General features: G+C 34.7%; 3 protein-coding genes across 3 annotated transcripts; all 3 read right to left on the bottom strand.

Annotated features, from left to right (window-relative positions):
* Positions 1 to 14,195: 14,195 nt before the first annotated feature.
* LOC100721609 (olfactory receptor 4K2) lies at positions 14,196 to 15,181 on the bottom strand. The gene is given in 5 exon segments (XM_013152038.2): positions 14,196 to 14,359; positions 14,362 to 14,514; positions 14,517 to 14,652; positions 14,655 to 15,034; positions 15,037 to 15,181. Coding segments are annotated over 5 exon segments (978 nt in total).
* Positions 15,182 to 32,252: 17,071 nt separating this feature from the next.
* On the bottom strand, positions 32,253 to 33,175 carry LOC106027647 (olfactory receptor 4N2). Its single transcript, XM_013152086.1, is given in 4 exon segments — positions 32,253 to 32,762; positions 32,764 to 32,843; positions 32,846 to 32,917; positions 32,920 to 33,175. Coding segments are annotated over 4 exon segments (918 nt in total).
* Positions 33,176 to 67,439: 34,264 nt separating this feature from the next.
* Positions 67,440 to 68,402, bottom strand: LOC100721059 (olfactory receptor 4Q3). Its single transcript, XM_003469494.4, has one exon. It carries the CDS (start codon positions 68,379 to 68,381, stop codon positions 67,440 to 67,442), a length of 942 nt encoding a protein of 313 aa, XP_003469542.2. The 5' UTR covers positions 68,382 to 68,402.
* Positions 68,403 to 72,089: the final 3,687 nt, after the last annotated feature.

The raw sequence follows: 72,089 nt of genomic DNA, 5'->3' as shown, positions 1-72,089 counted from the left end.
GTAAATCTGTGACTTACATCCAGTGATGCAGCCTATCACTGGAAATTTAAGACTGTAGCCATCACTGGTTTAATACATAAGGGTCATATCCCATGTACCATCAATAGTTTTGTTATAATACAGGCAAATGCAACATTTGTGATTTAGTAAATATGAAAGCATGTATTATGTCTTTAAATTTCAAATCTAGTTGTTGATCACTAGGGGCAGTTTATTCACTCCACTTTTTTATACTTTAAACTTGCTAGTGAACATGTATAGTATATTTTGAAAGGTATGCTTTCTTTTCAGTGGGTTGCATTTTAATGAGTTTCTTGAAGTTTTTCTTAAGTAATTTGCCAAAAAGTATCTCGTAACTGACACCTGACCTTTGAAATTTCACTTATTTACTTGTAAAACAGCTAAATTATTATTTCTGTCTTAACTAAATATTTCCCAAACATGAATGGAAAAAATAAAAGAGGAAAAATGAATAGCAGATAATGGTGATATAAAACATAGTTAAAAATAATGGAACTCAGTCTTATGTGTAGTTGACTAAGTTGATTACACAAAAAAAATCAAATGAACAACAACAACAAAATAAAAACCAGCGAACTACTGCTACTGCCTGTGGTCACTTCAGGGTCGAAGATTAAAATTTGGTATTTAATTTATTATCACAATTATGAAATATGTATGAATGAAATCTCAATTACAGCAGGAATTATTCCTTACCAGTTTACTTACTGAGATGATAACATTGCTTCAGATCTTAATAGAAAATATACACTAAACAAATGAATTTAAATGAATCAATAGTGTTTATTTAGTTCAAATATTCATAGTGTTATTGGTTTTGACATAATTAAGTATATTCCTTTGGAATTTAAAAGCACTACCCAACTCTTTAAATCATAAATAGTTTTTATTCTATTTCTTTCTGAAGTGCAAGTGTATTGAAAATGTAACTAAATCAACATTTTTTTAAAAAAATTTTAAAGAGACAATAAGCAAAACAGAAAATGGGTAGAAATAATATATACTTTCAAAGAAAAAATAAACAGTAAGAAATCACTAATTGATGATTACAGATTGTCCTCTTACAAATAGATTTTCAAGATACTAAAGTGGAGCATATAAAGTGGGGATTCAAACAGTGAGACTGCAACCAGTTCTGTTCAACTATCCAACAAAAACTTAGAAATGTGGTTATCAATCCTATACACTTAAACATACATGCAGTTATCCATATCTTCAATTATGTTGAGATTGAACAAACCCAAGCAGGCTAATATCACTCTGAATAGAATAATACTATTGCTGGGTTTCACATTATGAACTTCCAGGATCAGCACTGGGTACGTTAGTGTCTCTTTTTCTTCAAAGTATCTGTCCATTTCATCATGAGTCATAAGATCAGTTCTCATAAACTGCTTATAGATTCTACACATGTATGAGTCTTAACATGTATTTCTATCCTTTGTATATATCCTTTGTATATAGGGAGAAACAAAACAAAGCAAGAAAAAACAAAACATATTCCTATAAACACATGAAACAAAAAGACATATTAAACCACTATACAAGGAGTTCTACAATTGTTCCTGTGTTGTCTCTTGTTATCTTCAATAGAATTGGCTATATCATCAGATATAGAATAATTGAATATATCAGTACATAACAGTATTAATAAAAACACAAATTTGTATATAGTATAAAACTTCACAAACAGGCAGTTATCAAACGAGCATGGGTATCATAGAGTCTTGTCATCTTCAGTGTAGTTGCCTATACTCTCAGACTTGATACTATCAATCATATCAGTTTTGAATAAAATATGTCAATACTAAACAGCAATCAAACAAACCAGATTTAACTAAGATCAGTCATGATAAAACAGTATAAGTCATACAGGGGTCCAGATTAAGCAAATAGGAAATTAAAGATGAGTACTGTGCTGTATCATGACGTTTTTTAAAAATTTAAGGAGAAAAAGAAAAAGACAAAAAAAGGATACAAGTAATTCAGAATTTCATAAAAAATAAACAGTAGGAAATCACTAGTTAATATACTACATATTGTCATCTTAGAAATGGTTGTTCAAGTTACAAAATTAAAGCATACAAAGTGGACATTCAAACAGTGAGAATGCAAAAAGTTCTCTTCAATGATCCAACAAAAACTCAGTAATATGGTTATCTATCTTATACACTTAAATACACACGCAGTTATATTCTTTAGAGCACTTTCTTTTCCTCTCTTTTTTACAATGACAATTACACATTTTTGGTTTTATTACTCCCACAGTTCTTATTACTTTTTTTGAAGAGAATAAAACCAAATGTGACATAACAAACAGAGTCAGTCAAATCAAAAGGATGGACATAGTACATGATGTAAAAACAGAACACAAGGTGATCAACACTGCTTACCATAGTGCCTCTTGCTATCTTAAAAAGAATTGCCTATATCATCAGTTATAATAAAATTGAACAAAACAGTTAAGAACAAACGCAATAAAACCAAAACATTGGAGGCATTCTAGGACTTCAAAAGAAAATAATAGTCAAACCAGAATGGGCATCATAGTGAATCTTATTGTCTTCAAAGTAGTTGCTTATACCCTCAAACTTGACACTATCAAGCAAAACATAATAGAGTAAAATCAGTCAAAACAAGATGATGAGAGTAATACAGGATTTCAAATCAAGTTAATAGGAAAACAAAGTGGGTTACTATAATATATCCTGCTATTTTTAAATTTATATTTTCACTTAATTAAAAAGATAAAAATAAATAATAAAAAAGGAGATTGAGATGAAAGAGGACATAGCAACAAAACGGCACAGGTCAGAGGAGAACAATTTAAGCAACACAGTGTTTCACCACAAGATATCATGAAATAACAGTGGTTATCATAGTGTCTTTTCCTTGAAATATTTGAGTATAACTTCGTGTACTGATCCAAAAACATTAATATAGTCAGCTATTTAACACCTCTAAACACACTTGCTGTTATATCCATTAGACCTCTTTTTTCCCCTCTCTTTTTTACAACAAAATTTACACATTTTGGGTTTTATTACTCCTTAGTTCTTATTACTTTTGGAGGGGGAGAGAATAAAGTCAAATATGGCAAAACAAAGCTGTCAGTAAAAACCAAGGATAGACATAGCACATGATGTAAAACAGAGTACAAGGTTATCAACAATGGTTATCAACGTTGTCTCTTGTTTCCTTAAAAAGAATTGTCTATCTCATTAGATATTATAAAGTTGGACACAACAGTAGAGAACAAGACCAATAAAACTTAGGCATTGTAAACATTACAGGACTTCTAAAGGAGACAATAGTCAAACCAGAATGGGCATCTTAGTGAATCTTATTGCCTTCAAAGTAGTTGCCTATACCCTCAAACTTGATACTATCATACAGAATGGAACAGTCTAATCAGTCAAAACAAGATCATGGGAGTATTACAGGGCTTCAAAACAAGTTAATAGGAAATCACAAAGAGTTACTATTATATATCCTAATTTTTTTAATTTTTCCCCTTAAAACAAACATAAGAAATAACTAAATAATTTTTTTAAAGAATAAGGGAGAGATTGAGATAAAACAGGACATAACAATATAACAATACAGGTCAAAGCATGACTGTTTCAGCAACCTAGTGCTTCACCACCAAATAACCCGACTTAATAGTAGTTACCATAGTGTCTGTCTTTTTCCTTGAAATATTTGGATAAAATTTCATATACTCTAGCTTCAAATATTTCCATATCAAGAAGCCCAGAATAAAGCCTTTCCCAATTAATAAGTGAAAACTTTATAAGGCTTCAAGGTCACATAATGGGGAATCATGTTTACCACATAATTTTATATATTTGAATCATTACTTACATTAGGGAAACTATTCGGTATTCACACATGCGAGATTGATTTATTTCACTTATGAGTATGGTCTCAAGCTGCGCCCATTTATTGATAAATATCTCAATGTGATCCTTCTTTATAGCTGAATAATACTCGATTGTATAGAAATACCACGACGTTTTTATCCATTCCTCAGTTGATGGACACTTGGGTTGTTTCCAAGATCTGGCAATTACAAATTGTGCTGCTATAAACATAGGTGCACATATATCACTGTGGTATGATGCTTTCAGTTCTTCTGGGAATATGCCTAGAAGTGGAATAGCTGGAATAAATGGGATTTCCAATCCCAACTTTTTGAGAAATCTCCAGACAGACCTCCACAAAGGCTGTACCAGTCTACACTCCCACCAACAGTGCAGGAGAGTTCCTTTTCCCCCACAGCCTCTCCAGCATTTGTTGTTGGTTTTCTTGATCCTGGCCATTCTTTCAGGAGTGAGATGGTATCTCAGTGTGGTTTTAATTTGCATTTCTCTAATGACCAATGATGATGAGCATTTTTTCGTGTATTTATTTACCATTTGCATTTCTTCATCTGAGAATTGCATATTCATCTCAGATGCCCATTTTTGGATTGGATCTTTAAATTTTGGGGGTCTGAGTTTTTTTTTTAATTCTTTATCTGTTTTAGACAAGAGTCCCTTGTCTGAGAGAGAGTTCACTAAAATCTTTTCCCAGTTTGTGGGTTTTCTTTTCACTATGCTGGAGATTTCTTTTGACATGCAGAAACTTTTTAATAAGAAGTGGTCCCAGTTATTGATTCTGGGAAGTATTTCCTGTGCGGTTTGAGTCCTGTTCATGAATTCTCTACCTACTCCTATGTCTCCAAGGCCTCTACCCAATTTGTCTTCCAATAGATTTAGTGTTTCTGTTTTAATATTCAGATCTTTGACCCATTTAGATTTTAATTTAGTACATGGTGATAGACATGGGTCTAGCTTTAGTTTTCGGCAAATGGAGAGCCAGTTTTTCCAGCACCGTTTATTAAAGAGACTGTCGTTCTTCCAGTGAACCTGCTTGGCTCCTTTATCAAAGATAAGGTGGTTGAGTGTGTTTGTAGTTGTGGTTGTATCTTCTAATCTCTTCCATTGATCTTCAGCTCTGTTTTGATTCCAATACTATGTTGATTTTACTACTGTTGCTTTGTAGTATAATTTCAAGTCAGGGATTGTGATGCCTCCTGCTTTGTCTTTACTGCTTAGAATTGCCTTTGCAATTCTAGGTCTCTTCTGGTTCCAGATGAAATTTAGGAGTGATTTCTCTAGATATATAAGGTATGTTGATGGTATTTTTATTGGGATTGCATTGAATCTGTATAACAGTTTTGGGAGAATGGCCATCTTCACAATGTTTGTTCTTCCTATCCATGAGCAAGGGATGTCTTTCTGTTTTCTGAGATCATCTTCAATTTCCTTTTTCAGTGTATTACAGTTTTCGCTGTATAAGTCTTTCACTTCTTTCATAAGAGTAATTCCTAAATATTTCATTTTTTTGGTTGCTAATGTGAATAGTCCAGTTTCTCTTATTTCCCTCTCTGTGATTTTGTTGTTCGTGTATAGGAATGCTATTGATTTCTGAGTATTGATTTTGTATCCAGCCACATTACTGAATTTATTTGTTGTATCTAAGAGTCTTTCAATGGAGTTTAGGGGGTCTTCTATGTAGAGTATCATGTCGTCTGCAAACAATGATAATTTAACTTCTTTTTTTCCTATTTTTACCATTTTATTTCTCTTTCTTGCCTAATTTCTCTGGCTAGTACTTCCAGTACTATATTAAATAGGAGTGGTGATAAAGGACATCCTTGTCTTGTGCCCGATTTTAAAGTAAAGGCTTTCAATTTTTGGCCATTTAGTATGATGCTGGCTGTTGGTTTGTCATAAATGGCCTTTATTTTATTGAGGTAAAGACCATTTATTCCAATTTTCTGTAAAGTTCTTATCATGAATAAATGTTGGAACTTATCAAAGGCTTTTTCTGCATCTATAGAAATGATCATGTGATTCTTATTTTTGGCTTTATTGATATGGTGGATTACATTTATTGTTTTGCGTATGTTGAACCATCCTTGCATTCCTGGGATGAATCCCACTTGGTCATGGTGTATAATCTTCTTGATGATTTGCTGCATCCTATTTGCCAATACTTTTTTGAGGATTTTTGCATCTGTGTTCATTAGGGAGATCGGTCTATAGTTCTCTTTTTTAGTTGGGTCTTGCTCAGGTTTTGGTACTACAGTAATATTTGCTTCCAGGAATGACTTAGGAAGGATTGCTTCCCTTTCAATTTCATTGAATAGTTTGAGGAGTGTCGGCATTAGGTCTTCTTTGTATTTCTTGTAGAATTCTGCAATGAATCCATCTGGGCCTGGACTCTTCTTGGTGGGTAAGGACTTAATTACATTTTCAATTTCATTAGCAGAGATTGGGTTATTCAACAGTTTTACATCCTCTTGATCTAGCTTTGGTACTTCATATGCTTCTAAGAATCTGTCTATTTCTTCTGTGATATCAAACTTTTGAGAGTAGAGGTTTTCGAAATAGGTGTTGATGATCTGTATTTCTACTGGGTCTGTAGTGATTTCACCTTTTTCATTTCTTATTGCATGAATTTGAGCTTTTTCTTCCCTTTTTTTAATAAGGTTGGCTAGGGGCTTATCAATTTTATTTATTCTTTCAAAGAAGCAACTCTGTGATTCGTTGATTCTTTGGATAGTTTTCTTAGTCTCTATTGCATTGATTTCTGCTCTGATTTTTATAATTTCCTCTCTTCTTTTGGCTTTGGGCTTGACTTGCTCTTCTTTTTCTAGCTGTTTGAGGTGTAGCATCAAGTTATTTATTTGTATTCGTTCTGTTTTCCTGATGTGGGAACTCAGTGCAATAAATTTTCCTCTCAGGACGGCTTTCATTGCATCCCACAGATTCCGTTAAGTTGTATCTGCATTTTCATTTTCTTTTAGGTATTGTTTAATTTCTTCTTTAATTTCTTCTGTGACCCACTGATTACTCAAGAGTGTGTTATTCAGTTTCCATGTGTTTGTGGGATTTTTGCAGTATCTTTTATCATTAATTTCTAATTTCAGAGCGCTATGATCCGATAACATGCAAGGGATGATTTCAACTCTTTTGCATTTGTTTAAATATGTTCTGTGAGCTAATATATGGTCTATTTTAGAAAATGATCCATGTACTGCTGAGAAGAATGTGTATTCTGATGTTGTTGGGTGGAACATTCTGTATATGTCTATCAAACCCATTTGTTCACAGGTGTGATTCAGTTCTGTTATTTCTTTGCTCATTTTCTGTCTGGTTGATCTATCCCTTGGTGTCAACGGTGTATTAAGGTCTCCTGTTACAATTGTGTTACTGATAATTTGAGTTTTCATTTCTGTTAATCGTTGTTTTATATAACTGGGTGCTCTGGAGTTTTGTGCATATATATTTAAGATAGTTATCTCTTCCTCTTGGAGTTTTCCCCTAACGAGTATGTAGTGACCTTCTTTGTCCTTTATGGTCATTGTTGGTTTAAAGTTCACGTTGTCTGCAAACAGAATGGCTACTCCTGCCTTTTTTTGGATTCCTGCTGCATGAAGAATTGTTTTCCTTCCTTTGACTTTCAGTCTGTGAGTATCCTTCTGGGTTAGATGGGTTTCCTGTAGACAGCATATGGTTGGATTTTGTTTCTTTATCCATTCTGCTAGTCTGTTTCTTTTGATTGGTGCATTGAGACCATTTACATTAATGGTTATTACTGTTAAATGCTGGTTTATTGTTGACATGTTATCTCTCTGCTGTTGCATCTTTATCTTTCTCTTCTGTTTAATTATTTGCTTTGCTTAGTGGTTTTTTTCCTTTGTGTATCTAAACTGTCTTTCAATATTTTTTGCAGGGTTGGTTTGGTGTTCATGAAGTTCTTCAGCTGTTCTTTGTCATGGAAGTATCGTATTTCACCATCAATTTTGAATGATAGTTTTGCCGGATATATCAGTCTTGGTTCAAAATCATTTTGCTTTAGGATCTGGAATACTTCACTCCATGCTCTTCTTGACTTTATTGTTTGTGCTGAGAAGTCTGCTGTGATTCTGATAGGTTTTCCTTTATAAGTGATCTGTCTTTTCTCTCTGACAGCTTTTAATAATCTATTCTTGTGTTGGATTTCTGGGATGGTGATTATTATATGTCTCTGTGTAGTTTTATTTTGGTTATGACTATTTGGAGTTCTATATGCTTCACTGAACCTGATGTCGGTTTCTGATCTCATGCTTGGGAAATTTTCAGCTATTACTTCTCTAAATATCCTCTTGACATCCTTTATTTTGTCTCCTTCTATTTCATTAATCCCTATCATTCTTATGTTATTCTTCTTTGCATCATCTTGCAGTTGTTGAATTGTTGTTTCCTGATTCCTTGTTATTTTTAAAAGATCTTTCCTTTCCTGTTCACTTGCTGCAATCCTGTCTTCAAGGTCTGAAATTCTATCTTCACTTTTATTAAGGCGGTTTTTACAACTTTCAGTGGAGTTTTTTATTTCTTGTATATCTCTGTGTATCTGCATTATGTATTCTGTTTGTTTCTTATATTGCTCGTCTCAGGATTCTATCTTTTTGTTTAGTTCCTCCAATTTTTTATCTGTGTTTTCTTTAGATATATTCAGAATCTCTTTCATTTCTTTTATCATTTCTTCTTTTATCTGGGAGATTATTTCAAGTTTGAATTTCTTTAAAGCTTCCTGGAGTTGCTTGTCAATTTCAGTAGCTATTGTGTCCGATATATGAGGATGGGATATATTTTCTTCTATATACATTGCTCCTGGGGTTTCTTGAGATGGGCTGGAGGTTTGAGGTTGTAATTTGGTCTTTTGTTTTGTCATTTTCCTATATTTCTGTGTTTCAAGTGTTATTTGAAAGTTTCCTCAGGATCTGTTGAAAATCCCCTTCTATGTTTGCAGCTACTGAGTCTCTGGCACCACGCTACCCCAAGCCATTGGGCCTGCAGAACCAATGGCCCTCCTCTGCCTGCTCAGAACTCTGCAGTTCCAGACAAGCTGGGCCTCAGGGACACTGTGCACCCACCTGCCCCTTGGAAGCTCCACAGCTCTTCAATCGCAGCCGGGTTAGGGTACTCACCACAGGCCGCAGTGCCCCAGGAACCTGTGATCCCTCCCTGCTTGCAGAGATATCCACAGTCCTCCAGACCCACAGAGAGGCCGATGCAGGCAACCCAGATCCACCCAGCTCCTCCTCTGCACACCAATGGCTAGGTGTGGCAGCGAAACAGGCTGGGCTCGGGGGATAGTGTGGGCCCGCCCACCCGCCGGGAGCTCAGCAGTTCTCCAAGTGCAACCGGGATGGGGAGGCAGATGTAGAGGCCTCAAACCCACCTCTCCCCTTCACTGCACCTGGGAGCCTGGAGGGACCCAAGCAGTCTGGCCCTCCTTTCTTTCTTTCTGTCTTTCTTTCTTTCTTTCTTTCTTTCTTTCTTTCTTTCCTTCTTTCTCTCTCTCTCTTTCTCTCTTTCCTTCTTTCCTTCCTCCCTTCCTTCCTTCCTTCCTTCCTTCTGTTTCTTCCCTCACACATTCCCTCTTTTTGGCCTCATCCCAGGAGCCCTAGAGCTCCACCTGCTTCCTTGCCTCAGAGACTCAGTATCCAGTTCTCACCAGGTCAGTCCTTTATGTCATAGTGGGATTCTTGCTCTCTCCATATAGATTCTGGCTCGCTCTCGCTCTCTCTTGCTTTCACTCTCACTCTCACTCTGTCCCTGTCTCTCAGTGATCTTCCATTTCTGTTTGAGACAGGATCTCACTAAGTTGTTAATTCTTTGCTGCATGTGTGAATCCTTTGTGAAGTGAGAGATAAAGAGAACAGATATAAAACAAATGCAAATAAAATTCTAATACATTTGATAAAGAAGCAATGTAGCTGCAAGATCTGTACTCTTCTTCTAAAAGCCTTAAAGTTAAATTGGTATACTGAAGTTCAATTATATGTCACTCTTAAAGGACAATTTAAGTGAATTTCAGTATTTTAAAGGACTTTCAAAAAAATGTAAAGTTCTCAAAAATCTGTTGGATGTGTTGAAATTCTATTTAGTTACTTTAGAAAAACTACTTATATAAACATCAGGCCTACTTCCATTGCTGTGACCAAATACCTGAGAAAACCAACTTAAAAGAGGAACAGGTTATTGACCTCCAGTTTCAGAGGTTTTAATCGGTTAGTACTCTCATGATTCAGTTACCTCTCTAGATCCCACCTCTGTACTATGCTGCATTGGTGATCATGCCATCAATACCCAAGTTTGGGGAAAGAATTCATATTTAAACAATAAGATAGTACTAAATGATAGTAATGAATTCCTTTAAAAATTAAAGCTCATTTCTAAATTTTTAGGCTGTAATGTGCTAGCATATATAAAATTACAAATATTAGCAAATAATATAATTTAAAATACTCAAGAAAATAAAATGATAGTCAAGGGACTGATAGAAAACTGATATTTAAGTTTGAAGAACTAAAGAAACTTATCCACATGTGTAACTTGAAGAACATGGTTCTCAAGAAGTCTTCAAACAACAAAAATAACTAAAACATCAATTGTAAATGGTAGCCATTATGATTTCAAAAAAGGGATTATATCAATGTTCTTTAGACAAAAGAGTATAACACTCTCTATATTTTGTCTTATAAAAAGTTTCTAACCAGTCATGATGAGGTAATTGTATTTGCAATTATAAAAAATACTGAAGTTAATGGTATCTATTGAAGAGTACTTTAACCATAGAATCAGTGCACCTCAGATTGCATAAGGTCTGATGGGGAAAATACCTCTAATTTTTCCAAAAGTAAACTGTATGAAAATAGAAGAAATGATGATAGGAGACTTCTGTATTAAAATAAAAAGGCACAAAGTGAGAAAAAAATTACCCTACCTTACACTATATACCTGAGTTTATGTGTCTGTACATATACATCTCTGTGTATATATTCATAATTACTAAAGCTATGAAAAGAAATTACCAAAACAGTCTTCAGAAGCTAGAGATAATTTAAAACCCAAGACAATTTTCCCATACATCACTTTTAATTTTCCAGATTGGTACAGGTACACATGAATTTTATCCATCCATATGCAAGCAAAAATATTAACATCTTATACAGAAATTTTCACCTTTTGAATTAAACAAGGCCACTGTCATTCAAGACAATATCATGTTCCTTAAATAAAGGTGTCTAGAGTTCACACCCAGAACAATATAAAGTAACACTCATTGAACACAACTGTATATTTATATGATTTTCTTTCTTTGTTCCTAAAACAGCTGTATGGTGTTGGTACCATAATATCCTTTCACAGATGTAAGGACTAAGACTTAGGGTTAGGGTTAGGGTTAGGGTTAAGGTTATATAACCTGCTCCTGTTTGCACCAATAGTAAGAATGTTATTAAGCACTCATGAAGATATCAGAGTGTATGAATTTTATTACCTCATGGTGGACCCAGGTTCTGCAGAGACTAAAACTTATAGCCTTTGGGAACTTCTTCAAGAAAATAGTTAAAATTATTAATAAAAGATTGCTAGGCTTAGTCTAGGGCCTTAAAGGAAGACTATGCAAAGAAAATGATGCAAAATTTAAGTTTAATTAGCTTATTGGTAAGCCCACTATTATCAAATTGCATAATATTTTAAAAGCTTCAAATATCTTTAGAAACAAACATTATGTACAACTCTTACTGTCACTATATATCTCTCACTTACCTTCATATTTCCATTTATATTTTATCTTTAATCTCTGATTTAAAATATTTTTCCCAAAATTAAATAATTCTACTTAATTTTACAAGGCATTTTAAAATTGTCTTTTTATAGCTTTAAAATACTCATTTGTTTAGTATTGTCAAGTGTTATTACTCCCCAAATGGACAAAAGAAGATAAAATTGCTTATTAACATAATATTCTTGTATATCTTCCATGTCTCTACATTCCCATAGTTTTGTGAATAGAAATAGTGCAGACCATTGAAAACTATTTCTGGCCTGCTGTGTTTATGGTAGCTGATTTCTAGCATGCTTCTGAAAATATCTTTTCTACCTTTCGATACTCTCATGATAAATGGCACAATTTCTGTTTGTAAGGCCATGTCATATTGTTTACCCCAAGTAAAGGGTAGTCAACTACTTGTCAAGGAGACATAGTGATAAAGCCATCCACCATAGTTCATATTTAAGATTGTTGAGTTCATATAGTATGAACAAAATGTTCTCATCTTGAATGTAGAGTGCTTGTGCTGATCCAGCAGGAGATGGAAGGTAGTTCTCTTTGGATATAGAAGTTTTCCAGATATTAGCAGACTCGGTTTCATTATTGACTTCCCTGGTGTAGTTTTATGCTGATCAGGTACACCTTTGAACATTTTTCACAAATATTCTTGAGTTTTAGAATTCTCCACAGATGCACCCATACTTGATGGGATGCCTTTCAAAAGACATCACAGTTTTATATTGCAAAAAAGAAAAAGAAACCTTCATTTTTGAAGGTACTTCTTAAATGAATGAAGATATTTCATGAAATGATTAGAGTATTACTAAAGCACCGGCTAAAGGATATGACATATTGTATCTAAGAATATTTTAGCATTTAACCTCAGTCAAGAGAAAGTTCAGAAATACAACCTAAGCATATTCATTTGTATCACTGTTTCAAATATAACTGTGATGTTATTTTGCTTGTATGAATACACTTTATCCTTCTGTGAATACTGTGAATTCAGTAATTTAAAGGAAATTTTTTTGTACTAGAGATTGAACTCACAGCCAGCACTTGCCCAGCAGGCATTTATGCCACTGAGCTAAATGCCTGGCCCCATCATCAGTAATTTCAAAACTGCCTGCAATTTAAACACAATATCCTGTGCTTTAAACTGAATTCGCTTCTTTAACTGTTTAATACATTAATGAAAACTACATACTGATTAAAATACATTCACTTTACAATGTGAGCTAAAAGTTAGCTAAGACTTTCTTTTTCTGAATTTATTTCTCGTGATACTTAATGTGATAAAATTATTGGCTTTTTTCATTTGCTCAATAATTGCAGTAAAGAACAGCATTTTGACATTTATTAAATACTATGGTCGAAACCTATCTTTCCTTTTGTAGGTACAAGATGAATAATATATTTAACAATATTTTATGAACCTCACTTAGTGATGTTTTTGTGTTTGTCATCATTTTATAAAGATGCTTTGCTTTGCAAAGTTACCAAAAGAATTACAGCAGCTTTATGGCTTTTAATACTTCCAACCTGAAGAACTATCACCAGGTAGTAGTGATACTTTGTGTATCTGAAAGCTAATATTCAAAACAGTAACCAAAGATAATTATATACAAAAATATACTCATACCATTGACAATGAGTTACTAAACACAAATTTAGTTTTATTCAAACATCAAAAAAGTCTTTAACCAAAAATGTGAAGCAATACAACACTTTAAAATTAAAGTACATTTCCCATAAATTCAATTATTATATTAAATTTTATTTATTAATTCAATTCTAATACTTATATGAAACACAGTGCTCTGCTTTGTAAGTCAATTCATAATATGTTCGGGCTTACAGAATTCTTTGGCTTCTGATTTACATTCTGCATTCGGAAGGCAGTGTGGCAGAAGCATTCCTCTGCTCATTAGCTAAAAGTGATTGTACACCGTTCTCTCTGTAACCATTCTGTTTCTCTTCATCTTTCACAATGAAATACCTAGGGTTTTATTTTAAAAAGAAATGACAAATTGCTTTAAATGTTAAGCAGAAGTGGCTTAAGGATGTGTATACAAAAGCATTATCCTTGTCAGCAGAAGTTAATTTCCTACAGTATTTTGTGAATCTTAAGAAGTATAGAACTCGTGACAACTTATCAAGCTTTAGAGGAAACAGTCTGAGTAACTCAGTTGCTAATTATTATGTATATATGTATATAATTATTATCTTATAGTTTCCCTTTAATCTGAACCTGGCCTTTCCATTTTTTTCTCTTTTCCAGTGAACTGATCATTTATATTGATTGCTTTAACTGAATAATTGTTCCCAATATTTTATAGACAGTCTGATTCTGGATGAAATTATTTCAATTAATTTGCTTTCCCATAATTTCTAATGTATATTTAAAATACGCATAAATGTTTAAAATGTAATTGACAGTGAACACCTACAAATTTTTGACAGTTACAATTTGATAAGAAGCTCAGAAACAGGAGCTGAGCACGGTATCGTGACCAATGTCAGGTGTCAGAAAAACTGTGATAATTACTGTCTAGGAAATGGAATATAATGAAGAGGACTTGCCTTGTTGGAACTAGAAACTCATTCTTCAGTTTCTTTACTTCTTGATTTTTCAAAGTGTAAATTATTGGATTCAGAATAGGAGTAAAGATGGTATAAAACATAGAATCTTTTCTATTAGAAAGCTGTTTTGTGGCAACATATAGATGAAGATGCATGGCCCAAAGAGCATGAAGACAACAATGAAATGAGCTGTACATGTAGAAAATGCCTTAGATCATCCTCCAAATAAATGATGCTTGAACAAGGACAATAACATGAGTTAAATAAGAGAATAAAGCACAATAACGCAATTATACCACTTGTCAAGATCATAAAGAGCCCCAGAATGTAAGTATCCACACAGGCCAGCTGGAACACCACAGGAAGGTCGCAAAAAAAAAAAAAAAAAAAAAAACTATCTTGTTCGGACCACAGAACGGCAATGTGAGGGCAAGTATGACCTGGTTCATTGAATGCATGATTCCCACAACCCAGGAAGCCACCACATGGACAACACACACCTGGGCACTAATGACTGAAGTGTAGCGAAGGGGCTTACAAATTGCAATATATCTATCCAAGGACATAACCATTAGCAAAATAATCTCAGTACCAGTGAAAAGATGTAGCAAGAACGTCTGAGTGATACAGCCATTGAAAGAGATGGTTTTGTGACCTGTTAGGTAGTCTGTAACCATTTTGGGAGTAGCAAAGGAAGCAAGGGACATATCAATGATGGAGAGGTTAGAAAGCAGAAAGTACATAGGAGGGTATAGGTGAGAATCAGCTAGAATGTGATGATTATGAGGCTATTACCCACCACTATTGCCACATAAAACAATGAAAACACCATAAAGTAAAACATTTGTAGTTCCCAGGATTTACAGAGCCCCAGAAAAACAAATTCAGACACAATAGACTTACTGCCCATATCTATTGTCATCATTCATAGGTAGAAGCCTGAAAGGAAAAGAAAAATTAAGTTTAAGTATGGATAAATTGAAACATAAACTCTACTTCCAAGAATCTACTTTCACATACTTGGTTTCTTCTTGAATATTTATCCTTACTCTTTTTTTTAAATCCTTCTCATTTCTTATATAGGTTTAATGTACAGAATAATAGAGAGATCACAACATATCCTTTAAATCATATTTATAGAAAAAATACCTTTCTGGCATTAAATGGCATTCAAATGAGAATAACATTATGAAATGACCTACCTAGATATTTATCTTTCCATTCTTCTATAGAATCCTAAGGATAAGAGTTAATATTTAGTGAGCACTTATTTTAAGGCGGCAAAATGTGAAACACAAACATGTGTACACACATGTTCAGTTATTTAGAATTAATCCAGCTGGGATTGGTGCATGCCTGTAATCCCAGCACTCACAAGGTTGAGGCAGGAAGATTGTTGCAAGTTTGAAACCAGCCTGAGTTACAAAGTAAGCTCAAGTCAAGCCTGATATGCATAGTTGCATAGTGAGATCCTGCCTAAAGGGAAAAAAAGAATTCACCCACAAAGCTAACCTAGATGTAAAGGAATATAATAGTTACCTCACATATAAAAGCCATTAAGAAACATTACAGTGAGTCCTCAAACTACAGTTGTAAAAAAGTTGCACATTACTAAGAAAAGCTGTTAACACAGTTACAGATAAAAAGTCTCCCAACTGAAACCCAGCAGAAACAAGCAGAAAATTTGTTTTTCAAATGAGTATGGAAACTTTGTTAAGATTATTAAAATACAGTTTTGCAGCCAAAGAAAAACATTTATTTTAACTTTTATTGATGACAATTTTCTTTACGTTAAAATATGAGTCTCCTACCAATATTAGTAACTTTACAAATTTAAGTTCTGCCCTTGCTTCTTAAAGAAAAAAAAACATATCACACACACACACACACACACACACACACACACACACACATAAAATCTCAAAGAGAAAATTAATCTTTTCCATACTACTTCCTTGAATCCTTCTCTAGTATCTGTCAATATATGTAACACTGTTTTATTAAACTCTGCTCCACGGCCTAAGGATTAGATGGTGGAAGAGGAAAGGGCAAGCACTTAAAGTATTTCAGTGGAAATCAGTTATAAAACACCTTTACTTACCAGGTCTAGAGGAGACTCGGGTCTTTAGGTTACTCAGTTTAAGTAGTCTTCTTATAGAAACCTGGACAGATATTTTTAAATTGAAGTGACCCAGCTGAATCATGAGTCCTTCAGCAGATGTAGATAAAATGGTTGTTGCAGAGACTTGGGAACTGAACAAGAATAATCCTGCACTGGGAGTTATTAAGCAAAAAGAAGATATCAATGAGTTCACAGAGGGAAGCTAGCATAAGGGAATTTACAGTGTTTATTTTCTCCTGGACATAAAGACTGGAAATGGAAATTGGAGAAATCATCATTTCAAAAGGTGACTGAAAATGCCAAGTGAACTTATTTTTAAAAACACGATTGTTTATCTAACCCTGTACTGCCAACAGTAGAGATTGAAATCCAAAATATTTATCTCTGTTTCAAAAAGTTTCAGGTTAGTTGGAGATATTGCATACCCATAAATAAAACAATTGGTGAAGAATATAATCAAATAAATCTGGTGTGTAAGTATTCAGAGACCATGAGTGAATTGAACTTTCTTAAACAAAAAATACCTCTATGCTAAATAAACCCAGAAAGTGTACTTGCAGGAGAATTGTCACAGACCTGTCATCCAATGTAAACTTTGTAAATTTTGAGGAAAAAAATGGCAAGTTATTTTCAAGAAAGCAAAATATTCAATTAGAGTTGTCAAAAGAGAAGGAATATTCTAGAATACTTAAAATTGTATAAAAGACAGCAAGAGACAGTTGCAAGTTTTGGAGATCTTTTATTTGCCTTGTTTTTTCATGTTCCTGTGTGTATTTCTGTATATATATATATATATATATATATATATATAATATATATATATATATATTCTTTTTCTTTTGTAATGAGGCTTAAATTTCAGAAGAGTGAGGAGAGATCATTATTGACTTGAAAATCTCTTTGGTTAAAATCAGTTTTTCAGTAATGATTATGACTTTGTTTAAGGATTTTATTCATTCCCAGAACTTTTTCTATTTAATTAAGTTGGACTCTGTGACTCTGCTTTAAAAAGTCAATTTGTTTTAGCTATAACAAATGTCAAAAACCCCAAGCATACATCAGTCATAAAGATTAAAACTTGTTTTGATAGTTCACTCTTTGTGTACACCCCTTACAAACTGGATTGTGTGAGGTGTGTGAACAATAAGAGGAAGGGTAAAAAAAAGGACAATATTAGGAGAAAGAGAAAAGATAAGAGATATGTCAAAACAAGAATATGTTGGAAACTGCTAGAGTTATTTTACCTGGGGTAAAAACTTGGTGTGGATGGGGCTTGGACCATATTCATATAGTCAACAGGATGCATACAAATAAATGACAGTGTATTTAGCAAATTAAGGAGACAGTGAAATTGCTTGTGCCTGTTAATATGTTTGATGGTAATTTTGTTTAGTTTCCATTTATTCAAATTTATTGAGGATTCTACTGACATGCCCTTATGTGATACTGTTCAATTGATAGCACTGATTAATAATTATTCACATGCACTTGTACAGTCTTCTGTTATGCTTATGTCATTAGGCAGATGGAGAAGAGGAAAGAAACCAAGAATGTAAGATACTGGGGGTTACAGAAGGATGCAGAGAAAAGTGGGAAGAGAATTGAGGAATAGGAAGAAAGATATAAAAGAAGAAACAGATTAAAAGAAACCCCTTGAAACTGGAGCATCATAATCATCCAATAGAGATAAAGAAGAAACAAAAGAAGGGTAACAAAAATTTTAAAATGAATAGGAAAAAAAAGAAAAAAGTAAAAGCAGAGACTAGAGACAACAATGAAAACCAACTAGATTAGCCCAAATCCAACAAATTATCAAGATTAAGACAACCACAAATGCCAAAATAACCTTAGAAATAAGAATAAAAATATTTGTTCAGCAGTTATAGCAGTAACCCAGATATTCCAAACCACTTCCTCTTCACTGGTGTCCCTGTCTGGTTTTGATTAGCCACACAATTTCCACCCATAGTGGAGACAAGTGCCAGTGCCTGACTAAGGCCTAAAGGCCTTACCTAAATTGTGTACTGGTTTTGAGCTACAGGAATGCGCCTCCATGGAGACTCTTTTCACTTTTTGTCTTCTTCAGTAATTTCCATCAATGTTTTGTAATTTTTACTGTAGAGACCACACTCTTTCTAAGATATCTTTATCCCTAGGTATTCTATTGTTTGTAGAAGTAGTTATTGTTAGTGAGGCTGTCTTCTTGATTTCTTTTTTTAGCAAGTTAATTGTTGTATTAAATACTATTGAATACATATGATTTTATATCCCACTTTTCTAAATTTTTTTTATTTAAAGAGAAAAAAAGAAAGGACATAAAAAAGCAAAGCAGTAAAAGGATACAAATAATACAGTATTTCAAGAAAAAAATATACAGTAAGAAATCACCAGTTAATAGGTTTCATATTATCTTCCCAGTAACAGTTGTCCAAATTACAAAATTAAAGCATATAAAGTGGACATTCATACAGTGAAATTGGAGACAGTTCCATTCAGTGATCCAACAAAAGCTCAGTAATATGGTTTTCCATCCTACACACTCGAACGTACCTGCAGTTATGTCCCTTAGTCCACCTTCCTTTCCTCTCTTTTTTACAATAACAATTAGATTTTGTGGGTTTTATTACTCCCATGGTTCTTATTACTTTTTTGAAGAGAATAAAACCAAATGTGACTAAGCAAAACAGAGTCAGTTAGAACAGAAGGGTGGTGATACCAGGTGATCAAAAGTGGTTACCATTGTGCCTCTTGCTATTTTTAAATTGAGTTGTCTATATCATCGGGTAAAATAGAATTGATCAAAACAGTACATAACAAGACCAATAAAACCTACACTGAAGACCTTGCAGGACTTCAAAAAAGGATAATAGTCAAATCATAATGGGCATCATAGTATATCTTTATTGCCTTCAAAGTGGTTGCCTATACCCTCAAACTTGATACTATCAAACAAAATAAAATATAGAATAATCAGACAGAACAAGATGGGGAGAGCAATAATGGGGTTCAAATCAGGTTAATAGGAAAACCAAGAAAGTTACTATAATATGTCCCGCTATTTTTAATTTAGTTTTCCCTTAATTAAAAAAATGAGAGAAAATAGATTAATTTTTAAAAGGGGGGAGACTGGGATAAGAGAGGACATTGTAACAGAACAATGCAGGGCAGAACTGAACCATTCAAGCATCACTGTGTTTCACCACCAGATCTGTAGTATATAGATATTTATGTGTTGATGTATTATGTCATCTTCATACAGAAATAATTTGACTTCTTCCTTTCCAATGTGAATGTCTTCCATCATTTATTTGTCTTGCCTATGGGTCTGACTACCAGTACTATGTTGAAAGTCTGTATTCTTGTCTTTCTCTGGTTTTAGAAAAAATATTTTCAGCTCTTCCCACCTCAATATAATGTTGATTTGGGTTTTATCACATACATCTTGTTGCATCAAGGTATGTGCATTCTACGTATGCTTTTTTGAAGATGTTTTTTTGTTGGAGACCACTATGAAGCAGCTCAGAGCAGGATTTAAAACTAACTAATTGGCTCTCTATGTTTATCTGTGAGTCTCTCCTAGGCCTAGGACCCTTGCCTGGTGTTGGGAGCAGATTCATAGTGAACCTCTATGAATTACTGGTACTGGTTGAGGTCTGTAGGGGCCTGTGAGGCCAGAGATACCTCAAACGGCATGATAAGGCCACAGCTGCAGACACTTGGCTCAAACATCAATTAAGTACATAGAGACGACAGCTGCAGAAATTACCCCTACTGTCTCATTCCTACCATGCCAGTGTGAAGATAAGACAGTTCTCCTAAATTGACATGATTTATTACTTGGAGATGTGCTTGAAGTGATTTCCCAGGTCCTGCTCATTGTCTTCACTTTCCTCAGTTTCCTCACCCCTTGTTGTCGGACCTAATAAAAATGGGTGGTCCATAGAAGTCTTTGTCTTAGCCTTCAGAGTCTGAAGCTCAGCTAAAAGGATCCCTAAAATCATACCACTTGTCTCATTTTATTTAAGCCTTCACCATGCACTTGTTTGGGAGATTGGGTCTCTAGGTCAGGACGCCATATTTTTTCACTAATGGCTACTAAATTTTATCAAATCAGCTTTTATTACATGTATTGAGATGGCCACACATTCTTTGTGATTTATTTTGTTGATTGATCATTGTGCTTTTTAATTTGCAAATATTGAACCATCTTTACATTTGTGGCATAAATCATATTTGATATTGATATCTGTCTTTTTAAATTCAGTATTTGGTTTTGTTTGTTAGAATTTTGTTGATAACTTCTGCATCTGTAGAAATATTGATGCAGAGTCTTGATCTATGCATTTTTTCCTTGGTTGGGTCTTTAGTTTTGATTTTAGAGCTATGTTTGAGAAAAACTGGTGATACATTTTCTTTAAAAGACTGCTAAAATTCAACAGTGAAGTCCTCTGGTCTTGAATAATTTCTTGTAGGAATTTCTTTCACAACATATTCCAAAACGCCAGAAACTAACAATTAAGTATCAAAAACAAGTTAAAATTCTGGGCCTTATCTATGTCCACATCAACTCTTACAATTCATTTTAGCCTATGGTGTAAGCTAACAGGATGAAACAGTTTACATTTTTTGGTAACTCCTTCCTGTTCTGAAATTGCAACTTTCAGTTGGGTAAAAGTGATTAAGATCTTTTAAACTTTAGAGGCAATCTGTAAATCAGTTTTTGATGCACAAAATTATTTCCTGGTGCTTCATCATCTTCTGTAGCTCTGCAAAATTTGGCTGCCCCAAATCCTTGCATGCTTTGGTTTGAAGCTTCTGGGCAGTCAAGCATTCTATAAGCATTAAGGCTAGTGAAGCTGAGGGAAGTCAGCTTCCACAGCTAGAGGTAACTTAGAACATAAGCAGGACTAGCCATTTTGCCAGAACAGATTTTCTTCTGCTGAGTCAAGAATTTTTACTGCTGATTCAACACTATGATGTATTATTGGTTTCTTGAGGTTTTCTGTGTCTTAGAAGGTTAAGTTTTTCTACTTTGTGTGTTTATTAATTTATCTATTACTTAAGATTTTCCACTTTATTGGTATATAGTTGTGCATATCTGTTTGTAATGATCCTGTTGGGTATTTACGTGCTATTATTGTAATGCTTCCTTTTGAATCTAATACTTCATTTATCTTGTGCTTGCTTTCTATCTCATTGGTTAAAGATTTTTTCAATCTTGTTTGTTTTGTTAAAAAATGATTATGTATTTTAATGACTTTTTCTGTTGTTTAATCTTTATTTCTCTTTCATTTATTTATTCCTTTCCATCTAGCAACTATTTTTCTAGTTCTTTGAGTTGCATCATTAGGTTGTCTATACAGGATCTATTTCTCTTCCTTTCTTTCTTCTTTCTGTATTTCCTTCTTTCCTTCCTTCTTTGCTTCCTCCCCTTCTTCTTTTTAAGGTAGGCACATAATGCTATATACTTTCTTAGTATTGTTCTTATCCCATAAGTTTTAATTTACTGGGTTTCTATCTGAATTTTTTTCAAGAATTTAAAAATTGTCTAAATTACTTTTTAATTGGCTGACCATTGGTCATTGAAGAGCATGTAGTTTGATTTTTAAGTGCTCATATAACTTCTAACAAGAGAATTTTCTCTTGTTGATTTGTAGTTTCACTCCTTTGTGGACAGAATCTACAAGATTAAATTTCATTTTTAAAAAATGTTCTGACTTACTGTGTAATAGAAACACTCCTTGAGTATGTGCTGAGAAAAATATGTACTCTGTACTTGGATGAAGTATTCTATTAATTTCTATAAGACTCTGGCACACAGAATAGTTTAATTCCAATCTTTATTTGTTATTTTTTATTAGCATTATCTGTTCATTGGTGAACAATGTAAGTATGAGCTGCTCTTTTCAATAAACAAAAAGAAATTAGTAGTATAATTATCTTAGCTATCATATGTATAAACATTTTCCTCTTTTACTTTCCTTCTTTTCTCCTTTCTTCCATCCCAGGAGTTCATACCTTTTGACCAGTTTCTTTTCCTTTTATATCTATTATATATTACAGATCTTATTTAGTATTTTAGTTTATTATACTGGAGAAACAATATCATGCATGTCAGTGTGATTTATTTCACTTATGATTTTAATCTCTCATTGCATTTGTTTTCCTATAAAAGCCTAGAATTTACCCTCTTTATACCTCAGTAGTATTTCAGTTTATAAAAACATATCTTTTTTATTCATTCCTTGGTTGATGGGCTTTTGGGTTATTTCTAAGTTTTAGCTGCTACAAATTGTGCTGCTATAAACATGGGTCCACATATATCACTGAGGTATGATGCTTTTAATTCCTCCCACAAGGGAGGTAGCTGGGTTGAATAGGACCTTTCTTCCTAGATTTTGGAGAAATACCCACACTGACTTCAATAGTATTTACCAGGTCGTAACATAGATCCCCAATCTCCCAAACAAGTGTATGGTGAAGACTTAAATAAAATGAGACAAGTGGTATGATTTTAGGGCCCCAGGAGGGTCAAAATCCTTTAGCTGAGTTCAAGATGCTGAGGGCTAAGCAGAGACTTCTCTGGACCACCCATTTTCATTAGGTCCAAAACAATGAGCCGGGAAACTGAGGAAAGAGAAGGCAATGAGCAGGACCTTGGGAGTCACTTCAAGGACATGTTCAAGTAATAAATCATGTCAATTTAGAACTGTCTTATCTTCATGATGACATTAGGAGTGAGACTATAGGAGTAATTTCTGCAACTACAGTCTCTATGTACTTAATTGATATTTGAGCCAAGTGTCCACAGCTGTGGCCTTATCTTGCTTTTTAAGGTATCTCTGGCCTCACAGGCCACTACAAGCCTCAACCAAGACCAGTGATTCACTTACTATGAATCAGTTCCCATCGCCAGGCAAGGGTCCTAGGCCTAAGACAGACTCATAGTTAAACATAGAAAGCCAATTAGTTAATTTTAAATGCTGTTCAGAGCCACTTCACAGTGATCTCCCACAAGTAGTTGTTCCATTCTACACTCCCCAATACAGTAGAAGGAGGTTCCTTTATCCCTATAGTCTCTCCCACATTTGTTATTGGTTTATTTCTTGATGATAGTCATTCTTCCTGGAGTGAGATGGAATCTCAGTGTTTTCATTTTCATTTCTCAAATGACTAATGATTTTCAATATTTTTTCACTTATTTATTTTCCATTTGTATATCTTCATCCGAGAAGTGTGCATTCACCTCAGATGTTGGATTTTGGACCAGGTCTTTGAATTTGGGGATCTGATTTTTTCCCATTCTTTATGAATTTTGTATAGAGGTCTTTATCTGAAGGCTAAAATTTTCTCATTCTGTTTGTTTTCTTTTTATTCTGTTGGAAATTTCTTTTCATGAGCAAAGACTTTTTAATAAGATGAGATCCCAGTTGTTAACTCTCTGAAGTATTTCCAAGGCAGGTTTTTTTTTGTTGCTGTTGTTCAAGAACTCCCTGTGTACAGCTATGTCTTTGAGATTTCTACATACTTTCTCTTCCAGATAATTTAGTGTTTCTATTTTAACATTTAGATCTTTGATCCATTTTGATTTTGTTTTAGTTCATGGTAAATAGACATGGGTGTAGATTTAGTTTTCAGGATGTGGAAAACCAGTTTTTCAAGCACCCATTTATTAAAGAAGCTATTTTTCTTCCAGTGAACATGTTTGACCACCTTGTCAAAGATAAGGTGGCTAAGTGTGCTGAGTGTGGCTGTGTCTGAATCTTTTAATCCATTCCATTGATCCTTGGGTTTGTTATTTTGCCAGTACCGTGCTGATTTTATCACAGTAGCTTTACATAATAATTTCAAGTAATGAGTTGTAATACCTCTTCCCTTATCTTTTTGCCCAGTATTTCTTTTGCTATTCCAATTCCTTCCTAATTCCAAAGGAATTTTAGGAATATTTTCTCTAGATCTGTCAAATATGGTAATGGTACTTTGGGATTGTTTTACATCTGTTTAACAGTTTTGGGAATATGGCTATTTTCACAATGTTGGTTCTTCCTATCCTATCCATGGACAAGGGATATCTGTTCATTTTCTGATATGCTCTTTGATCTCTTTTTTTAGTGTACTATAATTTTCAATGTATAGGTCTTTTACTTTCATTGTTAGATTTATTCCTAAGTATTTCATTTTTGCATACTATTATGTAGAATATAATTTCTCTAATTTCTCCAAAAGTGAATTTGTTTTCTGTGTATGGCAATGCTATTGATTTTTGCGTGTTGACTTTGTATCCAGCTGTGCTACTGATTTTGGTTGTTAATTCTAGAAGCCTTTTGATGGAGTTTTGTGAACTATGTAGAGTATCATATCATCTGTACATAGTGATAGCTTAAAATCTTTCTTTCCTATCATTATTTTTTCTCTTATCTTATTGCTTTGGCTAATGTTTCCAGAACTATATTGAATAAGAGTGAATATAGTGGACCTCTTTGTCTTGTTCCTGATTTTAGAGGGAAAACTTTCAAATTTTGTCCATTTAATATAATGCTGGCTGTGGGCTGTCATCAATGGCTTTTATCAGGTCAAAATAAAAACCATCCACTGCGATTTTTTGTAGGGGTTTTATCATGAATAAATTTGAACTTTATCAAATCTTTTTCTGCATCCAGTAAAATCATCATGTGATTTTTGTCTTTGGCTCTTTTGATATCATGTCTTACATTTATTGATTTGCATGTAATGAACCATTCTTGCATTCTTGGGATAAAGCTTTCTTGGTCATGATTAGATATTTGGGCTATAGTTTTCTTTTTCAGTTGTGTCATTCTCTGGTTTTGGTTTCAGAGCAATATTTGCCTACAAGAATGAGTTAAAAAGAATTTACTTCTGCTTCAATTTCATTAAAGAATTTGAGGAATACTGGCATTATATCTTCATTAAATTCCTTATAGCGTTCAGCCATGAATCCATCTGGGCATGAATTTTCCTTTGTTGGTAAGTTTTTTATTGCATTTTCAATGTCATTAACTGATATTGGGTTTTTCCGAATTTTTATATGTTCTTGATTCAGCTCTGATATTTTATACATTTCTAGGAATCTGTCTATTTCTTCTGTGTTTTCCACATTATGCTAGTAAAATTTTTTCAAAGTAAGTACTGATGATCATCTGAATATCCACAGGATCTATAGTCATTTCACTCTTACATTCCTTACTTCATTGATTTGTTTTTCCTTTCCTTTTTTGTTTTGATAAAGTTGGCTAGGGGTTTAACACTTAGATTTATTTTTTCAAAAAAACAGTTCTTTGATTAATCAGTTCTTTGTATTGTTTTCTTAGTCTCAATTGAATTAATTTCTGCTCTGATCTTTATAATTTCCTTTCTTCTATGGGCTTTGAGTTTGACTTTCTCTTTGTTTTTTAGAAGTTTGTGATGCAGTATGAGTTTGTTTATTTGTTGTATTTTCCAGATGGTAGAACTCACTACAAGGAATTTTCCTTTTAGGACTGCTTTCATTGCATCCCATAGATTCTAGTAAGTTGTATTTGCATTTTCATTTGATTGTAGAAATTGTTTAATTTCTTCTTTAACTTTATCTGTGAATGATTTGTTGCTCAGGAAGATGCTATTTACTTCTACGGGTTTTTTTGGAATTTTTGTGATTTCTTTTGTCATTAATTTCCAGTTCCATTGGACTCAAATGTTGTGTATGCAATAATTTCAGTTCTTTTGCATTTACTTAAGCATGTTCTATGGGCTAGTGTATGGTCCGTTTTAGAGAAAGTCCCATGTGCAGCTGAGAAGAATATGTATTCTGATATTGTTGTGTGAAACACTCTGTAAATGTCTACTAAGTCCATTTGTTCACAGGTTTTGCTCAATTCTTTTATTTTTTTCCTGATTTTCTGTCTATTTGACTCATGTCTTTGTGACAATGTACTATTAAGATCCCTGCTAAAACTATGTTATTGCCTATTTGATTTTTCTTGTCTCTTAATATTTGTCTTATACAACTGAGTGCTCCTGTGTTTAATACATATTTATGATTTTTATCTCCTCCTCTTGAATTTTTCCCCTAACAAGTATGTAGTGACCTTTTTTATCTCTTTTAATCATCTTGTCTTTAAATTGACATTTTCTAAAAACTCAAAAGTTACCCCTGTTGTTTCAAGGATTCCTTTTGCTTGCAGAATTGTTTTTGCATCTTTTGACTTTTAGTCTATGAGTTTCCTTTCAAATTAAATACATTTCTTGTATATAGCATTTTGTTGGATTTTGTTTCTTGATCCATTGTGCTAGTCTGTTTCTTTTGATTGGTGAATTGAAGCAATTTACATTAATGGTTATAACTGATACGTACTGGCCTATCTTTGTCATTATTTTCCTGCTGTTGGTTAACTAATTTTCCCCTCTGTTTAACTGCTTGCACTGCTTGGCAATTTTTTTCTGTTGTTATTCTTTGTGTTCATTTTGTTCATTTTTATCTCTGTCTAGAATATCTTTCAGTATCCTGTGTATCACTGGTTTGGTGATCATGAATTTCTTCAGAGTTTTTTTGTGAAAGTGTCATATTTCTCAAATAATTTTGAAAGATACATTGACAGCATAAATAAATTTCATTGGAAGCATAAATAAATTTCAGGACTTGAGATGCCTCAATACAAGTTCTTTTTTACTTGAGTGTATTTGTTGAGAAGTCTTCCATGATTTTGATGGACTTTCCTTTATAGAAGATTTGTTTTTTTTCTCTACTTGTTTTAATATTCTGTTCTTGTGCTGAATTTCTGGAATCTTACTATATGTTTGGATATAAATTTATTTTGTTTATGGCTAATTGAAATTATATATGTATTATATAATCTAACATATATCTCAAACTTATATATATGTATTTATGTATTTTGGTTATGGCTAATTGTATTTATGTATCTATTTCAGATTATTTTCTCATGCTTTGGAAATTTCTGCTGTGTCAGATTATTTTCTCATGCTTCAGAAATTTCTGCTTTTAGTTCCTCAAATATGCTTTTATGCCTTTTATTTTGTTTCCTGCTTCTTCACTGACACCAATTATTTTTATATTAGTAGTCTTGGTGTCATTATACAGCTGTTGAATTGCTATTTCCTAATCTTTTGTTATTTTCAAGTGATCTTTCCTTTCATAATCACTAGCTATAGATACATCTTTAAGGACTGAAGATCTGTCTTCAGATTTGTTAAAGAGATTTTGCCAGCTTTCAAAGCAAGTTTTGACTTCCTTGGTATCTATTTGACTCCATTGCATGCAGTCCATTCATTTCCTGTTTGGATCATTCATGGTTTCTAGCCTCTTCCTGTCATCAACTATTACTTTATCTATCTTCACTTCAGATTTGATGAGCAATTCCTTTATGGTTGCTGACATTTTTTTAACCTGAGAGATTATTTCTAATCTGATTTCCTATATGACTTCATGTATTTGTTTGTATACTTCAGTTGCTATTATTTCAGAATTTTCATGTGTTTATCTTCCAATGTCTTCTATGTCTAAGTCTTCTGAATTTGTTCTGGGTAGGTTGGAGGTCTATGAATGCATTGTGATTCTTTGTGTTGTCGTTTTCTATTTTACAAAAGTTTTTATTTTATGTTCTGTGACGATCCTTGTCAGATTTTATAGCAGGTACCTATATCAGTAGTATCTAGGCCTCTCTAGGAAAAATTGTTATTCAGGGATGTCTTCTCGAGGTTTTTTTTTTTTCTATTTTATTTAAATAAAGACTAAAGAAAAAGAAAAAGAGTAGAAATAATACATACTTTCAAAGAAAAAAAATACATATTTTCAAAGAAAAAATAAACAGTAAGAAATCACTAGTTGATGATTACATATTGTCCTCTTACAAATAGTTGTTCAAGTTACAGAAGTGAAGCATACAAAGTGGGGATTCAAACAGGGGGACTACAAACAGTTCTTTTCAACTATACAACAAAAACTTAGTAATATGTTATCAATCTTATACACTTAAACATGCATGCAGTTTTCCATACTTTGATTTATGTTAAGATTAAACAAACCAAAGCAGGCTAAAATCATTCTGAACAAAGAATAGTAGTATTGCTGGATTTCACATCATGACTCTATGGAATCAGCACTGGGAACTGTAGTGTCTCTTTTACTTTAAAATAGTTGTTAATTGCACCAATCATGATAAGATTACTTCTTGTAAACTGTTTATAGGTTCTACACATGCATGAGTCTCAACATGTATTCCTATCCTTTCTATATTGGAGGGAGAAACAAATCAAAGCAAGACAAAGCAAAACATTTGCCTATAAACACCTGAAATGAAAAGTCATATAAAACCACTATACAAGGTGTTCTACAATGGTTACAGTGTTGTCTCTTGTTATCTTCAATAGAATTGGCTATATCTTCAGACATAGTATAATAGAATTTAGCAGCACATAACAATATTAATAAAAACAAAACTTCATAGATAGTGTAAAACTTCAAAACAACTAATAATCAAGCCAGAATGGATATTGTAGTGAATCTTGTCATCTTCAGGGTAGTTGCCTATACTCTCAATCATATCAGTTTTGAATAAAATCTGTCAATACCAACCAGCAATCAAACAAACCAAATTTAACTAAGATCAGTCATAATAAAACAGTATAAGTTATGCAGGGCTCCAGATTAAGTTAATATGAAATTAATAATGATTACTGTACCATATCCTGTTATTTTTGGGATAGCTGTATGTGCCCTCAGATCTAGTGCAAGTAAACAAACTGGGACAGAATTTAATCTATCTGAGCAGAGGTGTAAGTAATGTGGGTTTTAAATCCTGGTACACTATTAACAATATCCTCTGAGTTCTTTTTTAAGACTATTCCTCTCCTTTCACTGCCCCAGGGTGTACTGTGCACTTTTGGGTCTCACCACCTCCCTCAGTTTTTGGATGGGGGTGGGGGCAACCTGCTACTTACCTAAGTAAATCCAAAACCTTCTCTCTTCTGGACTTGATCTCAAGTTGTATTCCTTTCCCTATTAAAAAGCCTGTCTTTCCCACCTATCTATAAATACTGGTCAAGTTGCCCTTATTACTCTCTGGTTCCCTGTCACATAGAGCATTGCTTTCTCGTATTTGCTTTTTGGTCCATAAACCCTTTTTCAGGTTAATTATATTTTCTATAGAGCATCTTGGTGGGCCCTACCTCCTGATCTACTCTGCCTGTGTTTCTCTCTCTTATTTTCTTTTTATTTTTTTAGTGTATCAAGGCCATCTATATTAGAGATTATAGCCAATCTTTTCTGCCTCATTTCTGTTGTGCTCTTTTTCTGCCATTAGTTGTCTGCTTTTCTCCTTCATTCACTTTCTGCTCCATTCATTGAGGCCTCCCTGCCACTGTTCCTGAAATCCTGGTACTTTTCTCTCTCTCTAGAATGTCCTTCAGTATTCTCTGCAGGGTTGGACTGATGTTCACAAATTCCTCCAGTTCCTCTTTATCTTGGAAGCATCTTGTTTCTCCATTAATTAATCTGGGCTGCAGGTTATTTTCTTTCAGGGCTTGCAATATTTCACTCCAAACTCTTCTTAAATTGATGGTCTGTGTTGAGAAGTCTGCTGTGGTTTTGATGGGTTTTCCTTTATAGGTGATCTGGTTTCTTTTCTCTGGTGGTTTTTAATATTCTTTTCTTATATTGTATTTCTGAGATCTTGATTATTACATGTCTGAGTGTGGCTCTGTGTTGGTTGTAGGTGGCTGGAGTTCTGTATGCCTCATACCCCTGAATATCATTTCCTTTTCCTATGCTTGAGAAGTTTTCCTTAATTATTTCTATGAATAGCCCTTGTAGTTCTTTTTTTTTTTTACCTCTGCTTCTTCATTCACATTCTTTATTCTTAGGTTACAGATCCTCTTGTCATCTTCTAGCCTTTGTATTGTTAATGCCTATTTCCTTGATATTTTTAAGAAAATTTTCCTTTCATGATCACACATTGTAAACCTGTCCTCAAGTTTTGATAGTCTATCCTTAGTTTCTTTCAAACAGTTTTGCCAGATTTCAATAGAGTTTTTTATTTCCTAGTAATCTCTTTGAAACTGTTTCTTGTATTCTGTTTTCTTCATATTCTTCATTGAACATTTCTCTCCTTTTTTTGTGTTCCTCCATTCTTCTATCTGTGTCTTCTTAAGAGGTGCTTAGCATTTCTTTTATTAATTTAATTATATCTTGCTTTACTTGATTAAATATTTCACTGTTAGCTCATATATGAGGTCCTGAAGATACCTCTTTATGCCCACTGATGCCGTGTCTAGTATTGCATGTTTGCTGCCCTCAGTCTCTTTTGTATTTAACTTTCCTGAATCAGTGTTCTCAGTGCTGGGGGCTGGGACTTTTCATTGTTTCTTCCTTTTGTCATGTTTTTGGTTTCTTTCATACAGGTGTGTAGAGGAGGTCCCAGCCCCTTTCCTTATTGGTTATAGCTCTTCTGAAGTGCACTGGATAGCACAGTGTGTTATTGATGTCAAACAGAGGCTGCATATGCTGACCCCTACCCTCCAGGTCAGTCAACCTACAGGGGCCTTCACTGTGTTAGTGTGCACCATGCACAGGGACTTGGTTTGGGACAACTTATTGGGTCCCAGCCAGAGGCGTGCTCAAACCAAGCATATCCCACCTATCTGGTATGGGGAGGGAACAACTGACTGAAGTCACTGCTGTTCCTTGTTACTGCCAGGCCTGCCTGATTCCAAACTGTCATCCCATTGGTGCCCCTTTTCTGTGGAAGAGTCTTATTCCCAACACTCACCAAAGGTCAATGCAGATCCCTTGCTGGCTCCATTCCTTGTGCGGCTCACCAACCTCCAACTTCAATGTAACTGCACTTCAGTGCAACTGTGGTTCCAGGGAGTCAAAGCGGTGGGAAATCGGGCATCTTGATGTGTTGTGGCAGAGTGAGTTCAGGCACTGCAGTAAGAGCACCAAATCTTGGCTGTTCCCATAGTAGCCCCAGGAATTCATGTTTGACCAGTTTTTTTCCTTGTAGTTTCTTCCTTGGTTGAGAGGATCCATCTCCCTCTGTCCGGGCCTCCTCACAATGTTTTATTTTGGCATCTGAGTTGTCTGTCTCTGGGAGCCTATGTATTCTGCTGATTATCTATCTACCATGTTTGCTAAACTCCACCCTACTTTCCAATTCTATGATATCCACTCATAATCTTAAATGTACAGCCCTAAGTCATTTGCAGACTAAAGTAGAAAGCTCACTCTGTTGCCTAAAGACTTAAAATGTCTTCCTACTGCAATTATAATAAAATTAAGCCTTTCTATTGACTTTGTGGACCACGTATTATTTGTACATTTGCAGTATCTCCAACTCTAATAATTTTCATATTTTAAATTATTTTCATATTAATGTATAATAATGTTATGATATACCAGCCAACTTCAATTTTCCTCAGTTCCTCAAATATACCAACTTTATTATCATCTTCAGATTTTCTCCCTGTTTATTCCCATTTGTCTAAATTGCTGTTCTAGAGGTTTGAATGGTTGCTTCTTTCAGTTTACTTATGTTAACCAAAGTGTCAGGTTCCAAGAAAGCTTTGTTTGGAAAAGAAAAATGAATCAATTATTCCTAGCAAGAAGTACAATCTATTGCTTCACTTTTTCTTTTAGTCTCTTTCAGAGAAGGCATGTTGTTAATTTTCTATTTTAATAGCTATCTATTCCCACTAGATGATAGCCTACATAACAATAACTTTATCTGCCTTATGGATAATTCTTTCTCCATTGTCTGGAATACTCCTGACTAGTGGGAAGTGCTTGATAAATGCAGTATTTTGCAAATGATGCTGTTTCAGAGCCCTGATTTTCCTATTCCATGTTCCCTTTTTATCACACTATGTGAAGATTAAACAACTTCTTCATAGAAGCTTTTACTTCTTGGTTGTGAAGTGTATAAATTACAAGATTCAACAAAGGAAAGATGACTATGTGGAAGAAAGACACCACCTTGTCAGCAGGGAAAGCCTTGAATGGGCAAGTATAGATGAATATGCCAGGCCCAAACATGAGGAACATAACTATGATATGCGTGGTGCATGTGGACAAGGCCTTATTCTTTCCCTCAGATGAAGAGCCATGTATATGGCATAGAATGACAGTATAGGAGGCCAGAAGCCCCAGAAAACACATGGGGGCCATTAGGCCAGTGTTGAAGACCATCAAAAGCTTTACCACAAAGTTATCTGTGCAGACTAGCTCAATGACTTGTGGCACATCACAGAAGAAGTTGTCCAACTGGTTTGGACCACAAAAAGGCAAATTCAGTATGAGGGCCACCTGAATAATGGAGTGAACAAAGCCTCCAAGCCACAGAGCCAGTCCAGTAGTCTTACATAGCAGGCTTTAGGGCTATGACAGTTGCACTGTGTAAAGGCTGGCAGATGGCCATGTAGCAGTCAAAGGCCATCATGACAAGAAGGCCTTCCCTCCTCCAAGGAGGTGCAAGAATAACAACTGGGTGATGCAGCCTCTATAGGATATGACCTTCTTCTGGACAGGAAGTGTACCAGCATCTTGGGAGTCACAATGAAGGTGTAGGATGCATCCAGAAAGGCCAAGTTGCCCAGGAAGAAATAGAGGGGTGCTGAGAGCCCAAGATCTGACCTTATGGTGAGGATGATGAAGAAATTTCCAGGGAGAATGATGAGGTAGAAAACTGAAATCAATACAAAGACCAAGAGCTAAATCTCTCGAGACTGAGTCAGACCAAGAAGGATGAATTCTGTCACCACCGTGCTGTTTTCTATCTGCATCTCCTATTCTAGCAGCATATCAGAGATCTGACAGTTCATTTCCATGTCTTACATCAAGATCAAATCTTTAGCAAAAGGCAAATGTACCACATCTTTATTATGCCATCTCTCTCCATAATTTGAGAATCTCTTCTCTGTTACATTTCTACATTTCATAACTGGGAAAAGTTCAGTTATAAAGCTACACTCTGTCTTCTGATTAGATCTTTTATTTTCTTCAACTATTCTTATTCTATCACATTGATGAGAATGCAGTTGCCCTGGATTTATTCCTGACCTTCCTGAATAGGAAAATATGTTCTAATTGAGAACAAGATTTCTCTCATGTATGAAAACTCCTCTGATGGGTGGAGGATTGACAGAAAAAAAAGAAAAATTGTAGCGGTGTCAAAAATGTTTAATACCTTATCATGGTTTAACATGCCAGTTTATTTACCAAAATTATTGAACTGTATGTCAATTGATTCGTTTTTGTTACATGTAAATTATACCACAAGAATGTTGACCTAAAAAAAGTAAAAATAAAAACTATGCTTTCTGGAAATGTATTTATTTTCTCTATAGAACACTGGACCATCAACTTGGTCTAAAAGATTTGTGGTCTCTTTGAAAGAAAGTCTTCATACATTTTCTCTATGCTTGTCTCTATAGTGATTTCAAAACTTGGAATATATCAACCACAGGGGTGAACGTGATAATTTACCAACATGAAAACAATAAAGTAGAATTTTATAAATATTGTATATTATTGTATTCTCTTCTTTGAAGTACTATTTTTCAGTTTTAGAGTTTAAATAAAATCATGGAAAATTAAATATGAAATACACAAACAAAGTATATATGTTGCTGGTACATATTCAAAAGGATTTATGATTGAACTGCAAATTTTGTTTTTGTTTTTTAGCAGTACCGGGGATCGAACTCATGACTGCCTGCTTGCAAGGCAGGTGCTTATGCCACTGAGCTAAATCCCCAGCCCCTGAGCTGCAAATTTTAAAACCTGAAGTGTTTTGAGTTACAGAAAAATACTGCCATCTGTTTCATAGAGAACAATATCTCATATACTTTGAATTACAATATTTTTGCTGCATATAAAATGAATAATAGCTAGAAAAAGAGGTTCTTTAAGTTTGACTAAAAGTAAATAGAAAGTGAAGGAGGAGGAAAGTAAGAAAAATAATCAGAAAATTCCTATATGAAGAAAAGAAAGAAAGCATTTACAATAGTAGTTCCACTTGAGACATCAAAATTTTGCCTTTGTAAATATAATCCTAGTAGATTAACTAATACATGATTTCCATGCATGGCTAAATTATAGAATTACAAAAAAGCATATAGTATAATGTATGGACATATACAGTCATATGAAACACATATCTGAACACATACGCACATATACACACATGCAAGAAGACATTGTATCCTAAGCAAAAGTATAAAAATGTACATATTGCATCACCAAAATTGGGCTTATTTTTTCCTTTCTTCCTCCTTCTCTTCTCTTTCCTTTCTTTCTTTCTTAATTTCTCTCTGTCTCTACCTCTGTATCTCTCCCTCTCTGTCTCTCCCTCTCTCTCTGTTTCCCTTTTTCTTTCTTTCTTTCTTTCTTTCTTTCTTTCTTTCTTTCTTTCTTCTTTCTTTTTCTCTTTCTTTCTTTCTTTTTCCCTTGCACTTAACCATTTGTAGTCCTTAATATTTAGCACTCTTGTGCAAAAGCCTATTAGAAAAGTAGATTAGGAATCACTACTTACTCTTTTTTTTATATTGGTACTGGGGATCGAACTCACGACCATGCACTTGCAAAACAGGCGCTTATGCTGCTGAGCTAAATCTCCCAGCCCTCACTACTTACTCTTAAGTTGCATGGATCTTTCACATTGTTGTGCAATTGGTTATTTCCCACTTTTGCAGAAATTAAGGATGCCTATTGTTCATACAATAAATGTATAAGGGTATAGATGTTTCAGGTTCATCCATTGTGCCTTTTTGTATTTCATGCCCTTTCATCCATTTCCATCCTCCTCTTGACTGTTTATTATATGGCACTCAGTCCAACCTACTGTTTTTGATACACTGTCTTCCCTTCATGTATCTGTCTCTACACTTCTTTGTGGCACCTGTGATTCACATATCACACTCATGTACATACATGTTCATAGGATGTACATTTCTTAGAGAAGATTAAGCAAGTACCTGCAAAATAAAAGCACTTTTTTATTTCTGCAATTCTGGTGTTTCAATATCTTGGACATGCCCACCACTGGAGAAAGTACCCTTCTAGGAAAAGTGATTCTTACAGTTAGTAAAGACCTCTCCTGCATCTAATCCAGAGCCTACAGTGCAACCCCTTATTTTGTCAGACACTGAAAGGGTTGTTACACTACAGGCTATTATTCTTCTGTTCTGGTCACCCTACAGACATGTACCAAGCAACCAGGGACTGTGTCTATATCTCAAAGTTCACTGAAATTATTTAGACAAAGTAACCCTAAACATGTTGCCCTGCCTCATCCACTAAACCATGATGAAGGCTCTGGTCTACGCTGTCTCCTCTTTTCTGTTATGTAACCAATCATACTGCTTCTCCCATCCCAGTGCAATGTGCCATACTTACTGTTTCTAGGAGTCTGTAAGTATAAAAACTTCTTCCTTCTAATCCTGCCTGTGACTTTATGCCTTACCATGGCTAATTAAAATACACTGTAAGTAATTTTTAAAAATTAGTGAAGGATAAAAAGCCTGAAACTTTGTATATGGACTCCCCACACACACACACACACACACACATGCACATGCACACACACATACTGTATTTTTCAATCATTGCTGCAGATTCCAAATTTAACATTGTGGAGCTTTAACAACCTAGTTCGCCCAGAGCCATCATGTAGTTTAGAGAGTCCATGCCTGGAGTGAGTATCTGCAGGCCCTGCACATAATTCTTCACATTGCTGAGGCATCCAGGGTCCAGAACAGAGCATGTAAAGCTCCTCTAAAAGGAATGAGGTGCAATAACCTACTGCCGTGGGATGGTCTGGTCCATTTAGCAACACAGATAAGCAAAGCAACAACTGAGTCATTTTAAAGTAGGGGTCTGGTCTCTAGTGACACTTGATGGATGGCTTCTTCTTACCCTTCCAGGCATTACTGAAGCAAATGTTAGGGCATTCTGAAAATGGCAGAAGAGTGCTCTGCCTGAGTGGTTGATCATTTGTTGTAAGCCATTTCCCTGATGACTAATCTTATTTTCACAAACATACCAGTCACTTGTACATATTTATTGCTGAAGCATGTATTCCAATCTCCATCCATTTTTACTTGAAGAAGTACTAACAAAATCTAGATTTCCCTTTTAGTGTGTTGAATTGTTCACTGACTTCATAGTCATATGCCTTGATTTCATTAATTTTTAATTTGGGGGATTAATTTTCTGTTTTGCTTTTATGATACATAAAGAATCATTAATTACAACTGTTTTGTAAGCAATAAATTCTTCTATATTTTCTTCTAAAAGTTTTGTATTTTTGTAGCTAGTACGTGTAGGTCTATGATATAGTTCCAAATCAATTTTTATATAGACAATGAAGTAGATATTGAAGTTTTTATTTTTTAATATAGCATCATTTGTTTAAAACTTCTTTTTATCATAAAATGGCAATGGTGTGTACCAAAAATTAATTTACTATTTTTATTTGCATAATTTATTTGATTCTATTAATTTCTGTGTACCACCTGGTACCAATCCACATTTTCATGATCACTGTAGCTTTATAATAAGTCTTGAAATTTGCTGAAAGAAATTATCTAATTCTGTTCTTCCTTTCTCTTTGCTAATCTATCAGAAGAAAGCAGTTTTATGGGTATGAAAAACAAATATTTCAAATGACTGCTGTAGCTCCTGAAATAAATCAGGAGCTAAAATCATCAACTCTTAGACATATCATAGTAAAACTGTAAAATTTTAAATATACAAAGAAAAAGCCCTAATGGCCAGTACAGATTCACAAGTCTTTTCTCTCACATCTGTTCATAGTGAATTTTTAAAAAACTGTTTACCTATTACCCTGAACCCTTTGGCCTTAAGTTAGGTGTATAAATTATCACAGGGTGAACTCTTGACTTGTCGTCCTCACAACTGCACCACAGAAGCTATATTTCTGCATTGAAAAAAGAACTCAAGCCTTTGGAATAAAAACTGGTGAACAATGATTTCTATTTATTTATTTCTCTTGTTTTCCAATTTTCTTTCTTTCTTGGAGTGGATTTCCAGTGTCTTCTGAGTTATAGATTCTCAGTTTTCGGTATGGTTTGGGGATTAATTTTTATTGATCAGCCAGGTGTTTTCAGAGACATTTACCTGATGTGTGGGTTTGTTTTCAGTAACAGGTTCAATAGAGCCATCTAACCTACTGCTGGATGGAAATGGAGTACATTTCTGTCCTCACCGCTTCGTCATGGCATTTTACCCTACTTTGCATGGAAAACCCTACATTTAACCTGTGTTTTATATCTTAACGCAGTTTAATGACCCTAAAATTATGCTTAGCATATTCAAAATTTTGTACCTGGCTTTATGTCCTAGTTTTTTAGATTTTAAATTGTTGAATAAAGTTTGTTGTCTGGTAATTTCTTCAAAAAAAGTTCTTTAAAGTAGTGTTCTTCGATTTTTTTGTATATTCAAAACTTGTAGCCTTTTAATTTAAATATAAGTTTTCCTGGATGTAAAATCTGAAGGTTACACTTGTCTGAACAATTTTGTAGTTTTTGCTCCACTTACCATTTGCATAATGAAAGTTAATGAGACTATTAAGCAAGGATTATAAGCCAACTGGTCTGCTTCCAGTGGAACTGGGAGGCTAAAACTATAAACTTTGTCAAAGAGAAATTCAAATCTCTGGGAGATAAAAAAAAAGCTAGCCAGTGATGTTTATGCTATTCTTTATGTGAACATACACTGAAATTCTAATTAAATGAAAATTCATTATTTTAGAAATTACAACACATGAAATTTTTAATTTTATTTAAATAATAAAGTAGTTTTCTTTTTATCAGAAATAATAGAAAATTTTCTTTTATTAATATTGAGGTAAGCAGAAAGCCATGAGGTAGAATTAGTGTTCCAAATTTTCCCACAATTTAATATAATTTAAAATACAATTGCAATTTGCATTTGCCAACATATTGGTACTTAATCTAGATATCAGTAATTTTAAATTTTAAAAAAATTCAAGAGTTTTAAGAGAAAGAATAAATAGTTAAAACTGAAAAGAATTAAAAGATTTTTTAAATTAAGAGAAAATAATTTTACGTGAGTTAAGGAGTCTACTGACAAACTGTCCATAGCACTGCTGATTGTACTAGGTTATTTCATGGGGAACACTATGTAGGGGCTGGGTATATAACTCAATGGCACAGTGCCTTCCTGGCAAGCACAGGGTCCTAAGTTTGATTCCAGGTATAAAAAAAAGGAAGAAAATAAATAAATGACTGGGTATGACAGGATTGTTTAATATGTAGTTCTCATACAGTAATTTGCCTTATTCTGCTTATTGCCTAAGTCAGGAATTTCACACATTTGGTTCTATTGACATTTGGTGTCAGATATTTAGGGCAGGGAGGCTGACCTGCACCTTGTAGGATGTTTAGCAATGTTTAGCAGTACAAAAAGCGAATAGCAGTTCACAACAAAACAGTTCCAGACTTTGCCCTGGTGAGAATTGTAAAATTACCCTCTTCTTTATTTCAATCAAACATTCTATGAACTACAGCTTAGTAGTTTGCCACTTTCTTTGTATCCCATTCCAACATTATTTTCTAATTTCAGCTGGTATTTCTAAGTAAGCAAGTATTTATCGTACTACTTTTTGACCAGAAGGAAGATATAGGACATTAGCAAAGCAATGAAACACACCACAGAGATCAGGCCGCTGCTAAAGATCATCACTAACTATTCTAGGAAGGGGTTGACACAAACATTCCAAACAACTTGTGTGATGTCACAGAAGTAACTGTCTAATTCATTGGGTCCCCAGACAGGGAGTAGAACAATGAGAGCTGCCTGTATTATGGAATGAATGAAGCCCCTTATCCAGGAGAGAGCCAGCCAGCAGGACACAGCACAGACATTGATTCATGATGCTAGCATAGTGGAGCGGGTGGCAGATAGCATAATGGTCAAAGGCCATCACTGTGAGCAAGAACATCTCCGAGGCCTTGATAAAGTGTGAAAAGAAGAGCGGTGTGATGCACCCACAGAAGATTGTCTTCCTTTCCACGAAGAAATCTACAAGAATTTTAGGAGAAGTAGGGAAGGAGTACCAAATATCAAGAAAGGCCAGTTAGCCAGCAGGAAATACATGGGAGAAGTGAGATGGGATCGAGACTGGTGATGCAAATGATAAGGATATTCCCTGGAAGAATGAACAGATAAAAGGATAAAAATATAACAAATAGGCCTAGTTGTATCTCCTGGGTCTGTGATTAGACCAGTGAGAATAAATTCTGTAACCCTTGTGCAATTTCCAGGTTCCATTTCTTCCAATTAAAATTTTGCAAAAAAAAAAAAAAAAGGCTATGAGAAAGAAATTTCAGTTATTCCAAATAACACATAAGTAGAATTACATTAATGATTTTAAAATTTCCATATGTTACCTGTCATTAAGAGACTGCATTACGATACATCTGATTTCCTCATTTTACATTTGAAAATCTAATTAAGAAATGATCATATCAGTTAAAAACACTGACACCATATAGAGTGGGTGACATATCTGAAAATCAAATTTTTAATTCTATAAGATTCTATTTTTAATGAAACAATATTAACTTTTCCTCTAAATATCTGTTTTAATAAACAATATGGACAGCTTTCTGTTAGTTAAAATTAAGACTGATGAGGGAAAATGCAGCCTAATGTTTCTTAGATCTTTTTGGTTTGGAAATCTTACCCACTAGTAAGCTTAAACTTATACTACAATGTTACAAGTATTGATTTGCCAGTAGTTTACCCTTGCTTTGTAGAAGTTTTCCCAGGACTTTAAGTGTTGTGAATAATTGAATTTTACACCTTATTCCTAGGTAACAGGTAAACAGACACAGTATAGTAACAAAGATTGTTAATCAAAAAATCTGTGATCAAATCCTCAATACCCATCATATCACTGTTTCAAAAAGGTAAGGAAAAATTGTAGTTATCAGTAAATATTATTCTCAAGAAAGTGTATTGTACTATAAGTATCACCTCTGCTATTTCAAAGAGAAACTAGGAATAATATCATTTTCACAATTTTCTCCAAGATTCAGTATTGAACCTGACATTACTAGAGAGGAGGAAACTTTTTGCAGAAAAATGAAATAGTTTTTACTTTGCCTATATTTGCTTCTTTTTGATAATACTCAAAACTGCTACTCTAAAAATATCTTGTAACCAGCATCCAGTACTATAAAGTTGATTTTGTGTTCCTGATGCAATATATTATAATGCTGCTTCTCATCAGTGTTTCTTATAAAAAGAAAACACAAAATAAAAGTTAGTTTTATGAATACAAACACATGAGACAGATATTTATTGGTGCCACATAAGTTATCAACTAAAGAAATCCAATATTTATTCCTTAAAACCTACTGACTCAATTTTACATAATTTTGATATACATATGACTTCCAGTATGCTACAGAAGCATTGTATTGGGGAGAAAAGTTGACAATACAAAGAGATACACAAAGAAAAGATCAATGTTTTCCAGGAATCTCATGGCAAGAAAAGAGGCAGAAAAACAAAATCTCATAAAGCTCAATAGTATGAGACAATTTAACAAGGCAGTAGCTCTATGTTTATAAATTGTCCGGTATGAGCTCCAGTGCCTTAGTTAATCATACTTGGTAAGACATAAAAATTTTAAATTCAGTTTAGATTTATTTTAATAAAAACAAAATAGTGCCTCTCGTATCCAAATTTCACCTTTCTTAAAAACATGGTTATCTGAAGATGGATTTCCAGGAAATAAGCATTTCACAACTTGCCTGAAAGAGGCAGCATGTAGCATTATAAAAATAACAACCCAACACATGTATAATTGTTAGCTCACAAGATTTATGGGTGAGTAAACTGTCGGTTTCTAACAATCAAGAAATTAAATTTATTGAGCATCTAGACCTTTATGATTAGTAAGTTCATTTGGATATTTTGCTATTATAAAAACATATGGAAATGACTACATTTTTTATTTTTTCTTAATTAAACAACTACATTCTTGTTACAGAAAAGAGATAAACATTTCAAAGCAGTAAACAGTATTATTAGGACCCAAACTATTTGTTTTAGTTTCATGGGCAACAACATTATTCTGATTTTTGTCAGTCACCCTTTCTTCTCTATCTTCTTCTGTACCTACACTGTCAAAAAAGAAAGTGGGAAAAGCACTAATCTAGAAAGAAATAATTTAACTTGGTGTGTGCTGACATTTTAGGAAGACAAACACATTTGGGTATTACAAACCGAAAGGATTATTTCATCAGAAAGTGTCAAAGAGATTTTTTTTGTATTTCAATGTTCAAAACACAATATAAAATTAGAAACTAATGATACCTTCCTTGCTTTAAGAACAAAGGTGAATTTTATTGATTCTTTAAGAAGAAAATGCAGGGCATGCATACTTCATCTGCTACTCACATTCACCAAGTTGAAAAGAGACATTCTGTTGTGGCATCTGAGTCCAACAATCAGGAGGTCAATGTAGCCCCCAGTTCCCAAGCTAACATTATTCAGCCACTACACATGTCATCCACACATGTATCATCCAAACATGTCACTTGCTCATTGAAAGACAAAAGTGTTTCCTCTGTTAACTATGGCCTCATAAACAATTTGGACTCCAGCCAGCATTTGTCATTTAACACACATCAAAACAAATCCTTTACATTATATTCAACACTCTATCCCAAAATACATAATTCAGTGTTACTTCCACAAATTATTCATTTGTTTACTCAAGAAATAATTATGGAGTAACTAGTGTATGTTAACTACTAAGCCTACCTCAGTGAGTAAAGAAGGCTGAGCTTCCATTTAACTAAACTTCTGGACCTATAGACAGACCAGTAGCAACATAAACAAATAAAGCATAAATTAGCAAAACAAATTACCAGCAGTGACAAGATTATATAAGAAGGAAATGAAAGGGAAACAATGATAGAGAGTAAGTTGTGGTGGTGGTGTGTGGCAATAGAACGAATGTTTTAGAAAAGCTTCTCTGACTAATTGACATTTCAACTAACTCTGAAAATAAGAAGAAAATCATATTATGAATATAAAGACCCTTGTCAAGGAAAATTTTCCTTGCAGTGCATACAGGAACAAGAATAGAATAAAGAGTTGGCCAAAGATCAAGTAATGTAGCTCACAGCAAGAATATTTGGTCTAAATAGCTCCAAATGTATTTTAGTATAAAATTCAGAGACTTGCTTAATGATATTTACAATTCAGAAAAATCATCTTGGATGCTATGTGAATAGAATTTGGGTGAGACAAGATTGCAGAAAAAATTACAAGTTTTAATTAAAGATGTAGTAAGAGCTATTTAGACAAATGAACATTTAAGAAATGTTTAGGAAATACAAATGGTAAGATTCTTAATAGTGGATTACTTGTCATTTTCAAATCTCCAAAGCTAGCTGGAATCTGAGCTTTTTATGGCAATTTCAAATGAAAATTTCATATCTTCTGTGTCTAAAATGAAACTTATCAAGTGTCATTCCAGGTTCCTAGTGAAATGTGACTGAATCTACAATATATATTTAGCCATAGCCTATTGGCTTTTTGCCAATGAAGTGCAGAGAAACAAATTATTATGTTCATGGACAATTTTGGGAGAATACAACATCAATAGAGACTGAGTTACAGCATTTCTTTTCAAAACTGCCATTCAGGAAATGTGTCTATTCCAAACTAGTGTTTATTGTAAACCAGCTACACAGGTTGCTCAGAAGGTTTTTGTTTTGTTTACTGGTACCGGGGATCAAACTCACGACTGCACGCTTGCAAGGCAGGCACTTATGCTGCTGAGCTAAATCCCCAGCCCCGTGCTCAGAAGGTTTTGCTGCATCATTCAGATACTTCTAAATTTCAGATACTTCTAAATCAGATACTTCTATCATTCAGATACTTCTAAATTTCTTGATGCAAGTCTATTCCTCTTCTAACAAGACCTAATGAGCTCCTTTTCTTTACTTAATCTGCAGGGATGTAATATCTAGAGGATGACTGTGAAAATACCTAGGAGTATAAGGTCCACTCCCCTAAGTAAGAGAATTCTAGTCCTTACTCAAGGGAACCAGTACATTGAGGGAAAAAAATGTGCAGAAATCCCTCACTAACATGTAATATTCATCTACGTATCTACCCATCTCTTAGTACATGGAGAATACGTATCCCAATTTGATAGTTCTAAAAAGGTGTTGCAGAGATCCTGAAGTAGTAAAAGATGAACCAATACTCTTACATGAGGCTAACATTTAAATTAGCTGTCATCTACAGCTATTATGCATTATCTTTCCTTGAATAAATATGTAAATGAATAAGCCAATGTCTTCCAGAGTAAGAAGTCACTCACCGTAGCCATTCTTGGTCACTACAAAATGCATAATTGGAAGAAATAATTTCAGTATTTACTTCAGTGACATCAGGAAGAAACATTAAACTGAAAGTGAGAGACAAAGAAAATGGGAAAAAGAAAAGCTACAGTGATTGATTAAGGAATAGGAAGCTGTGCAAAGAAAAGATACCAATCTTGTATGTCTTCTATATGTAATAATATACAATTTTAGATTACGTAGCTATCATAGGTCAAAACACTATAAAATATCTATGAAGAATTTTTAATGGTGCTTTTTGAAAACCTTTCCTCAGAGAAGAAAACTGATTTAGGCTTTCAAATCTGCTCCAGAGTCTTACTAAATAACTAATTATAACAAGGATCAGGTGTCATGCAGGGAATAATGACTCATACTCCAATCTGGAAGATACCTGGAAGAGCACTGACCAGTAACTGAAGAATTTGCATTCACACACAGCTCAGCCACCAAGTTTTTGGGATGTTAAGAATGTTACTCAAACTTCTACAAAATAGAGGATTTTAATTAGAATTGGATGGGAAAGTCTACATCTAAAATTCAAAGATTTTGTAAGTGATAAAATTGAGAACAAATTCCAGAAAGGTTAAATGAGAATTATGTGAGTGACCGGGCAGAGAAACTGTGATTATTTGACATCATGGATATACACAACATCTAAGAGAAATAACTTGATTTTACTTTTCTACTCTTAAATTATCAAGCACAACTATTTTATTGTGTGAGATAACAACAAAGGGATTTTATTATGTAGGTAGGTATGTGGAGATTCAGAATCTTGCATATCACATCAATTAGTAGCAGAAAATATAAAGAGGCATAATTATCTTGACTTAACATATACAGATAATACCAGAATCAGAAAAAAGGCAACAAGAGAAGTTTTGAGGATCATTTGCTGTTTGAGTATAACTTTTGTAAAAAATATGGAACAGTAGTCTGTGTTCTAAGTATAGCTGAATTACTTACTAGCTGTGGGACCTTGGGTAACTGACCTTTATCTGCCTCAATGACACCATCGTGCAACTCAATAAATAGTGTCTACTTTATAGGTATTACTATACATATTTATAAGTGAATGTACATAAAGCTTAGAAAAATATCTAGCACACAGACTATATCTAATAAACTATTATTACTTTTATCATCTCTGACTTTAAAGCTCCATAGGAAAATTATCACCCCAGCATATGGCTTCCAAAATAACTGTTTAAGCTTCTCTGTCTCCAACTATTATCCTTGTACACTGCGAACAAAGAACACAAAATCTATGTGAAGAATGTTCATCATATACATGTATGTATATATATATTTATATATATATATATGTGTGTATGTGAGTGTGTGCGTGTGTGTATCCAACAGTCTTCTATTTCAAGACAGCACAATCTAGGAAAGAACATACTATATAAGATGTTACACTAAAACATTAGCAGTGATAAAATGTAGTAGCTCACATGTGTAATTCCAGCATTCTAGGACACTAAAACAGGAGGATCACAAGTTTGAACCCAATTTGGGCAACTTCATGAAACTCTCTTTCAAAATTTATGAATAAATAAATAAATAGGCTATGCCAACACAAGGATATAAATCTTTTTCAAATGGAAAGGGGATTCAGGAATGGAAGAAGAGAGGGAGCAAAGGAGAAAGGGAAATACTAAATACTAAGATGCAGTATGTATATTACCAACTTCACACTATGAATGTATTTATTATCTGAAATACACATGTGCTAGTAAAATAGAAAGAAGAAAAAGTCTAAAATACAAAAGGAGAAGGAGACCAGGAACATCTGACTTCTACTACTACTGCCCATTCTCTGTTTTCCAGAATCATAGTTTTATGTGACTGCTGTAAATCTGTTGTTTAATCCCTTGACTGTTCTCAGAAAGCCTCCTTTCCAAAGTGCCTGAAATTTTGTTGAGTTATTTCTAACAATCTTCACAAAGATGTCATTTAGATTTCTATAGCAGTAGTCTGTAAACACCTCCACTAGAAATTTTATCTTACTGGATTGTTTATATTTTGACAGAAAGTGGATAGTTGAACAATTAAATGGATTATAGATTAATAAGTGAATAAATAATTTTGAAAAATATGTTTTATATACTTCCCAAACCTAATTGTTTTTACTTATTCAGTTAGCTTTTCCTACTCTGATCCCTGGTCTTAATTTTGTTTCCTGAAATCTATTTTTAAGCTACCAACTGCATATGATTCCTTTCAAGCAAGAGTCTTTTTGGTATTGTATCTTCTTTGACTTTCTTATTCACTTTCAAAGTTGTTACTATTATGAATTCTAATATTTTCAAAATAAAACATCTCAATCCTCAACTTGACTACCCTATTCTTTTGCCCATCTGGAAAAATTAAAATAAAGTTTCCAAAACTTTTGTTCAGGCACGTTAGGCCGCTCCTTACCTCATTGAAAAAATGACAAGGTTCAAATTTCCAGAGTCCTCTTTGAGTACCCATAAATCAAAAGTGCATTCTCAGTCTGAACACATCTAAGAATAACTCATCATGCAAATGTCTCCTCAATGTCCCATTTGGAAATGACTTTACAATAGTTTAGTTGCTAGAATCAGTGCAGTAGAAAGAGTCTTTCCACACTTTAGGTGGCTAATTCCTGCTTACATTGTCACAAATTTCACTAGAGGATTTCCTCACTGGAAGACATGCTTGTCACCACTGCTCTGCGAACATTGTACATACATATTCCTATCACTGTAACTGTTTCATTGCCCCAAAAATAGTGATTTATGTAAACATAATAACATTCTTCTACCTATCAATTGCTCCACCAGCCTTGGTATAGACAGAAACTATAGCTGTGGTGGGTAGAAGACACTTCTTTCCACATCAAGTACATAGGTCTTTGTCTTGTCTGGTTTTGTATACAACAGTTCCAGTCCTGATGTAACAATGATATAACTCTACCATGGATTGTAACTATGACCATCAATCCTTTGGAGGCCAGAGAAGGCCAGATAAGAATAAAAATCCTGAGAGAATAATTTCAAATTTTATGTGTGTTTCATCAAGTGAATAGAGGAACACTATTTTGCTTTGCACAAGACAACTAAGGCAAATGACTAGTTTTCCAGAGTTGCAGATGGAAAAGGTTATGATGTATGATATGTGCTCTAATCTATTATTATCATTCAGGTCCACTATATCAAAAAACTGTATCACTTAAAGAATTCTGCATTTTTAGAAAAATAAATATGTGTCTACTCCAATATTGCATAAAATGTTAAAAGTTTCTCAGGTTTGCAAAGACATCTTTACATACTAACTTATTTGTTTAAGGAATGTTTGTAGTTGTATTCCATGTTTTCTATATGAACGGAATAACTACTTATATGTCAGATTCATAGTAGGCACCAGGTGTAGTGATGAACAAGTGAGAAATAATCCTTATTTTCATAAGTCAACTTACACTGACTCACTCCTTGAGGAAACTTGGAAAGTAGCGTTCAGTTTTTCAGCTAAAAATAATATATTCACTCTGGTAATTATTCTTCTACATAAGAATCTGGATTGTATGCTAGATGATCAATGACATAACAGAAGGATTTTGTTAGGCTCACTCCTTCTGGACAAATTGACCTTAATAACAGTATGCTGCAAATGTTAATGATTGTGATCAACTAAATTGCATTTTACTAGATAGGCAGCCTTCATTCCCACACTGTCATGCTCATTTAGTGATTCACAGGCAACTTTAACAAGTTAAATGTTTTTTAATAAATGATATCAGGTTCTATCAATTTTATTCTATTAAACACTGCAATCTCACATCTTTCAGAAATTGTCCCCTTGAGATTAATTGTTTGAAACTAAATTAGAATAAAATATACAACTTGAAATTGTTAAAAGAAAAAAATGTGAGGACATAGCTTAGCAGCATGAGTGTTTACCTGCAAGTACTTGGTTCTGAGTTCAATCCCTGGTACAAAAATTAAAAAAAGAAAAAAGAAATTGGTAAAAAAAAAAAGCAATGAAGAACAATAGAAAAATAAAATTCTATAATACATCCAACAATACATTTAGAAATGTTCTACAAAAAACATATAAATAATGTTAATTTAAATAAAATTTTCATTAAAATTAGCATCTTTCATTTCATTGCTTTATCTATCTGGATATGAAGGCGCATGTTTCTAGTGCAAGCACTGGGGAGGCTGAGGTCACAGTGGTTCAAAACCATCATGGGCTACATAATGAATTCAAGGTCAGCCTGTACTACATAGTGAGAACCTGTTTGAAAAAACCTGAAAATAAGATAGCAAGCATCAATTTTTACTTGCATGTGTATTTATAACTACAGAATTTACAATATTTAATTGTTAATAACAAAAAAGTAATTTATTGAAAAAACATGCACTATTTAAAAAAATCATAAAATAAATTTCAATAGAAAGCATTTCGAAAGCCTTTCTATGGGAAGAAATAAACAGAAGAAACACAGAAAAAGGTAGGAAAAAGTTTGATTTTGCCTATATCACCTTAAACCCCAGGCTGATAGTGTTTATAGTGAAAAAGCTACAACATCTACCTCATGCACTGTCAGCCTGAAAAGCTGAGTGGAGTAATGATATGCTTAGCCAGCCTCCTGGGCCAAGGTCCAAGCAAATGCTTTCAGTCTCGCTCTACTCAGGTCCCTGAAAGAATTGACACAGGTTAGATGTCTGGAAAAAATACAAACTAAGAGGAAGGATGATGGTTTGGGGTCTCAATCATATGTAGGAACCAGTGTGGTCTTCAGTGCTCCAGGACTCCAGTGGCTTTCTTTACTGAGGACATCAGCACATCTTACAACCACCACAGACACTCCACAATCTTTACCACAAATGAACTAGGAGAAGAATGCACAGCTAATTCTACAAAATGTCCCAGTCATTTTGCCACTGGGAAAGTCAACAACAAAGGATCACCACAAAAGAAAATTAGAATAGAATTTATAGCTCAGAAATAAATCTGAATCTAAATAGTAGTATCTTGTACCATAATGATGTTTCAGATCATTGAAGCAGATGCACATCTTACTGAATGCGGTTGAGATGATGAAGTAGTTGCTGTCATTACTTATGTGATTATTCCTAGATATTAGGAGAGAAATGGAAAACTAATGTAGCTTACCATTTTAGTATAATTTAAATGTGGTTTTATTTTAGAAATGAAGAGTTATACAAAGGGTAGAATAATAGTTTGACAAGTGAAAAATATAAAGATTGCAACAAAAGGTCAATGATGATTCTATATGGAAGCACTAATGCATAGAAAATCCATTTTAAAGAGTTTTTCTGAAGTCCTCCCTAACAGTTACTATTAATATATTGTCTATACCTTCTTTAAGAAGGACAGGATAATGTAATACTTTTGCAGGCCTGCCATAAACAATGTAAGGCTTCCACTACTAAGAAAACAGAAGGGACAATGAAGACTGTGGTGGCAATTGGAAAACTGGTAAATCCCTACTATTAAATCATCTGCATAATACAGAGTCTGAAACAAGAACTATACATTATTCATACCAGTGCTTTTGTGAAAATGAGATAAAAATCACTTAACAAGAAAAAAAGTGTCTGTTAACATTTTATATTCATATACAGATTCCTCTTAGACATATAGAAAATTAATGTTGATTTAAAATAAATATCATAATATGCTTGAGAATTGAGTTATGAAACAAAATCTAAAGCAATTCTTAAGAATAAAAATACATATTCCAAAATATTGAGAAAAACGAGGTATTCACCAGCTTTACTAACACCCTATAAAGAATATTTGCTTATTTCATTTTGTTCTTTTTGTAAATTCAAAATAGTTTTTACTAAAAATTTGTAATGGAACTACACCTACTGTACTTAGTCATTTCAATAATTTAAATGTTAATTCATTTTATCTGCTTTAACTAAACTAGGTTAAGTACTGGGAAAAATTATCTTACTGAAAAATAGTATCAGTACTAAAGGAGGAGAATACTCAAATTCTACAAGAGGATTTTCTAAACCCTGCCTTAAAATATGTAAAATGTTCCCCAACCCTCTTTGCATTTCTTGGACACTTGGTCAGTTTATAGTAACATTCTTCATTGTGTGTAAGTGTATTTCCACACCTACATTTGTCATATTGTATTATAATTATAATTACAGCTAATTCTACAAAATGTCCCAGTCATTTTGCCACTGGGAAAGTCAACAACAAAGGATCACCACAAAAGAAAATTAGAATAGAATTTATAGCTCAGAAATAAATCTGAATCTAAATAGTAGTATCTTGTACCATAATGATGTTTCAGATCACTGAAGCAGATACACATCTTACTGAATGTGGTTGAGATGATGAAGTAGTTGCTGTCATTACTTATGTGATTATTCCTAGATATTAGGAGAGAAATGGAAAACTAATCTATAGAAAGATTCTCTGTTAGATATTGGGATCTTAGTGGGGAAAGACTAATAGAAGAAAGAAAAAAAGAAAGGAAGAGACAGGAATGCAGCACCTGGGAGGTAAAACTTTTCTGAGAGAAATTATCGGATTTCTTGGGAATATCTTTTAATTTATCAACATCTTAAGTCATTGAATTACAATTTAGAAGAGCTTATGTAATTAGAAGAGCTCTAAAGCTCTTTTAACTGTGGCAGCAAAGGCTTACTCTTTCACTCCACTAATAAGAGAATAAACCTTGCCATTATGTAAAAAATATATTTATAGGGCTGGGGATATGGCTCAGTGGCATAAGCAGCTGCCTCATAAGTGCAAGTTTGTGAGTTTGATCCTTAGTACCTAAAAAAATAGTTTAAGTATAGTCCACTACAAAATAGTCTCAAATAATTCTTTGCTAACTGAAAAGTAAAAGATAGTTGACTTTGGTAGACTAGTCCTTGAAATTATTGATAACTTTGGGCCATTGAAGCTATTCACTAACTCTCTAATTTTACAAGCTATCCCTTCTGATTTTCCTTTAAAGAGATAATTCAATTCTATAGCCTCTTCATGGCATTCTTTACATATTCATCCATCAGAGTGTAGATGAGTGAGTCTAGCATCAGGATGGTAGTGGTATAAACACAGACACAGCTTTTTCCAGTGGGAAAGTTGTGGATGGACAAAGATATGTACAGATACAAGGGATGACGAAGAAAGTGAGATCTACAGATAGAGCTTTGTATTGGTTTTCTGCAGATCATTTCTGAAAACTAAATAGGATGACTATGTCCTCAAAAGAATGAGGAAAAAACCCAGAGATAAGACCACTGTTGGCAACCACCAACATGTTTACAAGGGTTGTATCAGCACAGGCAAGTTTTAAGACTGGATGTACATCAGAAAATTACTGGTCTATGGTCTATGCATTGCAGAAGGGCTGCTGAAAGGTCAGGAGAGTCTGAAAAAAGGAATGACTGAGAGCTCCCAGCCAGGACACTGAGGCCAGTGTGGTACAAACATTGACACTCATAATGGAAGTGTAATGGATTGGGTAGCAGCATAGCAGTCAAAAGCGATGATAGTCAAAAAAAAAATCTCAGCACAACCAAAAAAGTGGAAGATAAACTTCTGCATTATACAGCCCCAATAAGAAATAGTCTTTTTCTCAGAAACAAAATCTGTGATCATCTTGGGTGTTGTGGCTGAGGAATAGGCAATGTCCTCAAAGGATATGTTTCTAAAGAAGAAATACATGGGTGTATACAGCTGAGGATCAGAAGAGACTGCAAGCAAAATGAGTAATTTCCCACCATAGTCACAGTGTAGAAGAGGAGGAACAGGGCAAGGAACATCAATTGCATTTTAGGATCTTGGGAAAGTCCCAGAAATATAAATTCAGTGACACTGTTGGCTACTTCCATGGGAGTGTGACAGGACTACTGAAGTCATTCTGGTTCTCTGCAAAAGTAAACACATAACCACTATAAGCATGGGGAAACATAACAAGAATGGCTGTAGAAAGTGCCTAAGTTGTGCAAGTTATCTAAGTAATACAAACAACTAGAAAAAGATTCCTGTTTCTTGAACATGGTTTATGGATTTTTTCATCAAATTTCTTACATTGTTCATTCACATTTCAATGTTTGTTCCACTTAATCTTACATTGCTTGTCTTCCAATTCTCCTCCTCATTCTTTTTTTAATTTCTCTCCTTCCTCTCCCCAGAAATTCTCTTTAAAATCATAAAACTTAAGACTACTCAAGTGAATTGTTGAACCTTCAGATAATAACAAGAAGCCTGAATTTGATATCTTAAATTTCAGGAGAATTTTTAAAATATATATTGTTATGCTCTAAAAAAAAAAAGCATTGTCATCAAGATCTATGCTCACCTATGCCCTAGTTATTTGCCCTAATTACGTTGTAACTCCCTTTGCTAAAGCAGCTGTTTCTTGCAGCTGACCACCTTGGAGCAACCACTACATTGTTATAAATTAACCTAAATGCTGCCATACTGTTCTATATGCACCATCACACTGGTAACCTCTTTGGTTAACCTTTGTTCCCTTTGTGAGGGACAATTGTTCCTGAGGGACAATTGTTCCTGGAGTCAGTGGACCTCGAGTTACCTATAGTCTGTCTCAACCTTTGTCCCCTTCTTGTGAAGACAGTTGTTCCTGGAATTAGCTGACCACAAGTCACCAAGTTCCTGTAAATAAGGAACTCGTTGATCACCAGCTGTGAAAATTTCCTCAAGGCAACTGACTAAGCAAGAAATTCTGTCCTCAAGCTAAAAGGGAACAAAGGTCTTCCTCAATCTAATTTTCCCCCCACCCCTAACTTTGAGGTTTATCCCTTTATAAGCCTGACAAAATTTTAACCTGGTTACACAGCTTTGCAAACTCCAACTGCACTGTGTCGCTGGTTACAGCCTAAATAAAGCACTCCTTTTTCTTTTAAAAGATGTCTTGCCTCGTTTTTTTGGACAACATCTCAGGATCTCATTTTTGGGGTCCAACATTTGGGAGTTCATCCGGGATACCTCTGGGACCTCTCCCCAAATTATTCTTCACCAATCAGCTTAACATCTGTAAGTACTTGGGTCTTTTTGCCCATTTGTAATTTGGGTGTGCACATTTGTAACTGCAGATGAGCCTAGTGCTCCTTCTGCACCAGAGTGGGACACCTTCTGGGGGCTTTTGGCCCATTTGTAATTTGGGCCTTTTTGCCTGTTTATCTTTCTGTTCAGTGTTTCTGTACTTTGGAGCTGTCTGCTCATTTGAATCTGTTGAATCTGTTACTAACTCTGGGGTTTCCTTTACCCCTTTTGAATTTTTTCTGTTATAGGCTCCATGTGGCTTATTGGACTCAAGGGTCATAATAAAAATTGTTTCCCTTTAGGTCAATGGACAGTGGACAAAAAAACCTTCATTTGTGTTTTTAATGTTTGTCTTGTCTTTTGTGGTGTCTTGTTTAATGTTTTAGTCTTTAACTGACTACTTGCAACCTCAGCATGCCTTTTAAAATTTATTTTTCTTTCTGATTAAAATGTGTATATATAGGCATATATATATATACATATTTATGGGTTTTTAAAATCATATTAACTTTACCAAGTGAAACCATGTCATACTGTTATTGAGCCATTTAAGAAAGTTGCAGTTTTTAAAGTGCAGAATTTTAAGGTGGTGAAAACACATGAAATGATTCAATATATTTTAGACTACTGAAAGAAAGTTACTTCAAGGGTTTTGTTGAGAGTTTTAATGTTGTATGAAAAGTGAGAGATAAGGTAATTGACTGTTAATAAGTAAAAAAAAAAGAGGGACAAAGTAAGTGGATTTTGTCTTCAAGTAAAAATGTCTGGTTGTGCCAGAATGTGAAAGAGGATAGAAAAAGCTCAATTTGAAGGTGTGCAGTAAGTAGTAGAAAGCTTGAGGGAATGTAAATTTTGTTTTCTTTGGCTTATAGTACTTGTAAACAACAGGTTTTTTTTAAAAAGAGAGAAACAAATGTGTTCAGAATTTGACAGAATTGGATCAGTAAACCTTTACTGCAAAATGTTTCCATTAAAATGAGATTATACTCAAAAAGAGGGAGGACAAACTGGAGACTTTTGTCATTGCAAGTTTATATAATGATGATGTCATTGTTGACTATTATATAAAATATATTTGCCAATGGAAATAAAAATTAAAAAGGACTGTAATTCTCAGTCCCATTCAGATTAGGAGACATCAGCATTCAGAATCACCTGACTCCTCTTCCTAAATCCTCTTTTTCTAAGGGCCCTTAGGACCTTATTTCTCTTTTGGAATCTGTCTTCTCCACTCATTGTCCCACTTGGAACAACTTCCAGTAGATTTTTCAGGTTCTGTTTACAGCAAAAGAGAGAGAACATTCACACCTTGGTACAAAAAAGCACTGTGTGATCCAGATGGAAACCCGTCCTCTGATCCCCAATGCCAGAACTGTGTTTTCCATTTGTCCCTCCTTGATTGGACAACCAGAGGCAAGGAGGCTCTCTACTGGTATCACCAGTTGTTCTCAGAAGCCCTTAAGGCCACTGCCCGAAAACCCACCAATTTGTCCAAGGAGCAGAAGTGAGACAATAGGCTAATGAGTCTCCCGCAAAGTTTCTGGAAAGATTGCTAGAGGCCTATTGCATTTATACACCCATAGATATGGTAACACCTGAAAATGCAAGGGCCATTAATATTGCCTTTGTAACCCAGTTGGCCCCTGACATTAAGTGAAAATTGCAACAGCTTGAGGAATTTGAGGGAATGCCCCTCAGTCAGTAATTAGAGATTGCTCAAAAGATATTTGACAACCAGGAGGACCTTAAAGACCAAAAGAGGACAAAGGTGCTCGGAATGTTAGCCTACAAAGTCATCCAATCCAATGTCAAGTCTTGTCTTCCCCTAGATAAAAATCAATGTGCTTACTACAAAGAGAAGGGGCATTGACAAAAGGACTGTCCCAAACTCTTCCATGGGCTTTAGATGAGCTAGGCTATAAACTCTGTGCTAAAAAGGCCCAACTATGCCAAAAGCATGTGACCTAATTAGGTTACCAAATCCATGAAGGAAAATGGACTCTTTCCTCCCAGCAGGTGCAAGCCATCCAACAGATTACAGTCCCTGTGACTAAAAAGAAAGTGCGAGAATTTCTAGGAGCTGTAGGACATTGCTGGCTTTGGATTATTAATTTTGCTGAGCTAGCTCAGCCTCCTTATGATTTTTTAAGGGGAGCCACCTAGGACCCTCTAGAGTGGACAGATTCTCAATATCAGGCTTTTAAACAGCTGAAAATGGCCTTAACTGAGGCTCCTGCTTTGGTGCTGCCAGACCTGTGAAAACTCTTTTCCCTCTACATCGATGAGAGGCGAAGGATAACAAAAGGAGTACTGACCCAGAGTTTGGGACCATAGCAAAAGCCTGTTGCCTATCTTTCCAAGAGGCTTGATAACATGGCAGCCAGGTGGCCACCTTTTCTGTGGGTGATTTCCTCGGTGGCCCTCCTGATAAAGGAGGCTCAAAATTGACTTTTGGACAAAAATTCTTAATTATCTCCCCTCATTTTCTGGAGACCTTCATCAAGGCTCCACCAAACCAGTGGCTGTCCAACTCCTGAGTCATGCACTATCAGGTATTACTTCTGGATCTGACTACCATCAGTCTCAAGGTGACAGCAGCTTTAAAAGCTGCTATTCTACTGCCTGATGATGACCCTTCCTTGACCCTCCACAAATGTATTAAGTTTATTTATCATCTCAAGGAGGTTCAACCAGAGTTGAAGGATGAGTCACTAATCTGGAGTTCCTTTGCATATCTCTGATGGAAGCAGTTACATCTATCAAGGTAAGCAGGTCACGCGAGCTGCCATTACCACAGACTCTCAGATTCTATGGTAACAAACCTTGGAACCAGGAACATCAGCCCAATGGGCTGAATTCATTGCCCTCACTGAGGCCCTCAAGTTGTCAGAACATAAAGATATAAGTATTTATACTGATAGCAGATATGCATTTGCTACTGCCCATGCTCATGGAGCCATTTATCAAGAACTGGGTTTATTGAATTCTGATCAAAATTGCTCCCCAAATTTTAGATTTGTTGGTTGCCATTTGGATTCCAAGGAAAGTGGCTATTATCCACTTTACATCCCACCAACTGGGAGATGATCCTGTTATATGAGGAAATAATCTGGCAGATGCCACCACCAGAAAGGTGGCCACAAAATCAGTGGGGATTGAGACAGCCCCGACATTGCTGCTGATCCTCCCTACTCTGTCAGAGCCCATTTATGCTCAAAAAGACTTGCATCTGGTGGCTCAACTTCGAGAAAAGCCTAATATCCCTGGGGGCTGATATCAAAGCTTACCCAGTCTGTGAGCCTCAGATGTCCTCAATGTCAATTTGTGAACCCAAAGTGACTGCAATAAATAGAAACCACTTGCTATCATGGGACCATGCATGGAGAACATTGGGAAGTAAATTTTACAGAAATTGGAAAGCCTGGACTTCAAGGGTATAAGTGTTTACTAGTAATGATTGATACTTTCACTGGATGGGTTGAAGCTTTTTCTACTAAATCTGAGTCAGCTCTGATAGTAGTCAAAAAGCTTTTATATGAGGTTATTTCATGATTTGGCCTTCCTTTATCCATGGGGTCTGACAATAGCCTGGCTTTTATAGCCCAAATAACTCAAAAACTGACCCAAGCCTTGCAGATTGATTGGAAACTCCATTGTGCTTACCAGCCTCAAAGTTCAGGACAAGTAGAAAGGAAGAACCAGACTTTAAAAATGGTAATAACTAAGATGGCCTTAGAAACTGGTGAGAATTGGGTAAGTCTCCTTCCTTTTGCCCTCTTGCATGTGCAAAGTACCCCCTATGTTGCTGGTATTTCCTCTTTTGAGGTTCTGTATGGGATACTCCCTTCCCCTCATCCCTAAGATTTCTGAAGAAAACAACTAGCTGATCTAGCTAACCAAGATCTTATTAAGTCCCCCCAGGCCCTTCAGCTAGTTCTGACTTCCATCCACCAGTTATTCCAACAACAACATCCTCCACCTGCAGCTCATTCCGAGGACAAACAACCTGCAGTGAAACCTAGTATGCTAGTCCTCATCAGAGGGCATCACTGAGAATCTCTCAAACCATGGTGGGAAGGCCTCTACACCATGGTCCTCAGCACTCCAACCACCATCAAAGTCACTGGGAAACCTGCATGGATCCATCATTCCCACTTCAAGCCAGTCCCGGCCTCCAAAGATGATCAGCCTACAGATAAGTGTCATCCCCTCCAAGGACCCTTTAAGATTTCCAAATGTATTTCATAATCTTGTTCCTATGTGTTCTCCCTTATGGAGACCCCAAAGGTATATCTCATATCCCTCAGTTTGGAACATGGAAAATAACTGACTATAACAATGGTAAGGTGTTGGCAACCAACACCACCATCCATGAGGTAATTGTAATAGATTTATGTATGTTATTAAATAAGGCCCCAAACCTGCCTAACCTTGTACAAAAGAGAGCCTTAATCCAAGAGTCATGAACAGGAAAATATATCCTTTGTGGAGACTTAGAAAAACAAAGAAAGTTACAGTACACTGGCTGGTATCTTTCCCCCAAAAAACAACAGCCAGCTACTGACTTTGCTCATGTTGGAGTACCCAGAGATTATCACATCTGGAGATGTTCACAATATGTAGAAACAGAATACTTTTGCACTCATTGGGGTTGTAAAACTATATCCCCTTGGTATGGAAATCAGGAGATATCCACCTTTTTGTTACCCATGAAACCCCATCTTCTTGTACCCTCAACCATTTTAACTTTATGACCTTCAGATCCAAATTCCAACCAATTCTGTTTGGAAAGTGGGATTACATTATGGTATTAGTTATGGGTCTCTGGATATAACCCAGGAAATGCCTTTACCATCCAGTTTGTCCTTGGGCCCTTCTGGACAGCCCCCACAAACCCTCTAGCTCCCCAGCTGCCTCAGCTTCCTCCCACCACACACCTTCCTTCCTCTCCCTCTGACACCTCTGATCCTTTCCCTGAGGTCACCCACTCCTCATTATCTGGTACTCTTGCACCACACCTGGATTCTTTTCTGCCTTTAGATATTGCTTATCATTTCCTTAATCTTAGTGCCCCAAATCTCACTATTGACTGCTGGCTATGTTTCTCATCTTGACCTCCCTTCTATATAGGCACCCTTGTGATTATCATGGCAAATTAGCTTTTAAATTCCTCTGCAGATGACACCACTTGTTGGTGGGGTGCTAGGCCCTTGCTCATGGTGCTAGGCCCTTGCTCAGGAACCTGTCTTTACTCTGTCTCCTCCCCCTTGCACACTTCCTTTTATGCTGCACTCTGTAATCTTACCTCTTCAACTTCAATTTATAATTTTTCTTATCCTGCGAATCAGCACCTTGTTGCTCCCAGTGGATCCTGGTTTGCCTGTACTTCTTGTATACATCCTTGTTCCATGCATCACCTATTTACCCAGCACCCTGAACTTTGCATATTAGTTCATATCTTTCCCCAAGTGTGCTGGTATTCTGGAGATAAGAGTCATTTGTTCCCCGACTTTTACCTAAAGGGTCTTATCCAATTGAAGAGGAATCCCGTGCTCATTCTCCTATTGCTGGGAATTGGGATGGCAGGGTCAATAGGTTTAGGAGTGTCCAGCCTAATAATTGGAGACCAAAATTGTAGACACTTAAGTGCACTCATCAACCAAGATCTAGCAGCCCTTAGTGACTCTGTCTCCAAATTAGAAGATTCGTTAAGTTCACTGGCTGAGATGATTTTACAAAACCAGCAGGGTCTAGATCTTCTGTTCCTAAAGGAAGGAAGTCTCTGGCCTTAGAAGATAATTGTTGCTTGTATGCCAATCATTCTGGAATTATCCAAAAAAATATGGCCAGCCTTAAAAAGTGGCTACAGGAATGAGAACAGGCCATACAAGCTGAACAGAATTGGTTTGAACATTGGTTTTCTCAATCACCCTGGTTGACAATGTTAAATACAGCAGCCGCAGGACCTCTGTTTATCTTACTTAGTTGTGTGACAATTGGACTTTGCATTATAAACAAACTGATAAATTATGTTGAAAACCGTGTTCAAACTATAAAGCTTATGATTTTAGACACACAAGGCTATGAACAAGTTCCTCTGCCTGAAATCCCCATGAACCAATGATTTGGTTCACTGACAAAAATCAGTGGGGAATATTATACTCTAAAAATAAAAGCGTAGGCATCTAGATCTATGCTCGCCTATGCCCTAGTTATTTGCCCTAATTACGTTGTAACTCCCTTTGCTAAAGCAGCTGTTTCTTGCAGCTGACCATCTTGGAGCAACCACTACACTGATATAAATTAACCTAAATGCTGCCATACTGTTCTGTATGCACCATCACACTGGTAACCTCTTTGGTTAACCTTTGTTCCCTTTGTGAGGGACAATTATTCCTGAGGGACAATTGTTCCTGGAATCAGTGGACCTCGAGTTACCTATATTCTGTCTCAACTTTTGTCCCCTTTTAGTGAAGACCATTGTTCTTGGAATTAGCCTACCACAAGTCACCAAGTTCCTGTAAATAAGGAACTCACTGACCATGAGCTGCAAAAATTTCACAAGGCAACTGACTAAGCAAGAAATTCTGTCCTCAAGCAAAAAGGGAACAAAGGTCTTCCTCAACCTAATTCTCCCCCCACCCCCTAACTTTGTGGTTTATCCCTTTATAATCCTGACAAAATTTTTAATCTGGTTGCACAGCTTTGCAAACTCCAACTATACTGTGTCACTAGTGCCAGCTTAAAGCACTCCTTTTTCTTTTAAAAGATGTCTTGTCCATTTTTTTGGACAACATCTCGGGGTCTCATTTTTGGGTTACAACATGTATACATATATACACATCACTTTTAGAAAAGTAACATTTCATGTGATCATGCAAGGCTGTTCCCAGTTTCTAAATTAGATGAAAACTCTCAATGTAGTTAAAACTCATTTTTAGTGTCTGAAAAAAACCAGCAGTGTCCTACTGACACACGATTCATGCTATAAATCATTTTGGGGAAGTTTGAGTCCTAAACACTGTGTATGAAAATTCCTTTCCTGACCAGTAAGAACCCTAAGGTCAATCCATGCAGAGAAATACTTTTTTTATATTGCTTTAAGAAGGGAAAATGTTTAAAATTTATTGAGATTTTATTGATTTGCCTTGAAAATGGACTCATAATTTTTTATTCTTTTAATCACAAGTAAGAATTAGAATACTTTTAATGTAACTCATCAATTCTTCCTATATTGGAGCACAATTGATGGAAATTCTGTACTTACACAGATGAAAGGTGTCTTAGAAAGCACTTGGTTTTGTTACATTCACTTAACTATTAGTAAAATAACTGAAGCACAAAAAGAAAGTTGAATTACCTAGGTTTAACTGCCAGTGATATAGCTAGGACTAATACTCCAATTGAAACAATATTGCTACACACTTTGAATGTAGTAGATAATTTCTTAAATTACTAAAACAGATATTGGAAGGCAGATAGAGATTTAAAGATTCCTATTTCCTTTGAAGGTAATTTGAATTAATGAAAAGTGCCCTTGCTTATTTTACTCAAAGTTAAATTATTTCAGATGAAAAACTTACTATCTGGCTGTCTTGAGTGTAATCCCAGGACACAAATGTCAACAACCTGAGAATTTGGATCTTCAAGTCTTTGTGAGATAAAATGGTTAGATAGTCATGCTAAAAGACCAAGATCAGTACAGTGATGTTAATAATGTTCCTTTCGTGTAGGTGTCATTGGCCATACTTTTTCTCCAAAAACCTAAGTAAAGGTGAAAAGGTTCAAAGGTTGCTCTCTCATTCTCTCTGTCTTTCTCTCTCTCTGTCTCTCCCTCTCTCTCTCTCTCTCTCTCTCTCTCTCTCTCTCTCTCTCTCTCTCTCTCAGAATTTATGTTTATATTCATGCTTTGTTGTTTTTTTTTCTTGATTTGCTTTTTATCTTGATGAATAAGAGCTTGTTTTTGTGTTGTGCTGCCCAGACGAAGAAACTATCAACCTATCATCAGAACCCTTAGGGGATTGCTTGGCTAGTGAATGAGCAGGTGAGGAAGAGTATTGTAAGGAGAGAAAATGAAAGTAATCACCACTAGAATGCTTGAAAATAAATAACTAGTGATTAGGCTTTTCCACAATTTTGCATAATTTTTTCAAACTTGAGACAAGAGAAAGGGAAAGATGATACTTAGTACTGAACTACAGAACCAACACCAAAATAGTTTATTTGGTTATAAAATTATTAAAACATTTAACTCCATTTAAAAATTTGCTGAAGATCCAGGTGAAAACTGTCTCAGTCTTAATTCATGTATGCATTTCTAGGGGATTCAAATCAAGGAAGTTTGAGGAGAGTTGAGGATTACGTCTTTGAAACTTTTTGTCACATTGTGAACTTTCAGACCAACACTCAAATTGTTCAGGCTTAAATAACACAAATATAACAGCAGACAAATATAACAACCCAAATAGAATAGATGTTGGTTGGAGTGATACTCAGATGTAATTTATTATTTCAATTTACATGGCATTACTCTACGATTATCTAAGTGACAAATAAAATGATTGCTTAAATAGACAAAATATCTAACTGACAATCTTGTTACCACTAAGATTCTCCACTCAGTTTTCTGTTGTGATAAAGAGCATACTTCAGAAATTGGTATAATACATCAAAATGAGAAGGGAATCTGTTAGAACTGTTTGGTGCAATAAAGAAGCAGAATATAACAAAAAGTAAAAATGGCCTTTTATTCAAAGGATGTGGAAACAGCACACAATGGAGAGTGATCTGGGTTTTCCTCTACCCTGGATATGGAGGTGTGGAGTATATGTAACCTTTGACTGTAAGTGGTGCTTAGGGCAGGCATTGATGATGTACCAGGGGCTGATTGGGATTTATTTTGCCCACACTGGGAAAGGAAAAAGGAAGTTATAATAGGGGAAGGAGGAAGTGACTATCAGGGTAAACATCCCTGATTTGCCCTTTCACCACTATAATGCCTTGTAATTTATTCTATGGCAAAACTCTTTCAGAATCTAGGAGATCTGGGAGGGGAAGGGAAAGGAAGAGGATTAAGAAGTGATATATATCACGCATATTGGGAAATATATTACCCAAGACCAATGTAATTGCTATGAATCACAAATGTATGCTATCAAATAAAAATTGACAACTTGAGGAAGCTTCCTTTATTAAGGATAAATTAATGAAATCTGCATGAAAGGCAAAGTTTAAATAGTAATAATGTATTAATATTATCTTTTTACCTGTAACAAACATTACCACAGTAAGGTAATAAGAAAGTAAACTGTCTGAAGTATACAGTCACTCTTGTGAGCTATTTTGGCAACTCTTCTGTAAACTGGGAAGAATTCTAGCTCATTGCATAAACTTTCAAATGGTTATATAAAACTCTTTAAAATTGTTGTTAATCAGAAAATTTTAAAACTGTTTAAAATGCAATTTCAACATAATTTTGATGATATATATATATCACATAACCTGAAATTTCTTGTGTCAATACTGGTTTTGATATGACTATGGGAGTGATGGATTTTACTGTCACAGAGTAATGGGCTGGAGAAAGTTTATCTTTCTACTCTATGCTTCTCTGGTATCAAACAATTGTTCCATGTTCTTTTAGCCTTGCTCTTATTCAATTCACTAGAACAATTAGTAATGATAATAATACAACCAGTCAAATTTTTTGAGTTCTGATCATATATAGAAAGTTTTATTAGAACTTTACATATATTACTTGTTTTGTTTTTCAAAGAAGCCTATGAGATAGATACTGTTATTGTCAAAATTGTACAAAGAGATTGCATTTAGGTCACATTTTTATAGACAGCTAAGTTAAATAGAAAATAATATGCAATCTGAGATGAGCCCTTAAGGAAGTCAGCGTTTAAAAAAAGAAGCTAGAATTGTGACTGGGGGACAAATCTGAAAAGACTCAGGCCTCTGGTTGGAGAAGCACTGGCCAGACCTGCTCACATCCCTAATGATACAGAACAACTTGAAGTTACACGGTAATTAGCACCACCTGGTCCTGTGACCCCAGACAGCCATTGGACATAGAGGTGGGTGAACAGAACATTTGAACCCATAATGCACTCTGTTTCTAGAAATCCCTTTGTTCTTTTCCTATAACCTTGCTACATGATTTATTTCCTTATGGGATTAGTATTAGCCAAGCAACTACACTTGAAATCCTGTTGATTGTAGTTTGACTCACATTGTACCCATTTTGAGGTTTCGGTGTATAAATAACCTCTGACAAAAACCCTCAGTGGTTGCCCACTCAGGACCCCTCCTAAAAATCCAGGACCTATTATTAGTCTTCTTACTTCTAATAAAATTCTTTTAACTTCCTCCTTTGGTTTGAGGCTTCATTCCTTGATGTGTGACCATGAACTTTGTGTATCTAATATTAAAGAGGTCAGCGGTATAGTTTCCCACATCAATATCCTCCCAAGACAGCTGCCAAATTGGGCCTTGATGTGATCATTAGAGTACACAGTCTAACTTCATAACTCTCTGGGCTCATATACTGTCTTAGAGTGTTAGTCAAATTCTTCTGTTGTATACTGAGAGATTTTACAATTAGACATTTGAATGACATATTGATGATTTGTGGAAGACCCCAAGAAAAACATGTTTACCATATTTCTATATATGGAGCAATTAATTTTAGATTTAATTAAAGGATATTAAAGTTAATTAGTTATTAATAGATTCATAAGTATTAAAAGATACAAATACAACTGGGAGTTATTTATTAGAGGAACACCTTCTAAGAAATGTTTTCTCTAAACTAGGAGTAGATCTTGTGACAGCATATTGACTTCTCTCTAGTCATATCTTCTAGTTTTTAGCATATTTAGAGAGAAAATACAAACAGAGTGAGAACTAGTTTTCCTAATTTCAGTTATTCTATTCATAACATTTTACTTTGTAGATAGGTTATAAATGTGCATAGCTTTAGTTTCCATTATGCATTTTGAAAATATAAGTTCAATAATTCTCTCATTATCTCCTAGATAAGATACTTGTTTGTCTCATTTCGCTTTAGTATCCTAGAGGGGGAGGGTCACAAGAGCTGGAAAAAGAAGGAGACATACCCCAAATATCCATGGAACATGGAGAAAGAGAAAAAAGGGATGCCATGTCATAAGTCGAGCTAAGAGAATTTAAATATCTTCTTTTATCATCATAATTGCTTCAGTAATTACACTTTAAAATACTCAGTACCCTTGGATTTCTACACCAGGATGTGGCAGTACAGACAGAACAGACCTTTGCCCTTTGTCATAGTTTATATCTAGATGACCCCCTTAAATCCTTATGTGTGCATAGATGAGGCTTTTCAGGTTTTATTGGATCATTGGGATGTGATACTAAACCACTGGTGAGTTAATAGCTAACTTTGATGGTGGAAGATAAAGCCTGGTTAAATATTGGAAGGTAAAGCCTGGTCTGCAGAGGTCGTCACTGCAGAAATTATCTGGATAGATACATAGACTTCCTTTCTCCCTTGATTCCTCTGCTCCCATTTCTATGCCTTGAGTTCTTCCTCCTATGCCATGCCTCTCCAGCATGCTGCCCTGCCATGCTGCCAAACAACTATGGACTGAAACCTCTACAAATTGTGAGCCAAAATAAACTTTTCTTCCTTTATATCATGAGTGTTGAACATTGTATCTTAGAGATAAGATAGTAACTAAGATACCCCTCAAACTCTAGCCTATCACTCTTCCTGGTTGCAAACTTCACAAGAGTCCTGTATGACTGTGCATCCTACAGTGCAGATTTCTGCAGTTGGCCACATAATTTTTCACAGTGTCCCTTAAAGATCTTTTCAAGGGTTTTAACACAAGTGGCCTGGTGTATTCTCAAAAGAACAGACTCAAAGAGAATCAAGCAGGCTCTGGAAAAGGGCCCATGTTATCTGAATACTACTGCATTGGCCCTCTACTGCATGTATATAATTGACATGTAGTATCAATCATATAAATTTGAAGTCTGAAATTTTATTTATTTATTAATAAAATAATTTTAATATAGGTAAGCAATTAATTATTAGAACATTGAAATTGCAAAAGGCAATATCCAGAGTTTCTGCTTTTTAAATATAGTGCTGCCAATAGCAGATATCACCAAGGTATTTAAAATGATTTACAATAATCACAAACCTTGAATTGAATGATTAATATCAGAAAAAAAGGTGTTACATCCACCTTATTCCAGAAAGCCGAAAGCTTCATGCTCCTGTAATATGCTGGCTGACCCACAAGACTATCTGTAGTTTTCTGTCAACCCTCAAACTACTGTCTGGCTGACAGCTTCCTGCTCTTCAGAATGATATCTTCAGAACATTATCCCATTTTTCAGGATGTTCACCGTAGGCAAAAGTCCTCTTTAGAAATAAAAGAGTAGAATGAAGGAAAAGGAAAAGGAGTATTCTGTATGTTGCTACACTCTTCCTTTGCCTGCGTCACTAAACCTTCTAAGTGGCAGCATTGTTCCTGTTCTGTAAGAAGCCTTATATAGCAATAAATCCAGACATATATACAATTTCCTAAAAATAAAGACCCAACACAAAATTGAAAATCCATCCTTTATTCCAATATTTTTTAAAATTCTTACCGGACAGATTACAAGATATTGAATAAATGCTAGTAAATGTTGAAATTTCTATGATTTCTTCATGAAGTATATTTTCAATAAATAAACAGAAAATCTTCTCCATTACAACTGATTAGGAAATAAAGTCAGTAAATACAGAAAAATCACTAAAACTGTAATGACCTTGTAATTCAATAAATTCAGTATCTTTGTATAGTCATTAAAATTTTCAAGGATAAGTGTCAGAAAGATATAGCTTTAAATTTGAATATTAAATAAAACTTTTTAGGGATTTCCTAGTTCTGGGCCTTCTATAGAGATATAGTAGAAATGAAATATTTAATCAATGACATTTGAATAAACATCTTTTAAGATTAAAAAAATTAGCTTAACTACCTAAAATTTTTTGCTTTCATGACTGATTACTGTTTTTGTAAGGGATCTTGGGCAACTAACTTAATAACTGAGTTCATTAATAAACATGAAGTTAGAAAATGCTGTCTACTTCAAAGCACACTTGTCACTCAGTAATAACTTTGAGCACCTCAAAGCTAGACAGAGTACTTTGCACCACATCACCTATCTTTTTCCTTTCCTTTTTTTTTTTTTTTTTTTTTTTGAGTTCTTAAACATTATGGTCATATGGTCATTTATAACCTTTACTCAAAAGAAAAGTTTATATGAAATGAAGTTTCTCTTCCAGAGAAGCATCTACAAAAGCACACTTTTCACAGTCCTGGTCTGGGACCACCAATCTCCTGCTCAGCATATGATGACAAAATAAAACACAGACTTGATATATATTTTAGTTATAAGGGGAACCAGGATTGTTAAAACTCAAGAAGGATTAAGAACAAGAGGCACAGTGCCCCTGGTCTTTTGTAGATACACAGTTTGGTTGAGAAGATGTGCTAGGGGCTACAGGAAGTGATGGGGTCGAACTGCAGACACTGGTAAGGTTGAAAGCTGCAAGAACAATGCAGTTTTGGAAAAGCACACAGTGGCATATGATGATTAATTAGTAACCTGATTATCTTTTGAAACTACTGAGCTAGAAGGAATTGAGGCAAGTAACGTCCTCAACTGTAGTGTATCTCTTGCTTTGAAGTGACAGGACTTCACAGATCATTTGCCAGTTTTGGTCCTGGCCTTTGTGCTGGGGATTAGTTTCATTCCCATTCCAGCAGCAGGTCTGGCCACATGTCACTGAGGCCTAGGACAGACTCTCAGTTCAATTTATTTTATATCAATTTATTAATATCAATCACTGCCTGCTTTGCAGTGCATCAAGCTGGTCATCAGCAATACTGGTAGCCTCCATGACCCTAGGACTTCCCTCTCTCTCACCGTAGGACTTCCCTTTCTCTCCCACATAAACTTTGCTAAGAGAGTATGTCCATTCCACCAAGTTGTTTGACTGTGAAATTTGGCACACTGAGGAACAAAGTTTCTGAATGATCACTAATGTACAGAGAATTTGGTGCTAAATTCAGGGTTCATGAAAAACACTACAGACGCAGCTTATGCTGCTTTTGTAGAAACTTGATGAAATATCCAAAGGATCTTCCTGACACTAGGAATTGCTAAACCCTAAAGAAGCAGGGCAGAAAAGGAGATATATCTTTTTTCATTTGAATAGAGTTAAATAGTGAAATATATTGACTAAGGCAAGATTTCTTGTAGACAAAAGACCAAAGGAGTTGAAATTTTAAGGTGCCCTGTGATCATAGAAGTTCATTAATTCCTACCATTTGTCAGCTCGTAAATGCTCCTGGTCCCCTGCTAATATTTAGTACCAAAGAAACACATGTGTGCATTCTAATTGCTATCAAGAGTTAAGCATTGTGATTTTATGTTGTTTTCTCCTTTGGGAAAAAGCCACCAGCTGATTTTCACACATATTATAGGATAAGGTAAGAGTGTCCCAAGAAAGGATATGTTTTCTAAATTACTTTTTCCTGTTCACACTTTAAGAAAGCAACAGAAAGAAACATGATATTTTTCTCAGCTTCATCATAGCTGTCTTCATATCAGTATTTCTGAGTGTGTAAATGAAGGGGTTTAACATAGGTGTGATCACTGTGTAAAACACAGAGAATACTTTATCCATAGAGAAGCTGCAGAAAGGTCTTAGGTAAATAAATACACAAGGAATAAAGATTAGGCTAACCACTGTTACATGGGAAGCACAAGTAGAGAATGCCTTGGTCTGGCCCTGATAAAGGTGATTTCTCAGGGTGATCAGGATGACTGCATAGGAAAATAGCAAGACCAAGAAGCAGGTAAGAGACAGCAGACCACTGTTAGAGACCATTAGGACCTCTACCAGGAAGATGTCTGTGCAGGCCAGCTTGATGACCTGTGGGACATCACAGTAGAAGTTATCTAGTTCATTGGGACCACAGAATGGCAGCTGGATGACCAATATGACCTGTGAGACAGAGTGGATAAAGCCTCCACACCAACAGGCCAATACCAATTGAAGACATAGCCTGCGGTTCATGATAGTTAGGTAGTGCAAAGGATCACAGATGGCAACATACCTATCATACGCCATTACTGTCAGCAGAAACATCTCACTAGCTCCCAGAAAGTGCAGAAAGTATATCTGGGCCAAGCATCCTGAAAAGGAGATGGTCTTGTCCTGCTGTAGGTAAACTTCCAATGCCTTGGGCACAGTAACACAGCTCAGGCATAGATCAATGAAGGAGAGATGGCCCAAGAAATAGTACATAGGAGATTGTAGCAGATGAACATCAGCTCCCACCGTCACCATTATCAAGAGGTTTCCCAGGATGGTAACAACATAAAACAAGGAAAACATGAAAATAAGGAATAGCTGTAGTTCCTTGTAGGATGATAAACCCAAAAGAACAAATTCCATCACCTTAGAATCGTTTTCTGTTTTCATCAGGTCAAGAGAATTCAGTGACCTAGAAAAAGAATTTAATTGGAACAAGAGAGATATAAATTAAATGGAAAAAATGAGGGCATATTTCTTGTTTATCTTTGCATATACACCACAATGTTTTCTGCATAGCTGAAGTTCAAAAATTTATCAAATTGAGGAGAAAATAGTTTGTAAACTATGAATTGCTATGTTACTCAAAGGTGACTAGTTACTATAAGTATGTATATAATTAGGTTTTCATATGTTTAGGCATTTAATTCATATAAAATAGGTAAAAAGAAGCTTGTATTTTTATTATTATTCATTGCTACTGTGCTAGATCACAGAAATCAAGACATCAGTAAAAACTGAGCAAGCTAATACAGTATTTACCTTACAGTTTACCAAAGCATCCACTTCAGAATGGGTAGGACAATGACTACACAATACTAACCACTACAAGAAGAGACCAAGGTCAATGACACTGAGGAAGACAGAAAAGCCCATTGTGACCTATTTTGTAATAAAGATAATAAAAGAAATCAATCAATCAGCTTCTAGACTATTATAACCCAAATAATGAATATTATAGTCCAACTATTGTAATCCCTGTTCCAGTCCCTCTGACAATCCAACAAATTATATTTATAATCCTATTGAAGTGTAATTGGAATCTTGACAAGTTAATTCCAATCTACTGTCCTCAATGCAACCGATGGAGAGAGTGAAGACACCAAGCCATATTCAAAGTTAAGCGCAGCCAAGGAATCTTAAGCCCAATCCAAATGAGTATACATGGACAAAGGTCTTGATCTAAGACTTCTCCCAGAATTCATTATCTTGTCTAGAAAAGCATAGCTTGAGAATGAGTGACAGCAAGGATGGCAGCAACTACATGAGTAATTTGAGCTGGCTAGTCAAGTAGGAAGAAAAGCATCTTCGCAGTATGCAAGGAGATAAGCAGAAAGACCAATCTGCATAACCTGATTGGATATGGGGATAGCATATGAATGAATTTAGGAGATTCTTGCTTTAGTTCTTGAAATGTAAAGTTTTGTACCCTGGCGACTCACAAAATCTCATTTTGAGGCTCATATCCAGCTGACATTCTTGGATCTGAATGGCTCTGGCATCCCAGTGTTCTTAGATCTTTTAGAGAGCATTATTTGAAAAAGCAGGAGACTGTCAGACTGTCTTTAAAGATTACATATCAGTACCTTAGTTGGCCTTATTTGCATTGCTCAGAGTCAATTAAGAGAGAAGGAAATACCAGCTTTGTACATATCAGTATGCGGAAATAAGACTCCATTTAACTAATGTTGCAGCAATTGTTCTACATTCAAAGAGAGTTGCTCAAATTGTCTCCTATATAGACTTTTTAAGAATATACTACAATAATGGTTTGTGCAGTATCTCCTACTCTGCACTGATGTTCAAATCTGACACTGGATGGAAATATCCTAAATTACAAGTAAAAAGTAAGAGAACATTTATAAATTTCTTGCTCAGAAGTGATTAGTAAGTGTGTCTATTTCTAGATTTAAGAATATTCTAGAACTTTCTCTAGGCAAACTATGAAATGAGACAAAGATTTGTATTTTTCTTTCCCTAATTACCTGTTACATAGAATATTTATTCTTCTCAAGTTTTTCAGAGAAAGTTATTTGATAAAAACCATTTAAACTAAGTGTCAAAGATTTGTGTGCACTGAAAAAATGCAGAAAATATCTGAATTTCAATAAAGAAAAATCTTTGGTGACAAAAAAAATCTTTCTCCAAGACAGTTAAACAGCTGAAAGACAGATTTTGGGCTGAAGCAACTTTTGAATGTTGTGTCATGTTTTTGAGCATCCTCATCTACATGCATATGTGGATCTAATGTTATTATTTTATAATCAGATAATGAAACAAATTCATTCCAGAATCAGTTGGAAAATAAAACAAAATAAAAACAGGTAGGAAGATATTCGTTGTTGTATATACAACTATACTTGACCTGTGATATATTGAAAACTCTTTATTCTTCTTTAGGTATACCAAACATTATAAATTTGCACAAGAAAATTAGAATTGTTGTTTCTAGTTATTTAAAATGTTTAATTACTAGGCTCAAGCTCACATTAAAATTCTGGGTCTATTTTAAACATCATCCTTGAAGAAACTGGAAAGAATCTAATAAAAAAATTTTCAAAAGTTTCTGAAAATCAGGAAAATAAATTGTTAAAATTAACCATTGTTAATAACCTTGTACTCTGTTCTACATCATGTGCTATGTCTATCCTTGGTTTTGACTTACAGCTTTGTTTTGCCATATTTGACTTTATTCTCTCCCCCCCCAAAAAAGTAATAAGAACTAAGGAGTAATAAAATCCAAAATGTGTAAATTTTGTTGTAAAAAAGAGAGGGAGGAAAAAAAAAGAGCTCTAACAGATATAACAGCAAGTGTGTTTAGGGGTATTAAATAGCTGACTATATTAATGTTTTTGGATCATTGAACACAGCTGTTTGCAGTCTCTCTGTTTGAATGTCTACTTTGTATTCTTTGATACTGTGATTTGAGCAACTATTTCCAAGATGATAATATGTAATCTATTAACAGGTGATTTCTTACTGTTATGTTTTTTTTGTAGTTCTGTATTATGTGTAACCTTACACTGCTTTGTTTTGTTTTGTGTTTTTCTCTTTTTCCTCTTAAATAAAAAAAAAGAAAGCATTATTTTTATTTAGTCTTTTGTTTCTTCCATAGAACAGACACAGAAAAAGATACACTTGTATTAAAGCTAAAAGGTGAAAATTAAATAAATAGAAAAGTGCTGGGGATTTAGCTCAGCAGCATAAGCACTTGCCTGGCAAGCATGAGTTCATGAATTTGATTTTCTATACAAAAAAAAGACAAAATCAAAAACCAAAGAAATTCCAAAAAGGTATGGTTAATAAAAGAAAAGCATGTAAAATGTATTATAATGTAAACTACACTGAACCATTTTAAGATCTAGTTTATGACCTTCTTTAAAATCATATTTAACATTAGATGATTTCAGTACTATAAAGAGTTGAACATTCTTTAGACATTTACTTTAATGTTTTCACTAAAAGTGAAATCAAAAGTTCATGTTTATATGACAAAAAAATGACATTCAGTTAAGTTTTATTCAAAGTGGGGACTGGATTCTAGTTACCATTGGGTTTCTTTTTCTAGCTCAAGAAATTTATTGCCTTCAAGTAATATAATGTAATGTAAAGGTCACTTTCAATATTAATAAAATTGCTATGTTTAATACAGGTATGTTCTATTTTCTGTATCTCTGAAGTCTATTCACAATAAGAGACTCAGTCTCCTTTAATGTGAAGAACATAGGATATGTTTTTCAGCATGAAAAAGTGTTCATGGACAAAAGCATCTACTACAACTAGTATAACCATTATGGAAAAGAGTAACGAGGTTTATTCAAATATTAAAAATAGAAATACCAAATGATCCAATAATACACACACACAGGCACACACACACACACACATAGGCAATTAAGTCAGTGTGTCAAATGGACATCTACACTCCCTCGGCCATTGCAGAACTGTTCACAATAGGCAAAAAATGGAAATATAATATTCGTCATCTGATAAATGGATAAAGAAGATATGCTACATACAAATCATGGAATATCATAAAAAAATGAAATTCTGTCATTTACAATGTTGATGGAACTGGAGAACATTAAGTGAAATACC

Source organism: Cavia porcellus, unplaced genomic scaffold (genome assembly GCF_034190915.1).
Source record: "Cavia porcellus strain 051 isolate PalLab524CR breed Dunkin Hartley unplaced genomic scaffold, mCavPor4.1 scaffold_6, whole genome shotgun sequence".
In the NCBI taxonomy this organism is placed as follows: domain Eukaryota; kingdom Metazoa; phylum Chordata; class Mammalia; order Rodentia; family Caviidae; genus Cavia; species Cavia porcellus.
The sequence above is the reverse complement of the archived record's forward strand: the minus strand, read 5'-3'. Positions and strand labels throughout refer to the sequence as shown.

Excerpts from the sequence above, each read along its gene's own strand:
- LOC100721059 (XM_003469494.4), bottom strand. The coding sequence starts at position 68,381 with ATGAAAACAGAAAACGATTCTAAGGTGATGGAATTTGTTCTTTTGGGT.